General features: G+C 33.9%; 1 protein-coding gene and 1 long non-coding RNA gene across 2 annotated transcripts; one reads left to right on the forward strand and one right to left on the reverse strand.

Annotated features, from left to right (window-relative positions):
* Positions 1 to 15504: 15504 nt before the first annotated feature.
* Positions 15505 to 41486, reverse strand: LOC145131121 (serine carboxypeptidase-like 18). The gene is made up of 14 exons (XM_079065852.1): positions 41220 to 41486; positions 40253 to 40398; positions 34242 to 34318; positions 33821 to 33943; positions 24302 to 24404; positions 19539 to 19576; positions 19287 to 19388; positions 19073 to 19158; positions 18827 to 18982; positions 16604 to 16684; positions 16375 to 16525; positions 16065 to 16178; positions 15910 to 15964; positions 15505 to 15728 (listed from the first exon to the last, which is right to left on the reverse strand). The coding sequence occupies exons 1-9, from the start codon at positions 41393 to 41395 to the stop codon at positions 18919 to 18921; spliced, it is 915 nt and encodes a 304-aa protein (XP_078921978.1). The 5' UTR covers positions 41396 to 41486; the 3' UTR covers positions 15505 to 15728; positions 15910 to 15964; positions 16065 to 16178; positions 16375 to 16525; positions 16604 to 16684; positions 18827 to 18918.
* A 1647-nt stretch (positions 41487 to 43133) lies between these two features.
* Positions 43134 to 44129, forward strand: LOC145129239 (uncharacterized). The gene is made up of 2 exons (XR_013717395.1): positions 43134 to 43734; positions 43905 to 44129. It is a non-coding gene; the product is annotated as an uncharacterized LOC145129239 (long non-coding RNA).
* The last annotated feature ends 27960 nt before the right edge of the window (positions 44130 to 72089 follow it).

The following is a 72089-nucleotide window of genomic DNA, read 5'->3' on the forward strand; positions in this document are numbered from 1 at the left end:
GTTAGATTATTTTCGACAGTGTTTTAATTTGAAAAGAATCCTTCGTCTGATGTTTTCTTGTTGTCATCTTCGACCATTTTGTTGAACTCCGGTTTGATGTTATCAACATTTCCAGTAGTGACAAACACTTGATTTGGAAAGACAACATCATCTGTACACTTAAAATTTGGATACACCACTTGATTTGTTTCCAAATAATGTGCTCCTCTTTCAGACAAAACTTTGTCGAAATTTTTAGTGTCTCCAAACACTTGATCAACAACAACTCGTGGAATGGTTGTTTCTTTTGAAACAGGCTTTTCAGGCTTAGATTTGTTCGAAACTTTTTCTTCATCTTCATCATCACTACTATCTGTTTGACTATCTCTGACACTCACATTTTCAAAATCAAAATCTTTTGAAGTTGAGGGTTTGTCAGTTTCAATCTTAACCAACGAATCATTACATTTTTCTTTTCCTTTAGACTTAGATGTGACATTAATGACAGACAACTGTGAACAATCGACACTTTCCTCTTCCTCAATTTCACTGATTTCGCTAAAACTATCAGAATTATCATAGACATCAGCAAAATTAGATTGAGAGTCAAGTTTCGAATTCTCAGTTCTTTTCAAAATTTTGATTTGTTCATTTTTGGTTAAGGTATCATTCACAATGTCAACAAGTTCATCAGCATTCAAATATTCATCTATCTTAACAATACCATAAGCAAATCGATTATCAGACACTTTATCGAATTCCGCTATGGTTTTCTCACAATCATAAGACAAGCTATCAATTTTCTCTCTTTCGAAAGCTAGAAAAGGTAATAACTTCCTATGTTGTTCTTTGCTAATGTCAGACGAACGATGCAAAGCAGTCAATTTAGCATATAATCTCTTTGCAGAATTACAGTAAATGTTTTTTTGAGCTAATAACATTTTAACATCACTGCTTAACGAATCCCTATCGCACATGATATTCGTAATTTGTAATTCCAGATACTCTACTCCGCTTCTTTTCAAATCTAACAATTTTTGTGTCTCTTGCAATTGGATGTTTAGTTTCTTAGCTTCATTACTAGTAGACACCACAATTGTATCAAAGTAAGCAACAGTATCATCAAATGCAATTATTTCAAAATCATAAGCTTGTAAAGGAATATTAAAAGATTGAAGAATAGCACGTACCTTGGTAGTCATTGGTTATTTGTCTCCTGATTTGGTCATGAAACAGCGACCTGTCACCTTTTCGTCTTCATCTTCTTCAAACTGTGCAAACATGGCACCATGCGTCGGATTATGCATCTCTTCATCGTCAGACCCTGAAGACCAGATCTGATATGTGCCATCATCCTCACCTTCACCTTGAGCAACCAAAGACACCCCCTTCGTCTTTGCACGTACTTCTTCCAATATTTCCACATAATAGGCTTCGTCCTTAACCCTATTCTTTTTCTCCTCTTTCTTACGAAGCATGCAATCATTTGCCAAATGATTTGCTCCGTTACAGTAATAACAGTCAATGCCCGAATCTCCCTTCAATTTCTTCTCGCTTTTGACTTCAGTTGCCATCACATCATTCTTCTTAAATTTCTTCTTCTCCTCACCCACAGACTTGTTAACGAAACTTCCTTTTCCTTCACTCTGTTTCACCTTGGGATTGAAAGGTTTCTTGAAAAACTTTTTAACTCGGTTGTTCGAGTAATATGCAACCGCTTCATCATCAGAGTTCATTAGAAAACCTTCTTCATCAGAACCATCTTTCTCAACAGCTTCTTTCTCAGACACTTTCGAAACAAGAGCTAAAGGACCTCCCAAACTCAGTTTCATCATCAGAGTTCATTAGAAAACCTTCTTCATCAGAACCATCTTTCTCAACAGCTTCTTTCTCAAACACTTTCGAAACAAGAGCTAAAGGACCTCCCAAACTCAGTTTCGACTCTTCAGCCATCTCATTCACTTCACTTTCGTGAGTTTTCAGCTGGTTATACACATCATTCAAAGATGAAGTATCGAAGCTTTGTTGATTCTTCACCATCATGCTAACACTTCTCCATTCCTTACGAAGTCCCATCACAAATGTGAGATTGAACTCCATAGATGACCTTATGATTCCATAACGATTGCATCTATAGATCAATTCATTTAGACGATCGTAGTAAACTTCAATCGTTTCACTCTCCTTTTGTCTGAACTCCTTCAGCTCCACAAGACATTGTTTAACAGAGTTGATCTTCGTTCTCTCGCTTCCCTGATACTTTTCCTTAAGAGTATTCTAGATATCTTTTGCAGTTTTACAACCACGAATGTAGTTGTAAACAACAGTTGGCAAGGCACCTCGCAATTCCCTCAAACAACGCTTTTTGTTGTTTTTCAGCCTAGTAGATTGATCAGATAATGCAGATGCCGATCTAGATGATCCAACTTGTTGAACATTTGGTGGAGGTTGAGGTATTCCAGTAATGTAGCTCCAGAGTTCCTCATCCAATCCATTCAAGTAATCCTCCATTCGATCAGCCCACTGATCATAGTACTCCGGGATCAACATAGGAATCTTCGTAGAAGATCTTAACAGATGAGAAAATGAAGTCATCATGCTCATGTTGAAGTTCGCCAATAAAGTACGGATGAGATTTTTCAGAAAAACTTGAAGAAACTTGAAATTGAATGACTGAATAGATCAGAAACTCAAATACGATTACTCGATCACACAATTCAAACGCATAATCAAATCAAAACTGTAGATCAGAGATGATTTTAAGAATCAAACAGTGCGGAAACTTTTGAGACCAAAACGTGACTCAAAAACTAGAGATTCAATTGAAAATCAGATCTTAGCAGTACGATTCCTGCTTTGATACCAATTGTAGAACTAATTTATCGAGTATATGAATCAAAATCAGAGAAAGGATGAACACGAGAAGTAAATAAGTGCATGTTTAAGCTCTCATTACTTCCAATGAACACGAGTACAAAACTGACAATAGAAAACAGGGAAAACCCTATCATCTACTCTATGTTCAGCTCCTATTTATAGGAGGCTGAAAGTACAAAAAATACTAAGGCTAAACATTCACGCTTTGTACAAACAGATGCCTTAGTAAATACATAACAAAACATACAAAAAAGCCAATTACACAGATTCGACATATTACAATAAAATTCGACTCTACAACATTCCAGTTCAGCATGGTAGTGACACGTTTCAGAACGGGAGGATCAGGATCGGGATCTGGATCCGGGAATGGATCGGGTGACACTACAGACGGCATAGATGAGAGGCTGCGCGAGCTGATTGCAGCCGAGGTTACCAGGGGCATCCTTGACGCTACCCCAGTCATTTTTAGGACGGTCAAGGAGGGCATAATGGAGATTATGGAGGAGAGACTCAGATCTTTCAGGACTGAGATTGATGCGGGCCAGTTGGGGGCCTGACCTCCCTCGTTCCGGGAGTTTAAGGTGTGTGGGGCGCCAGAGTTTTTCGGGGTCAGGGACCCCATTGTCAGCCGACGCTGGGTGGCGGATATCGAAAACACCCAGCGCTCGAGTTCTTGCCCGGATGTAGCAAAGGTTGGGGTTTGCTTCTTGCATGCTGAGAGACAGAGCTCGGGATTGGTGGGGCGAGGTTACTAGACAGGTGGGACCAGCCGGGGTGGCTGAGATGACGTGGGTCGCGTTTGTTCGGCGATTTGATCTGGATTTTGCACCACCCATTGAGGTGCAACGTTTAGTGTGAGATTTTCATGATTTGCAGCAGACCACGGAGACTGTGGCGGAAATCACCGCCAAGTTTTGGGAACGAGCTTTGTTGATTCCGCAATACGCTACCGATGAGGAAATGATGCGGACCCGATATCATTCCATGTTGAGGGACGATATTCGGGAGTTTGTGAGCTTTACAGGGTGTAAGACCTTGAATGAAATGGTGGAGAAGGCCCGGGAACGGGAAATGGAGCTGGAATCCCGCACGAAGTGGAAGCCTGAGCAGGCTCAGGCAGCAGTAGGACAGGCTAAGAAGCCTAAGACGTCAGACACTTCCAGCAAGGGTCAGCAGGGTCGGGGCCGATGTGCCAAGTGTAGCCAGGTACACAATGGAGCTTGTCGTATCACAGGCTCGGGATGTTATGCATGTGGCCAACAGGGCCATATGAGCAGGGACTGCCCCGCGAAGGGCTTAATCTGTTTTCACTGCAACCAGACCGGCCATAAGCGGGTCAACTGTCCGAAGTTGCAGGGAGGAGGAGGAGCGGTGGCGGCGCCTGCGCCTGCCACAATGAGGATTACCGATGGACGCCCTGCTAAGGCGGAAGCTCCATCAGTGAAGAGTCGTGCATTTCAGCTGACTACCGAAGAGGCACGCGCAGCGCCAGACATTGTGGCTGGTACGTGATTATTCTTCCCTGCTCTATGTATCTGTTTCACTTATGTGTATTATATGCTTGTATTGGGACCTTTTTGGTCAATGGTATGTCTGCTCATGTCTTGTTTGATTCCGGTGCAACCCGATCGTTCGTATCTCTTGCGCTTAGCAAGAAGTTCCGGGAAGCACTGGGAACTTTAGAGTCCCCGCTCGAGGTGGAAATTGCGGATGACCGCACCGTTAGTGCTACGAGTGTGTATCGGGACTGTGTCCTGAATGTACTTGGTGAGAGATTTTGAGTCGATCTAGTCCTGATACCGTTGCGAGGGCTGAAAGTGATTATTGGAATGGATTGGTTGGGGGCCAACGGGGCCATGATTGACTGGGAGCATCAGTTGGTGAGGGTTCGAACCCCAAGTGGGGGAGAACTGGTTATACATGGTGATAGGGCATCGCAGGGGCCGACCCTCTGTTCGGCTGCAAGGGCTAGGAGGTTCCTGCAGCAGGGTTGTACGGGATTTCTGGCATATATCTCGGATACAAGGGTAGAAATCACGAAGGATGTAGGCAGTGTGCCCGTTGTTCAGGACTTTCGGGATATTTTCCCCGAAGAGTTACCAGGGGTGCCTCCGGAGAGGCAGGTGGAATTTCATATCGATTTGGTGTCGGGTGCCGCTCTGATAGCAAAGGCACCATATCGGTTGGCACCACCTGAGATGCAAGAGTTATCTACACAGCTTCAGGAGCTGTTAGACCGAGGGTTCTTTCGTCCGAGCAGTTCCCTGTGGGGAGCACCAATCCTTTTCGTGAAAAAGAAGGATGGATCCCACAGGATGTGTAACGATTATAGAGAGCTAAACAAACTAACTGTGAAGAACCGTTATCCGTTGCCAATGATCGATGATTTGTTCGATCAGCTGCAGGGTGTGTCTTGGTTTTCCAAGATTGGTCTTCGGTCGGGATACCATTAGATGAGGATTCGAGATGAGGATATACCGAAGACGGATTTCAGGACTCGGTATGGGCATTATGAGTTTCTAGTGATGCCGTTTGGGCTCATCAATGCCCCAGTAGTGTTCATGGACCTTATGAATAGGGTGTGTAGACCGATGTTGGATCAGTCGGTGATCGTTTTCATTGATGATATCTTGGTCTATTCTAAGACCAGGGAGCAGCACGAACAACACTTAAGGGAGGTGCTGGAGACCCTAAGGGCGGAGACGTTGTATGCCAAGTTCTCCAAGTGTGATTTCTGGCTGCGAGAGGTACAATTCTTGGGGCATATCATCAATCAGGAGGGTATTTCGGTTGATCCATCCAAGGTTGAGGCTGTGATGCGGTGGGAAGTATCGAAGAATGCATCAGAGATTCGTAGCTTCTTGGGTTTAGCGGGTTATTATCGGAGATTTATTCAGGACTTCTCCAAGATTGTTGAGCCATTGACACGACTAACCAAGAAGAATGTGACGTTTCGGTGGGGTACGGATCAGCAGTTGGCCTTCGAGACCTTGAGGCGGAGATTGTGTGAGGCTTCGATCCTTGTTCTACCAGAGGGATTAGATGATCTAGTGGTGTACTGTGACGCATTGAGTTCAGGATTAGGTGCGGTACTGATGCAAAGAGGGCGGGTGATAGCATATGCCTCGCGACAGCTGAAGCTTCATGAGGCAAATTACCCTACTTACGATCTGGAACTGGGGGCAGTGGTGTTTGCCCTCAATATTTGGAGACATTACTTGTATGGAGTGCGGTGTACCATTTACACCGACCACAAGAGTCTGAAGTATTTGATGGACCAACAGAACCTCAACATGCGACATATAAGGTGGTTGGACTTGCTAAAAGACTATGATTGCGATATTCTATACCACCCAGGGAAGGCCAACGTAGTGGCCGACGCTTTGAGCTGTAAGACGGTAGGTTCCCCGATTGGGAATGTGTGTTTGAGGATGACAGTGATCTCTCCATTGTTGGAGATGATCAAAGAGGCTCAGGTTGAGGGAGTAAAGAAAGAGAATTGGAAGGTAGAAAGGATCTGAGGGCAGTATCCTTTGTTTGTTAAGGATAGTCGAGGCTTATTGACGCAGTGTGGTCGGGTGTGGGTACTGACGACTGGAGGAGTGAGACAAAAGATATTGGAGGAAGCGCATAAGTCTAGGTTCTCTATACATCCAGGAGCTACGAAAATGTATAGGGACTTGAGGCTGAGTTATTGGTGGCCATGCATGAAGCAGGAAATTGCTTGGTTTGTAGAGCGGTGCTTGACCTGCAGGAAGGTCAAGGCCGAGCATCAGTGGCCTCATGGTAAGGTCCAGCCCCTACCCATTCCCATGTGGAAGTGGGAGGAGATCACGATGGACTTCATTACAAAGTTGCCAAGGACGGCGAGGGGTGTGGATGCCATATGGGTGATTGTGGACAGACTGACGAAGAGTGCCCATTTCATTCCAATATCAGAAAGTATATTCGCAAAGAAGTTGGCGGATATTTACGTGCGTGAGGTAGTGGCTAGACATGGGGTTCCTATGTCGGTAGTCTCTGATCGTGATGTTCGGTTCACATCCAGGTTCTGGATGAAATTCCACGAGGAGTTGGGCACTCAGCTACATTTTAGCACGGCGTACCACCCCCAGACCGACGGTCAGAGTGAGAGAACTATCCAGACACTGGAGGATATGCTGCGGGCATGCGTGTTGGATTTTGGAGGGAGTTAGGATACGTATCTCCTACTGGCAGAGTTTTCGTACAATAACAGTTATCATGCTAGTATCGATCGAGCTCCGTTTGAGATGTTATATGGTCGGAGGTGTAGGACCCCAGTTTGTTGGGATGAGGTTGGACACCGGGTCATGGGAAGCACTGAAGTAGTGCTCAAGACTATTGGGTTGATTCAGCACGTGCGCGACCGGTTGCGGGTCGCACAATGCCGTCAGAAAAGCTATGCTGACCGACGGTGATCAGATCTGGAGTTTCAGGTGGGGGATTTCGTGTTGCTGAAGGTGTCGCCATGGAAAGGGATCATCAGGTTTCAGAAGAGGGGCAAGCTGGGGCCTCGGTATATAGGCCCGTTCAGGATCACATCCCGGGTGGGCAAAGTGGCATATCGCTTGGATCTTCCAGAGGAGCTTAGTCAGATTCACAACACGTTCCATGTGTCACAACTCTGGAAGTGTGTCACAGACGAGGCTGTGGTTGTCTCATTGGGTGATATCGAGGTGGATGAGAGCTTGAACTACATCGAGAAGCTCGTTGCCATCTTGGATAGGAAGACAAAGGCTCTTCGGAATAAGGAAGTAAGACTGGTGAAAGTGCAATGGCAACATAGGAAGGGCTCCGAATGGACTTGGGAACCGGGAGAGGAGATGCGAGATCATTACCCCAAATTGTTTGAGTCAGCAGACTACGAGGACGAAGTCTAGTTCAAGTAGGGGAGACTTGTAACACCTGGTTTGAATTGGAAAGGATTTAGCTGGACTCGGCGAGTTGGGAGGTCAACTCCGAGAGCGGTCATGCGGGACGACTCGGGAGTCAGCTTTCGATGGAAACCCTAAATTTTAGGTTTTCCCCCTATATAAACGTCATTATCCGCCCCAGTAGCCTCCCTTAGCACCATAGAAGGACGTTTACGGCCGCACACCCTCTTGTGTATGAAGTAAGATCAATTGGGAGCTTATCCTTGAGATTTTGGGGAGGATTCCAAGTTTTAAGAGGAAGTATCAAGGGAGAAGTGTTAGATCAAGCATCCTTTTCGTCTTAGGTATTGAATTGAGGTATGAATCTGTTACCTTGAGCCTAGATTCTACTTGAGAGTTGTGACCAACTTTGAGGAAATAGAAGCAACCTTGGATCTGGACTTATCACAAGGATATGGTTCCAGATCTGGACCTTCTTAGGTCCCAAATATCATAAATTTGCACCTTTTATTAAGCCCATTCCCTCTCCATGCATGAAAACCTTGTTTGAAGGATAGTTTTGGTGATTATGTCCGTGTGAGGCCTTCCATGCACGTAAAGTTTGCAACTTTACGTTTTATCTACACTAGTAGAGTATAGATCTGAAGTTTGAGACCTTGAGTCCCGCTGTAAGAGGCCGTAAACATAATGGACTAATAGGGACTCGGCGAGTCGTGCAAGAGACTCGGCGAGTCGAGAGGGTTTCCTCGTTCACGGCCAAGGGTTTATGGCCAAGGGTTTAAGGCCAAGGGTTTACGGCCAAGGATGTACGGTTGGTGGTTTACGGCCGTAAACATCAAGGAACTCGACGAGTCCCTCGGGTGACTCGGCGAGTCGATGAGTTAAGCAGGGAACCCGACGAGTGAATGATTGTACTCGATGAGTCAAGGTCAATATGGACTGTTGACCTTGACTATAGACTTTGACTTTGACCAGGGTTGACCCTGGGGGTATTTATGGGACTATGCTGAGTTATGTACTCATTGATTATAGGCAGTTGGGAAGAGCAACATAGGACATACCTGAATTCAGTTGTCGGTTCAGCCTTGTGAGGTGAGTTTTCTCACCATACCAATGGGTCTAAGGCACTAAGGCCGGCCCATTTTACGATTGTTGGTTTACTTGTTATGTAGAGGTGTGATATGTATTTGTGCATGATATGTAGTAGAGATAGCCTTTGTGGCTAACGGTAGAGATAGCCTTATGGCTAACGGTAGAGACGACCTTATGGCTAATGGTAGAGACAACCTTTATGGCTGATGGTAGAGATAGCCTTTGTGGCTAACAGTAGAGATAGCTTCATGGCTAATTAACATGTAATATGTGGTAGAGTTAGCTTTATAGCTAATGTGATATGTCGTTTGTGTGGGGTATGCTCTAGGGGACTCACTAAGCTTTCAGCTTACCGTTTGTGGATCTGTTACAGGTACATCGGAGTCCAAGGGTAAAGGCAAGGCGTGATGATGCGGCGTGCACTCTATCTCTCTTTTCTGATATAGTTTGGGGGATACTCTGATGTTTTGAAAATAATAACGATGTAATGTTGGTGGTTTTGAAAACAATTATTGGGATCTTCATGTTTTATGAAATATGGTCGATTAATTAAAAATGAAAATTTTCTTTGTAAAATTTGGGTCGTTAGAATATCTTGAACCAGAAAGAGCTAAACATGAGACAGCGGCGATGGGTTGAGCTGCTGAATGATTATGAATGTGAGATCCATTACCATCCAGGAAAAGCCAACATGGTGGCTGATGCCATAAGCAGGAACGAATACTCGGGTCGCCGGGTAAGAACACTAACAATGACCATCCATTCCCACTTGTCTTCGCAAATCAAGGAAGCCCAGCTGGAAGCCTTGAAGCCGGAAAACATCGCAACCGCAGCCTTGCGCGGGATGGACAAGAATCTTACGATCAAAGAGGACAGAGCTTACTATCTCATGGACCGGATCTAGACCCCAAAATTTGGTGGGTTCAGAGACGTGGTCATGAATGAAGCACACAAGACAAATTACTCTGTCCATCCGGGTTCCAACAAAATGTATTTGGACCTCAAACAACAATATTGGTGGCCGAATATGAAGGCAGAAATTGCTACCTACGTGGGCAAGTGCCTGACTTGCGCCAAGGTGAAGGTAGAATATCAAAAGCCCTCGGGAATCCTACAAAAACCGGAGCTACCCGAGTGGAAACGGGAGTGAATAACAATGGATTTTATAACCAAATTGCCCAAGCAGGCAGACGAATTGGATGCCATCTGGGTGACTGTCGATCGGTTGACCAAATCCGCCAATTTCCTGCCAATAAAGGAGACGTATAAAATGGAAAAGTTGACCCGGATCTACATAAAGGAGGTTATGAGACTGTATGGCGTGCCAAATCTATTATCTCGGATAGAGATAGCAGATTTACATCACAATTTTGGCAATCACTCCAGAGATCGTTGGAAACCCAGCTCGATATGAGCACCGCTTACCCTCCCCAGACAGATGGGCAAAGTGAGAGGACCATCCAAACTTTAGAAGATATGCTAAGGGCTTGTGTGATAGACTTCGTCAAGGTATGGGATATCCACTTGCCACTGATTGAATTCTCGTACAACAATAGCTATCACATAAGCATCAAGGTCGCTCCCTTCGAGGTCCTTTATGGACGAAAATGCAGATCACCTCTCTATTGGGCGGAGATAGGAGACACATAATTAGAAAAGGTACTGGTACCCAATAGCACTTTAACCGGTTCTTAAATCATCATAGAAACAACTGAGAAGATCGTCCAGATTAGGGAACGACTAAAAGCATCCAGGGACAGACAAAAGAGCTACGCTGATAAAAGGCGAAAGCCTTTGAAATTTCAAGTGGGTGATCGCGTACTGCTAAAAATATCTTCTTGGAAAGGGATGATACGCTTTGGGAAGCGAGGAAAGCTAAACCCAAGATACATCAGACCATCCGAAATCCTTGCCAGGATTGGCCCGGTGGCTTACAAACTACAGTTACCACCAGAACTCAACAATGTACACCCAGTCTTTCATGTGTCCGCCCTGAAGCAATGCTTATCTGACGAGACTCTCGTTGTCCCGCTTGACGAAATTGAGGTGAATGAAAATCCCCATTTCGTTGAGGAACCAATTGAAATTATGGATAGAGAAGTGAAACGAACAAAGCAAAGTCGCATTCCCATTGTGAAGGTCTGATGGAGTGCTAAACGAGGACCAGAGTTCGCCTGGGAATGCGAAGACCAAATGATGCAGAAGTACCCCCATCTTTTCCCTAGTTCTTGAAGGCTACTTTAGAACAAATTTCGGGACGAAATTCCCTCTAACGGGGGCATGATGTCACAACTAGCAAATTTAGGGTTGAGATGGTGTTTCATTTACAAAAATTTCCTCTATGTAACTTTATAACATCAAATTAGTTAAATTTAAACTACAATGTTATTGGAATACATACGAGCATATATTGTGAACCAAGTTGAAATAGCCTCTTTCAAGCCCAAAAACTTGATCCAGTAGCTAAGCCCAATCAATTTTGGGCCGTGGTCCAAGAATTCTCGGCCCAACACCCTATTGGGCCGGAAACCCTTCCTTGGGCCCTATTGGGCCGAAAACTCTTCCTTGGGCCCTATTGGGCCGAAAACCCTCTCATTGGGCCCAATTAAACCCAAAAAGTCCATACATTCTTCAAAACCGCAAACTCTTTATGGGGTTCGGGTGTTTTCGGCCACCCTAAAATCGAAAACCCCTTTGAAGAGCCATAAGGGGCCGAAAACCCTATGGTTTTCAGTTGGTATTAGACAAAACAAAAAAAGAGAGAAAAAGAAAACCAAAATTCCATGCCACCTCATTTTTATCCCTCAAATAAAAAAGCCTTTAACCACCATACTTCCAAGCATTTATCACATCAAACATCAACAAAGTCAACTCTCTTCTTCACCCCCCCCCCCCCCCGCCCCTCTCCTATGTCCGGCCGCAAATACCACAACCACACACACATCAAACATTTTTCCAACTCACTCTCAAGTTCTCTCATCTTTTCTCTCAAATTTTCGAGTTCCATCTTCAAGGAAGGAGTTTCACTTCAAGAAAATCTTAGTCATTTGGTAAGAACTTCGTGTAACCCTTGTACTTCCAAACATCTTTATGCTACAAACTTCTTGTTTACACACTTTTGTTGTGTGTTAAAATCTTAGAAACACTTGAAAATTTCGAAATCTCTCCAAGCTCAAGACTAGGCTCAATAACTTCTTCTTCTTCTTCCTACCACACGAAATCAAGGTGAGCTTCATACCCCTATCTTTTTGTGTTTTTCATACTTTTTAGGGGGGGGATACAAGTCAAATCTCGTTACTCTTTGGAATAATTGCATGCTTCATGGTTATGGTTTGAAAATGAAACAAGTTCTTGAACAAAAAGGTGCTTAACATGTGATAAAATCATAAAGTAAATGTTGATGACTACTTTGTGTTATAAAAGTTTTGTGACCATGATTTCTCACTCAAAATGGCGAAAATATGGGTGTTATGCCCCAAACATATTTAACTCTTGGACACATGCATTTTAACTCTTATATTTTACATAAGTATTTGAAGATAAAGTTACCATATGTGTTTTGTAAAAATCATGACTTGCTAGAGTCACAACCAAAAATAGAATATTTTATATACAAAACTTTCAAAACCCATTTTGGTGTACTAAGTAAGCTACAAAGCTTGATATTTTGCTAAAATTAAGTTACTAGTAAAATAATCATAACTAAGTTGTCACTTTTTTGATGGCTTAAAACTTAAGATATTGGGCTATTTTCACATCATATGTTACAATTATACATGTTCACTAACGATTATTTATAAAAAGTAATATAAAGAATTTAGTCCAAAATAGTATACAAAACAGAACTTATGACAGAAAACTGTGCGTGTCATAATCTGCATATCATAAACTTTTTAAATTTTGAGTAGTAAGCTGTATGTCATAAAAGCTGAAAAGCGCGTGTCATAAAACTTCAGTCATAAATTTACACAAGTAATATCCTTTTCATTATTCAATAATGGAAGTTAAAGTTCGCATAAATCCGTTAAGGCTCTAGTGAGACACCGTCTTCACCATACCTACCTAGCGTACACTTTAAGTCCTGCTTTATAACCAGAGTCTCCTAGAGGGAGAGCGAGACCGTTGTGTATAGATCTATACGGGATTGACAACCCCACACCTCAGCTGTTCGCTACAGTTAAACCGACAAGTCTAGGGTGACAAAAGTCTACCAATTTCGACGCCTAAAGAACGTCGTTCAGGCATAGCAGTCATATCAAGCATGGTTATAAGAACTCACTTAGGGATTAACAATACTAATTTGGTTTACGGGAAGCTTACACTTCACTGGTTTTATTAAAAATATAAAACTGCATATCATTTTTCAGTACACAGTCACTTAGACTTCTGGTCTTTGGGTTAAGACTACCGTTTACTTATAAGAAAATATTGGATTTTCTGGGAACATAATCTTTAGAATTACAAACAAAAGAAAACAAAGGACATGCATGCATATATTCACAGTTTTGGAACGAGACTTACAAACCTTTTTCATAGAAAATATCGGATTTTCTGGAGTCATACGAACTATTACAAACAAGGATGTTACAAATCTTTTCATACAAATATGCTTATGAAGTCACCAACATTCAATGTTGACGATTTTCAAAATGACTTGTATTCTCAGGAACCAGTAAGCAGGTACTTTATACTTTATGTCACTTTTGTGTAATTTCCTTAATAAATACAATATGTAAACAATGTATGTTGTTTGGTTGCTATTTTTCATTCATATTCAATGTTTATGATACTATACAATGACGTCATCCGCCCCCGGACGTTTCCGCTGTCCTGGTTCGAGGGTGTGACACCATCGAGGCGTACCAATCAGGCCGAAGGCCCGAAGAATGGTCCAGAGAGGCTGAAAGCCCGGTAAGGGCGGTCCAGTCATACTGAAGACTCTATATCCGGAGAACGGTCCAGACAGGCTGAAGGCCCTGTAGGGCGGACCAGACATGCTGAAGGTTCTGAGAATGGGCCAGATAGACTGAAGGCCCGGTAAGGGCGGTCCAGTCATACTGAAGACTCTATATCCGGAGAACGGTCCAGACAGGCTGAAGGCCCGGTAGGGCGGACCAGACATGCTGAAGGTTCTGAGAATGGTCCAGATAGATTGAAGGCCTGGTGAGGGCGGTCCAGTCATACTATAGACTCTATATGCATGTTGTTATTTGTATGTGTGTTACTGTTTGCGTGTTGGTACTTTGGGGGAACTCACTAAGCTTTGTGTTTACGGTTTCAGTTTATTGTTTCAGGTGCTTCAGATGTTTTGGCAAGGCGAAGGCGTGACCATACACATCCTCGCGTTTTGGACTTATGGTTTCTGGGAAACTCTGATAATGTTAATGTTTTGAAAACTATGCGTATATGATTTCGGTTTTAAATAAATGTTTTGGAAACTACGGTTTTGTAAACACTTCTGTAAGAAAAGGATTGTTTTGGAAAGTTTAAATTTTACTGAAATTTTATGGTTGTTACAACTTGCATTTTGGAAATAAATGTATTTGAACCTACCTTTTAGAAAGAAAAGTATGTATATACTTATAATTAGGAAAATATATGTTTGGAATTTGAAAGTGATTTGGAAAAGAAAGGTTATCAAAATATAAGAATTGTGTGTCAACCCTATATAGCTTACGAGACTTTATGTCTTATGTTTTTTTAAATAACATGTATCCCATGTATCGAAGGTGGGATATAGTGACTTAGTTTCACTAGCAATGGGTTTTGGGACATATGAGACTTCTCATATAGACGTTGAATTTTGAAATCATAATTTATACTTTTTCATGTATTGTAATAGTTAGTTGTATGTTTATGCTTTCTTATGGCTGAGTGCATTGGTATCCCCCATATAATGTGTTCCCCATATTTATAAAAAGTTTTAATTGGGACCAAATTTCAGCAAAATCAAATGTTTTGAAAATAAAACACAAAAGATTATTATTTTGAAATGGTATGAAGTATAGGCAACAATTCCCTTGCCTATAATACATATTAGATATAAAAAGGGTTTTAGGAAGGCGGCGACGATAATAATGAAAACTGTTAGGAAAGAAAGATGAGAAGAGGTAGGTTTATTTTTGAAAATTATAGCTTTGATACCATAATAGACGTCAAATATTCCCTTGCCTTCTCAATAAATAATAACACACGGATATACAAGTATATTTATGATCCCTAAAATCACAAGATATGCATTTTGGATAAACAAAAAAATTATCTATTCTACTAATATATTCATAGTTATGACTTATAGGCAACAATTCTTGCAATAACCAACTATGCGGCCATTTATACATACTCTTAAAAATAATGTGGAGATATCATTTGCAATTCTCTTTGCACAAAACATTAGATTAACATAATATTGTACAAATCATTTTAATTCCATGTTGTGGAGTTTTTACTAATATGAAAATTATGTTAAGGGATCGCAAATCAAATTCTTAACTAATGTCGTAAGTGTTGCCATAGTAGGAATATATATATATATATATATATATATATATATATATATATATATATATATATATATATATATACACACCCCATATTATCAACTTTCTCAAGTTTCTTCAACAGTTTTTGAAGAATGGTTTAATGTCAACACAAAAGGTCAACCATACAGACTGCGATGCATTATATAAAGTATAAAAACGTTACATTATTAGTTGAAATTGACTTATATAGAGTATAAACATAAAAGCTATGATGCATATAAGATAAGAAAGAAACATGAAACACAGTAAATGTTTCTTAGAGGACATCATTAGCAAGCCATTTCCTAATCATGCTTAGATGTTCTTTCGGCTTGTACTCTTGAGGTGTGTGACCTTCTCCCTTTGAACACCATAAAAGTTTAACTTTTAATACAATATGATGATAACAAGAAAAATGCTTCTTTTACCTTATAGAAATAGCAAACTAAATTAATGGTTTACAAAAATAGTTAACCTCTTTACATACTCATATATTACAATCTTCATGAGAAGAGAAGAAGCATTTGAGGAAGATATCTCACCTTTATAGTAGTAAACGTCAAGTTGTAGTTGTGGTTTGAGTATGTCATGGTGTATCTGCAAAAAGTAAGATAGTAGTACAACATTGAAATATTACTATTTTCACATTTATTTCATGATTACAAATTATGTTGCTCCTAATGAAAACACAACTAACCCGACTATTTGCTCGTCAAAAATCCATGGTCTCCAATCATCTGTGACTAACAAATTTAGTGATTCAATCCACTTCAATGTACCCAAATATGGAACAAGCAAGTCATGATCTCCACTGGTCAAACAATGACATAAACAAGTCAAAATGAAATGGATGTTTTTTTGCTTTTAAATTTTCTTAATACAACAAGAATGCATGAATAGGATCGACTAAAAGTCAACTCTAGTTTCACGACAATAAGTGTAAATATAAGATACTAATAGGAATTGTTAATGAAAAGTTAAGAGGCATAACTAAAAGAGGGTAATACCTATATACAAGAGCGCGACAATTCTGGTAGTAAGGAGTCTATGATAGGCAACACTACTTTGGACATTGTGATTATAAGGTATGTCTTCCGTTTTATGAAAGTCAAATTTCATTCTTTCATTGCATCGCACCCATTCTATATCATCAAGTTCCTGGTGGTCACCAGGGTCATTAATATCCTATATTGTAATCAAAACAGACATGAACATAACTACACATGAACTACAAACCTCAGAGACATGAAGAGCCTTTCGAACGTCATTGCGATTAGCCCATGCAGGAATGTAACGTCTGATGTTTTCCTGGGCCAACTATTGAAAAAAGATAAAAAAATATACGAATCATAACATTTTAAGAATGATTGATTAATTCTTGTAAAAATGTCGGATGACAACCTATAAGACATGACAATTTATATCTTTGTTCTAAAATAAAATCAATTTCTCCATAATACCGAACAAGATAAATGATTATGTAAATGATTGTATTTTTAATCTGAACTTAATATCAACATACTGCTATCATATACTCTCAACGTTCGTGAAAAAACAAATAAAAACATAATCAAACTTTAAATGATTGTCCAAAACGAGTTTTGAAATTTAAATTGTAGATAATTATCCATTTGATTAGTTAACTAAAAAATCTGTCTTTATCCATCACTAGCTAACACAAATTTAAGTTGCAAGCGTAATATATGGGTTATTTCCATATATTTTAAAATGTTAGGCTCTAGAACAACAAATACATAATTAAATATGTGAACAAAAAATAAAGATGAAAAAAAGTTTGCATCACATGATTAGGATAATCATTTTACATTAACAGGCTAACTATAAAGGTTTTATGGCTATCAAGTAGATTGGGAAGGCCCAAAGGCGACCAAACTGGCTTAGGTGTGCAATCGAAGATCTACTTTAGAATTGATTAGTTCAAGCTTTTTAATATTTTCATGTTGGTTCGGTCTATTTTGTATCTTGAGGTTGTTAATTTGCAAAGATTGATTCACCATTTGACTATATAGCGGCTAGTTCATATATATCAGATTCACCTTTAATATGTCATGGACCAGTATTTTGTTAGATTTTTTGGTTTAGACTTATTGACAATTTTATGTCGAACAACTGGTATTTATATCCCTTAAATTTATACAACTCAAGGTGGTATTCAAAAGGCATTTAATAGAAATAACAAAAGCTCTCTCTCTCTCTCTCTCTCTCTCTCTCTCTCTCTCTCTCTCTCTCTCTCTCTCTCTCTCTCTCTCTCTCTCTCTCTCTCTCTCTCTCTCTCTCTCTCTCTCTCTCTCTCTCTCTCTCTCTCTCTCTCTCTCTCTCTCTCTCTCTCTCTCTCTCTCTCTCTCTCTCTCTCTCTCTCTCTCTCTCTCTCTCTCTCTCTCTCTCTCTCTCTCTCTCTCTCTCTCTCTCTCTCTCTCTCTCTCTCTCTCTCTCTCTCTCTCTCGTGTTCAGCATGGACATAGTCAATCATTTTGATTGTGTGAAACACATAAATTGATTGTTTCCCTTGATCATGATCTTATTTTCTATGTTGAAAACTATTAATCAGGTATGTAGTTTCATGTTAGTCATTCCATAAGTGTAATGCATAATTTTAGGCACTATAGTAGGAATGTTTCGCTGGCAAACAACAAAAGGCTAGATATCATGAGTTTTTGCGATGTTGTCCTAAATACGACTTTGGGTATTTGGTTTGATCTTAGAAGTACCAATTATTCAACTTTGACTCTAAAATTACATATAGTCCGGGGCATAATAGATTCCATAATTCAACATAAATTGAATTATTTTTTGAAACAAAGATGAAATATATTTTTCCTAAGGGCAACAATACATAATATTTTCCGTGCAAAAAAGGAATATGCCCCAACCCATATGTATTTTAATTTTAAGTTTGAAATATCCTTAAAAGTATTGGAGTAAGTTACTGAAATCGTCCCTATGGTTTGGTCAGAATTTCACGTTTGGTCCCTAACTTTTCTTTTGCACTCGGATCGTCCCTGTGGTTTGATTTGTTGCATTTTTCGTCCCTTACATACATAAAATTAGGGACCAGACGTGCAATTTTGACCAAACCATAGGGACGAAAAACGCAACGAAATCAAACCATAGGGATGATCCGAGTGCAAAAAAAAAAGTTAGGGACCAAACGTGAAATTTTGACCAAACCATAGGGACGATTTCAGTAATTTACTCAAAGTATTGTTTTCTTTTTTAAACCAACTACCTATATATTATGATGGACACAAACTCTATGACCTTTGATTTAAGGAAATATAATAAAAGTTTTGCAAAATATCGGTAACAATATTCACATGTTGTTTGGATTTAAACAATTATAACTATTATCTTCAAGTACTTATTTTTTCTTGAATAAAGGAAATATGGGGGCGGGATAATACATAAGCATATAACTCACATAGAAAGATAGAGTAATACCTCACATGGTTGTATATGAGCTTGAGGTAACGTCCAAATATCCCTATAGCTTTTCTCAAAAGATCTTAAACCCCTCCTATAGAGATTGGAATTTAAGGTATTTGCAATGTCACATGAGGTTCCAAAATATGTTCAGTGTTAATTCTCTCAAGACACTATGAGAAAAAAAAAGGATTAAACTGAATACAGATTCCCATGATGACATTTTTAGTTGATAATCCAAAGTGAAGTCTAGTTTATGTACCTTTATGTACCACTTGAAGATAATGCATACATAGAGTGTTGTTGGGATCTACATTAAAGTACTCCCCGTGGCAATTTTCTTGAGTTGACTACAAAAAGTATGCTACTTAAGTCCTAGACATATTGGAATTTCATTTTGTGCAAGCAACTATAGCAACTAGGAAGGTGTAGAAAAGGATATAATGTATTAGCGGATAACATAATTGTACTTATTTACCTTGTAGATTGCATCTGATAAGAGTGCCATTCGATAAGCATATGGGATTTTTGAATTGTAGTCACCATTTATGTCTGTTAGAGGATTACCAAGCAAATATCCCTAAGTTGGAAACCATTTAGCAAATTTAGTTATCCATGAACACGAGAAAGGATTACATAGGGATGATCAAATGCGGTGCAATCAAGTTCAACAATAAATAAACAAGTTAACAAGAAATCTGACTCATTAAAATGATTGGTCAATTTGTACCTTGATATTAATTTTTGGCATTTCTCCAACTTCATTACCTACAAAGTGTGCAACAAGAAGCTAATCACCTAAGTATCTCCAAATAATCTCCCTCCGAAGATATTAATAATTTAGTCAACAAAATCTTTAGTCGATTCTTATGTATTTTGAAAGCACTGTAAAATAATAATTATAAAATTTTAACAAACCAGACTACTTTTTTGAGAGCTAGCTCAATACAAAGAACTTCCAGAAATTAAGAACCAAGCAAATGCCCACACAAGCAAATGCCCACATCGTTGCATACAAATAAAATTATTTTATTAAAATATAGAATAATATGAAAATAACTTGGTCATTCTCATTGATTATAAAATAACGTTTTTATACTAAATTAAAATTTTGATAAACATTATTATTATCATGAACCATATGAAAATAAATACATATAATGTTTCAACTTTTAGCAGTTTTATTAGTTATGACGACCGATTTAGGTTCATAAACAAAATTTTAGATTAATATGATTTAAAATAAATATTTATTTTGAATAGAAAATTCTCAACGATTTCTATCACCAAGTTGTGAGTGAATAAAATTTTGTATAATTTTAAAATTTGATATTCTTTTTAAAGATTGTTATAATAATTTAATTTAAAAACATGCCTTTTGATTATTTGTCAAGATAATCTAACATTTGTTTTATTTATTTATATACTAGGAAATTCTAAGGGTTGTCCTAAAGACAACCCAATATTGTGGTGGGTTGGTTAGGAAATAAAAATATATTGTTGTTATGGGCAATGAAATGAAATCATATAGTTATATTAAGGACACATGACAGTTAACACTAATTTTCTTATCTTATTCATAACTTTTCTTCATGGATTGTTAGCTCGATAGCCCATAAAATAAACCCAAAAATATATATCATCTATATTAATGGTCCACTAAAAATAGTTAAGTTAAATAAAAGAAATTAATAGTAAACTTAAAATGTTAAAAAAAATATAAAATTCCTAAAATAGAAAGATGTAAAAAAAATTGTCTAATTTGAAAAATAAAATAAAGAACACAAAAAGAAAGTTATATTTTTTTTTTGAAAAAGTTGGTAAACAATGTTTAGATGAACGTAAGAAATAATTTTTTTATAAAAAATATAACCGAATTTATAAAAACAATTCAAATAAAGTTGTAAAAAGAATTAGAAAACGATTACTTTTGTAAATTTTTTTGGAGAAAAGACTTTTAAATATGAGGAAAATTATATATGTAAAAAATCTACCAAATTTGTAAAAAAAAAAAGGGATGTTTTAGAGGGAAGAACTTTTAAGGACCAAAAATATAATTTCGGGTTTGGGTGGGTGTTATACAATTGTCATCTTTAAGAATAAATGAAATTATATAGCTATACATACTTAAGAGTTAACATGGGTTGACCAATCTCATTCATAACTCCTCTATATGGATGGTTAGCATGACAGTCCAAAACATAGAGCCGAAAAAAATACATCATTTACATTAATAGTCCTGTAAAGTTAGTCAGATTAAATAAAAACAATTAGTATTAAGCTTAAAGTGTAAAAAAAATATCAAATTCCTAAAAACTAAGTTGTAAAAAGAAGTTGTCCAATTTGAAAAATTAATAATAAATAACAAAAAAATAAGTTATAAATTTTTTTTGGAAAATTTTGTAAAGAATGTTTAGATGGATACATAAGATATAACATTTTTTTAAAAAATGTAATCAAATCTATAAATATAATTTTTATAGAAAATTGTAAAAATAATTAAAAATAAAACAATTTGGTTGTAAAAAAAATTGGTAAAAAATTTATAATAAAAAAAGATATATAAAATGATATATAAGAAAATTCAACCAAATATGTAAAGAAAAAAAAAGTATAAATTCAACCAAATTTGTAAATGTGGATAACTTTTAAGGACCAAAAATATAATATTGTTGAGTATCGGATATGTTTGTTAAAAAGAAAACTATGGGGTTTTCTTTTATATATATATATATATATATATATATATATATATATATATATATATATATATATATATATATATATATATATATATATATATATATATATAGTGGCGGACATTAGTGGAGCATTTGGGGTCCCGGGCCACTGCTCAATTTCCGGCACGCAGTATAAATTTTTTTTTTTTTTTTTGGTTTTTTCTATTAGGTGCACCCGCTTGAAGTACGAGGGACACCCCTACTAAAACAGTCTGCGTCCGCCACTGTGTGTATATATATATATATATATATATATATATATATATATATATATATATATATATATATAGGTTTAGGTTTTATGGAAAACAAAAAAACCTTAAAAATCATAAAAATGCATAAAAAATACTTAGAGATCACAAGACTTTTTTTTGAATTTTTTTATCAAAAAATCGCAGCTTTTAACGTAAAATCGCTGAAAAAAATTTTGAAAATTTTTTTTTTTTTTACAAAAAAAAAATAAAAAAAATTGATTTTTTATTTTTTTTCAGCGAAATTGTCAAAAAGGCTGCGATTTTTTGATAAAAAAGTTCTGTAATGTCTAGGTATTTTTTTATGCGGGTTTTTTTAGGGTTTTTTTTTCCAAATAACTCTTCCCTATATATATATATATATATATATATATATATATATATATATATATATATATATATATATATATATATATATATATATATATATATATATATATTCTTGATCTTTTAAGAATCAATATTTTTCTATAAACTACTTTTAAAATGAGAACTCTTATGTATGATTTTTTTGAAAAGAAAGTAATGTAATGTATTAAGTCAGACATATTTAAGATATGATATACAAATCTATCTATTCTAATAAAAGAATAGTTTTATTTTTCTTTTGACATGTATCACCGTATTAATCATCCTAATTAATGCATATTTTATTCCTCTTTTGTCATGTGTCATTTTATTATCCGTCATAATTAATGCATACTATTTGTCAACATATTCATTCTCCATTTTAAATTTCAAAATTTAAAATTTTCACCTTAATTAAATTAAATTAATAACAATAGAATAAAAATTAATACAAATTTTAAAATGATATAATTTCACAAATTTATTTAAATCAATGATTATAACTTTACATAACTAAAAAACCTCTTAATTAATAATATATTTAAAATAATTTATTTAAAATAATTGATTAATAATTTTAATTTTTTACTATAAAAGTTTAATAAAATTTGTAACCGTGGTTCCCACGGGTTATAAACTAGTAAATCATAAAAGAAACGTATATATACAAAGAGTGGATGTGTGCACTTTTTACGAATATGTGTATTTTTGCCATATGTGCACATATGTACTTTTCATATAAACACGTTTTTTTGTAATTTATTTACGAAAATGCTTAAATATGTTCGACTTAAAGTAGTAAGATGTGTTTTATAGAAAAAAAAATTTGGGAAAAAATAGTTCGCATTTTAGAAGTTGTTTGCGAGAAAATATTGGTTTACAATGGTTTTCAATATATATATATATATATATATATATATATATATATATATATATATATATATATATATATATATATAGGTTTAGGTTCTATGGACCACATTTTCTTTTTGCCACAAAACTCTTTCGCGTACCGGTGCAACGAGAGAACTTAATATTCTCGCATATTACAAATTTGCCGCTTAAACGTTCCAGTGTACCGGATTTGTTCTCGCATCTCAATTGTATAATCAGGCTCGGCCCAGACGATGAGTAACCCGGACGGTCGCCCATGGCCCATGTCTCTAAGGGCCCAAATTTTCTAGAATAAATGGTATATATAGAGAAAAAATTAATGCATTTTAAAATACTAGAAGTATTTTTCTTTAAATTAGTTGTTTTTGTAATGTTGTCACTATAATTTGTTTTTTAATGTTAATGGTGAATTTTGTGAATTTTATAACGATGGGTCTAATTTCCATTTAGTTTTTATTATATTTATGAAATTAAAGGGCCTATTTTTCCTTTCGCCTAGCACTACTATATTTTTGGACCGGCCATGTGTATAATTGTTCTGATTTGAACCTATATATATATATATATATATATATATATATATATATATATATATATATATATATATATATATAGGTTTAGGTTCATTTGAGACCATGCTAATTTTGTGAGACCGTGAGACCAAATCTAAAATAATTTTAAAATGCAAAATAAAAGGAAAAATTCAAAAATTCTTTTTTTAATTATTATTTTCGGAACTTTAATTATCTAAAAAAATTTAAAAAAATAAAAAATAATAAAAAAATAAAAAAAATTACCGTTTTTGTTTTTTGAAAAATACGTGAAATATTCTAATAGAATATTACACTGTAAATATTCTAATGTGATTTTTAGAATGTTAGAATATTATACCAGATTTCTCGGATATGTAGAATATTCTATTATTCTACTAGAATATGTAAAAAAAAGTATTTTTTTTTATTTTTTTGGGTAGTTTTTTTTTTTTTTTTGGAAAATATAAATTCCGAAAATAATATTTGAAAAAAAAAATTTCAAAAATTTTCAATTATTTTGCATTTGAAAAATGTTTTTTGTTTTATCTACCAAATGAATGGCTAGGATTGCGTCTCACGGTTTCACAAAATTAGGTCGTCTCACATGAACCTAACCCTATATATATATATATATATATATATATATATATATATATATATATATATATATATATATATATATATATATATATATATATATATATATATATATATATATATGTGTACCTTTATATATTTTGTGAACAATTATTGGCACCGGTATACCACTATAGGAACTTGAAGCAACATATAATGGATTGTTGAGAAATTTTGGATGATCCACAAGCCACTGTTTGAATATACATAGAAAAAGCATTGATATTAGTTTTTATATTAAAAAGATCGGTTGTTATGTGCTCTTGATGCTTTATGGCATTAATGTAATTCAAATGAATTATTTTAATTCGTTTTCCCTTAATTAAAGAATTAATATAGTATGAGATGAAAAAATGCGTCAAGCTATTCAAATATATCCATCAACCAATATATACAATAAAATAATAACGAAGTATTTTAATATTTCCCTATTGTTTGAAATATGCCAAAGACTGTACATATGATCACTGGACCAAAAAAAAAAATAAGAAAATACTTGGAAAGGAAGGCCATTGGTGAAAGTATCAGCGTACTACAAGCAATATGGAACCCAAATGACCTAAACATCACAAACAACCACTTTGTGTCAACAAAAACTAATTCCTATTTCAATTATTTTCATCTTCTGAAGACGAATATGATTGGACAAGAGATAAACCACATCAAGGTTATTGCGATACATACTAGTGGCTTTTAGAAAAAAGTGACAGAATTTTTTAAAGAAGAATCCTAAAGAAAAAATGGTCTATAGAATATAGCATTGATAAAAACACAATACTCGACTTGGCACTAGAATGGGAGTTCATTTAGAATAAAAGTTAAATATGAAAATCTAAACATTTTTAAAAGTTTGTATTTATTAGAAAAATGAAAAAACTATTGAATTACTGAAATTAAAGTGCTAATTTATTTTTTTAATTTAAACAAATAAGCTAAAGAAATAATTGGGTTTCGATTTAGGAATTTTAAAATTAGAAGGAAAGTTGTATTAATAAAATTGATATTCATTTATTATTACATTTATTACAAGTATTATATTAAAATATAATGTTGACTTGAATAAAATGAAAAAAAAATTAATTTAAAATAACCATAAAATGATATGTGGAAAAATCAATAGGAGTGTGACATATAACAAATAAAAATTATTAGAGTAGATAAGAGTAAATTACATGAATCGTCCCTCCTACAAGTGTTAAAATATATGTTTAGTCCATATTTTCAAAAATTAATTCGGACCATCCATCGTTTGTTTTATACTTGAATGCTTCATCCCTGAAAGACGAAGTTGTTGTGGTTTTAGGATGTTCCAGATTTAAAATGACCATAATGCCCTTGTGTATTTATTATCCAGTTAATCTAATAATATTTATTATTATTTTTAATTTTTAATTTTAAAACAAAAATAGGCTCCACTTCCACCACTACTCACCATCTATCTTTACCTTACCCCACCTAAGTTTGTATCTGTTGGATTATGTGTCTAAGTCAATAACTAAATTGGTATATACTTGAATTAAAAGCAGAGTCATTTTGGGTTGCCCTCAAAACTAGTAATTGACAGAATAACTTTTTGAAGAGAGAGGATGATTTATTGGTTTATTATAAGATTAATAAATAGCAATAAATAACTTATTAATATATTATGAATTTAATATATTAATTAGAAATAGTTTTATTTAATTAATAATTAATCAGAAATTAATTGGAATTAAATTTAGGATTAGTTGAATTAATTAAAAGTGCAAGGACCTAAGCTGTAATTATTCAATAGTTGGACAAGAGAAGGATTCTAGAATAATCTAAGGATGGTCGAAATTTTGGAGCCTCCTTAGAGTTCTAGATTAATCCTTAAGGATAATCAGGAATATGGATAATTACCTAATTTGAGATAATAATAATATTATATTCAAATTAGGGTTATCCAGGGTTTCCTTGGTCAGCTATATAAGGAGTCTCGGGGCTCATAATTTTGGCCACTCCTTCTCAAGAAGAGAAAGTTGAAAATCACCGCATCCCCCCCCCCCTCTCCTCTCAAGTCTTCTATTGCAAGGGTTTTGGTACAAACAATTAAAGAACATACTTAAGTATCTACGGAGGATGAAGGATATTATTTTAGTCCTTGGAGGCAGTGATATGTTAAGAGTAACTAGATATAGTGACGCCAACTTTTAAATAGATCGAGACAACTTTTGTTCTCAGTTAGGCTGGGTGTTTGTGCTAAATGGTGGAGCAGTTTCTTGGAAGAGTTCCAAGCAGGATACATTGGTTGATTCTGCTTGTGAATCAAAGTACATCGCAACGAGTGAGGCATTAAAGGAGGCGACTTGGTTGAAGAACTTCATCGGAGATCTTGGTGTAGCCCCAATCATTCAGTAGCCATTGGAACTTTACAGTGATAATGAAGGCGCGGTTGATTTGACCAAAGAACCTAAGGACCATGCTAGATCCAATCATATCGACAGAAAGTACCATTACATCAGACATAGGGTTCAAGAAGGTCGTCTTATAGTGAAGAGAGTATCCTCATAAGATAATCTTGCAGATCCTTCCACGAAGGCTCTGAGTAGGGTTAAGCATAACCAACATGCTAGGAGCATAGGCTTGAGAGATGATATTAGTTTTAGTAGTTAGTTGACATTTTTGAGACTTGTAACAAAATAAATGTATTTGACTTTGGTGATTTAATAATAGAGATTATTTATGAGTATGGTTACTGCCTTTTTCAATTATTTATTCTTGTGTATCGTTTTTCATGTTTTACTTCCTGAATACTGTCATGAATAGACTGTAGATTGTCTATAAAGATTAGACATTGCAATGGCTGCTACAATATTCATAAGTACTTAGAAAAATGGAGATTTTGAATATTGGATAAACCCACGCTCAGAGAATTACTCCATGGATTATATCACGAGTAATTCTGAGACGATAACATCCTATATTCTTAAGATGGAGATATATGAGTTGTAATTTACAATCCGGTTGTGCATTTGTGTTACGTAAACACATCAGTAACATGATGTGATAAAACGTAGTGGCATGCATGATTTGGTGAGTAAAAGATACAAGCGTATGAGTCAAAAATTATTTCTTCCTTTTGCCCTAACGGAATAGCGATATCTTTGGGCCCCTCGGTGATTTGGTGTTGACATTATAGTATTGGGCCAAACCATGACTAGATTGATGTGTTCAATTAGTAAGTCTTATGAGGTCATCACAAATCGGGAAATCAGGAAACATAATTTTGGACAAGAGATTGATTATAATCCATGTCTCATGTCCATACAATATCTTGTAGAACGAAGGAATATTTGATCACTTATCTTAGAACCGATATCTGATCAGATCAGAGTCTGGAGTTGCTTTGGAAAGCACTCCTTTGATGTTTTATTTAGAAGTTATACTTGCAATTGTAGTTATAGACTTATCCAAGTGGGAGACTGTTGGATTAGGTGTCTATGCCAATAACTAAATTGGTATATATTTAAATTAAAAGCAGAGTCCTTTTGGGTTGCCCTCAAAACTAGTAATTGACAGAATGACTTTTTAGAGAGAGATGTTGATTTATTGATTTATTATAAGATTAATAAATAGCAATAAATAATTTATTAATATATTATTAGTTTAATATATTAATTAGAAATAGTATTATTTAATTAATAATTAATCAGAAATTAATTGGAGTTAATTTGGGATTAATTGGATTAATTAAAAGTGCAAGGACCTAAGTTGTAATTTTTCAATAGTTGAACAAGAGAAGGATTCTAGATTAATCTAGGGTTGGCAGAAAATTTGAAGCCTCCTTAGGTTTCTAGATTAATCCTTAAGGATAATCAGGAATATGGATAGTTACCTAATTTGAGATAATAGTATATATTCAAATTAGGGTTATCCAGGGTTTCCTTGTTCAACTATATAAGGAGCCTTGGGGCTTATAATTTTGACCACTCCTTCTCAAGAAGAGAAAGCCGAAAATCACCTCCTCCTTCCCCTCTCCTCTCAAGTCTTCTATTGCTAGGGTTTGGGTACAAACCATTTGAGGCACAAGATTTCTGGTGCTTGCTTTCTGAAACTTGTTCAATAAGGAAATGTTTGATTTTTTACTACAATAATCAAAAGGTATGTAAAACCTAAAACCCTTTATGAATTTCGAAAATAGTAGAGTATTCCCAGGGTTCTTGATATTCAATTGTTTGTTGCAATCAATATAGAAAACTTAGATCCAGTAGGTTGCATGTGAACTTAAGGTTAAGTTTTTTCGCCACATATTTTTTTGTAACCTATAAAACTTTTAGTATCCCCCCCTTCTCTCTAAACCTGAAGAACACCACACACCACCGTCACCTCCTCAACTCCGGCGACCGCTACCTCTTACAACCATCACCTCACCAATGTCATCTTCCTCCAGAGAACATCAAGAAACCAGATATCTCTTCTTCAAGATATCGACCCCTACTCTCTCTCTCTCTCTCTCTCTCTCTCTCTCTCTCTTTTTCTCTCTCTCTCTCCAACAAACACCACATACAGACTATCGTCACCTCCCACGATCTTTCTGTCTATGATCCTCCACGTATGTCCCAAACATCAAAAACCAGAACGTAAGGTACACACAAGCCTAGTTTAGAAAAGGAAATCGAACATCAAAACTTTATGTTCCATATCTGCCATGGATGAACTAGATTTAGGTTCGATCTAGGGTTTCTTAAAAAACAAGTTCGAAATCAGCGTTATGTGAATGATTTTAGATTTGAAAATAGTTTTAGTGTTCGTGTTCTTAATTCGGTTTTAATTTTTGGGTTCGTGTTTACACACGCAAACCTATTGTAGGTTTAATCTCCCTCGTCGATCTGCACCGCGAAAGCCATCATTGATTGCCAAATCAGAAAATGTATGCCGCTCTACACCTCGAAGGCGACGTAGATGGAGGAGATGGGAGCGGCCGGAGAAGCTTAGGGGGGTTACCGATTTTGGTTTGGGTGTGGCTATGGTGATTGATGCTCAATATTTGAAGAACATATTTAAAATCACAAAGAGTGGGGTTGAGTTGAAGGTTATGATGGGGTGTGGTGGTCCATTATATATATATATATATATATATATATATATATATATATATATTAAAAATAATAAACAAACTAAAAAGTAATAAAAAAGAAATCGGGAATGGTCATATAGTTATTTAAGGTCCAAGGGATGAAACATGTAAGATTTAAACATACGAGGATAGTCCGAGTTAATTTGAGGCATAGATAACCAATTTCTTTTTCTTGGTCTTCTTCCCTAATCATCGGTTTTCCCCTCTCTCCGATCATACCCGCTCACATATTGTGACTTCCATTGCATCCCTCTCCATCGATTTGCAATATACCTCATCCCTATCCAAATGTGTCTATACTATACCTCAATCCTTCACCGCTTCACCCAAATTATGTAATTTATCGATTCAACTCAGAAAATTACATATATATAATTTTTATTATATATATATTCCCAATATATATTTTCTACATCATTACTCACAATCACAAATTTCTCAAAATCTATTTCTATTCTCAATATCTCCTCCAAGGCTCCAACAATCTTACTTCCTACCTCTATGATATTCCATTTGTTGGTTATTCACCTTTAGGATTTAGTGGAAGCCTTAAGTTGCATAATATTTTTCATGAAGCTTAGGTACAATCTTTTAGAACTCTAATTAAACTTAGAATTTCCATATAAGGGTATCCCAATATTCATTTGAAAAACTTCAGGGAACTTTTTGTAGCACACAAAAATCATCACGCAACAGGAACCTCTGTAACATCAGCGACGCCATTAATGATCTCTTGGAGTTCTTATTTCATCGATAGAGCTTGATTGAATTCAATGTTTAATCTCACACAAAAAGCATTTTTTTCTAGCTTCTAAAGAATCGACATACTTTGTGACCTACTAAAAATTACAAATTTTAAGCTAAGTTATGTTGATATTGAATCAATGGTACCTAGTGATTCTTCTAAGTTCTCAGTTTTGATTAGTGATGTTACTGATATGGAAATTTGAGGACGATGAAGACATTTGAGCCTGAGGTAATTTCCAATTTCTTATTTGAGAATCCTGTTTACAATTTTCTTATTCTGAATTCTGTTTTTCTTATAGTGGGTGCTAATTAACTGATTATTGAAATCACTAATTAGTGGGTTCTAATTAGTTGTTCGTTTTACTATTGATAATTTCTGATTCGATTAGTTATTTTCATTTTTTTTGCATACCTATTTGCTTGATTGTTTTTTCAATTGGTGCTACCATGCTCATGATTGATTTTTGAAGGAAGTTGATAATAAAAAAGGGGTTTCATTGTTTTGAATTGCTATTAGTGGCCTACTGTGCTTTTGACCTTAAAATTCTGATTGGTTATAGACTTATAGTTCTTATGAACATCAATATCATTTCCCATTAACAATATTTGTTTTGAACATATGTCTTTGATATTGATTTATTATGATCATAGTCAACAAATGGCCTACTGTGTTTTTGACCTTAAAATCTGCTATTTTCTTTCATGATTAACAAGTGGGGCTCAGTTTGGTTCCTTCACATGCTTTATATTGAAAGATTAGTCAGGAAGAATGGATCTTGGGTTTTCTATGAAACTAATTAGTGACAACAACAACTTGGAGTCATGTTTTGTAATAGTTATCCTCTTTACGTATGCTTCACAAAGTGGATTGAGTAAGTACTTAATGAATTCCCATAAATGACACTGAACAAATGGCCACATGAAGAAATTTGGGTGGATTGAGTAACTACTTAATGTTTTCCCCTGTATATTTTATATCAACTATTGTACGTGGAATCAAAATTAAAAATAAAAAATAAAAAATAAAAAAAATAAAAAAAAACCTCCAAGGGGATTAAGGAGGAAGAAAAGGAGAAGGGAAGAATAATGAGCAACCATTTCATTTTTCTCTTGCTGATAAAGTTTCTTGTCAAAAATATTATTCCAAGTGGTAAAAAATAAATTGTTATATGTGAAAGAAAAACAAATAAGACAATGATATTTATAAGGATATTGTTTTGGTCATTTTATATGTATAAGCTGAATTTGTTAATCAATAATAACAACTTATTAGCTTTTTGCATTTTGGCTGCATAAGCTAATCAAAACATATTTTTAGAACTTCGTTTTGGTATCAGATAAGTTAATACGTTCTGTGAAAAAACATGAGTTGTTTTAATTAAGTAATTCCAAGCACCTCCTTAGGTGATTTTTGCAAGTTTCAGCGCATTGAATAGTACAAACATGGGGACACTATTATTCATCTTGCCATGGACACGGAAAACTAATGGACCAGCTTTAATAACATGGATTGGCAATACATTACCAATCATTATAAAATAAGCATTATAATTATTAAAAATGGTAATATTCATACGTGTGTATGATGGTAAGTGTAAGGTGGCTCCCATATCCACATACAACCCATTATCGACTGATTAACCAAAGGGACTGAAACAATTAAAAAATAAATCTAGTTAACTGCTAGAAACTAGAGGGAACCACGCAGGGCCGGCTCTATGTTGAGTTTTTTTAAGCAAGGGCTTAGGGCCCCCAATTTCATATTTTCCAAAGTCTAAAAGTTTAGTTCATTAAAAAATCTAATTCGTTAACCACAAAATAAATGAAGCGGAAGAATAAATCAATGATCGTTGCATTCATGAAACTAAAATGACATTGCATTTTTTTACCGATTTTGATTTTTGCGACATATTGATCTTCCGAGTATAGCAAAGGCCAAAGGGTCCCAAATTTTTGGCTCGCTTTAAGCCCCCAAAATGGTTGAGCCGCCCATGGAACCACGGCTAAAGAGGGTTCTTGTAGTAGACATAGAGGAGGTGATTTTATAGTGATTTATCGATGCCATAGGTAGAGTCGAGAGTATCATTGGATGTTATTGGATTGTGACATTTGGCATGGACCAGGAAGGCCAGCCAAAACTGATGTCACTACAAATATGGGCATGTACGCTATAAACGTCGTGAGGGCCCTACGGTTGCCATTATTTTGACAAGATTTAATTTTTTTGTTGAAATTTTAATGATCGTTTGGATGGTAGTAGTGTTGGTTGGATGGATTTTAGGGCATGCTAAAGTTGGTGGTTGGGTTACCTAGATATAAGATTGTAGGAGATGAGGCAAGATCATAGTGCATCCTTGGAAAATCACATATTTTTTTACCAGCATATCTAATCTACTCCTAACCTAACACTTCTAAAGTCACCTATGTCCACAACGGGACCTGAACCCTCAACCTCACAGAGGGAATGCAACACCTAATACCGTTGGACTAGAAACCTTTTAGTGGAAAAGATCATAGTGCATCCTTGGAAAATCACATATTTTTTTACCAGCATATCTAATCTACTTCTAACCTAACACTTCTAAAGTCACCTATGTCCACAACGGGACTTGAACTCTCAACCTCACAGAGGGAATGCAACACCTAATACCGTTGGACTAGAAACCTTTTAGTGGAAAAGAATTGTTCTTCTCGGAGTAGCATGGAACATGTTTGAAGGAAAGTAGGAAGAGGAAATTGGTGCAGATATTGTCGACAATATGTCAAATTTCTAAGGGAGTCTATTGATCATGTTGGTAAACCCCAACATCTTTGTTATCGTGAAATATCCTTTTCAGGTTGTCCCAAACTGAATTAGTAGAAACTCATTTCTATAATATTATCTAAATGATAGGTTTTGGAGATGGTGTCATAAGCCCATAACTTGACGAGTGAGTCATGTTTATTTTCGTCATTATCATCAACAAAGTTTGGTTTTGAGGAGCTATCAAGATGGCCAAGAACTTCAAAACACATGTAGTGAGTTTCAAAATGTCCATGCATTGTAGTTGAGTTCATCAAGGTCATTATAATCAGCAAAGTTTGGTTTTGAGGGGCTATCAAGATGGCCAAGAACTCCAAAACACATGTAGTGAGTTTCAAAATGTCCATGCATTGTAGTTGAGTTCATCAAGGTCAAGGTTTGACAAAATGAAGGCTTTGATGTTTGTTATACCAAAAGGTTTTTCAGTAGAGGAAGCCACATACGAAAAAGGGAGAAGGAGGCATGGAAAATGGTGAGAAAAGAGGAAAGACATTTAGGCTAAAGTTTCACAAAAAAAAAAAAAAAAAAAAAAGGTTCCCCACCACCCAAGTGCGGCTCCTCAATATGGCCAACCTTTGATTGAAACCCTTTTAACTTGAGACCTCTCTATGGGGTGCCCAAGTGTTCCACGGTGAGCCACCAAGGTGTTTATGTGTAATTCAAATGAATATATGTGATTCATATTCCATTAATTACAAAATAAAGGCAATATGAGATGTGTCAACAGGTAAAATATACAAAAACGACAATGGACGTACTCCATATCATATACAACAATTACTAATTATAGTAATAATTAAATTTGTCAATGAACTCAGTTATACAATTAGTAGCCAACCCATTTTCATTGAAAAAAGGATCATATCGCATACATGATAGCTAAATAGTTTTATTACCTATTACTCCTGATGTGTTATATAACTAAAAAATGGAAAATTAAATAATTCGGTTCATAAGTTACCTTCCTCAGAAATTGGTATGCATGTGTAGCTGAAAAAGTATCGTTTGTTATGTAAGCTTCAGGAGTTTTTGCATAAGAGAATCCACACCCAGCAGGTAAATCAAGATATATTATGCTGGCCACCTAAAATGGAATAATAATTTCATTATATATGTCAATATCAACTGTACTATTTGGATTATTACTTTAATCGTACATATTGTAAATTTTAACATGACACACATGTAAACATATGAATTAATAAAAAAACATTATGACCATGTACCAAAAATAAGCATTTCTAAGCATATGTTCCTCTTCTATATCAACTCAAATTCGGCTAGCTAATATTCAAACCAATCCTCTTTCTAAGCGTATGTTCCTCTTTTAGAAAAGTAAACATTTACTACAAGAAGTAAATTACATGGTTACAAGTAAACACCTTTGTCCAACTGTCAGAATTTATCTCGAGCGTTTGCTTCTCCCAAGTGGAATTTAAATAGTTGATATTAATTGGACCTGTATACACAATCACTAATGCATTAAATATTTGTGTATTCTATTAATTACACATTTGTTGATTTATCTCGAGCGTTTGCTTCTCCCAAGTAGAATTTAAATAGTTGATATTAATTGGACCTATATACACAATCACTAATGCATTAAATATTTGTGTATTCTATTAAGTACACATTTGTTGATTTAGAACAAATAGCATAATTCTATTAAACTTGGGAATTGATACTTCCACTTCCACTTTTGATACATCCACCGATTTTAAAAGTAAACTGACGATTATGCCCTTTGTTTATATTTGGATGGTAATTATTGTCAATGTTAATATAATTTTTTCAAATCTTTTGTAATAAATAAAAGAGGAATTTAACCCACGCTCTCTTTATCTCTGCTAGTCTTCTCCCTCGCCCGCTAACCATCTCCATAGTCACATTTGCTACACGCAAGCCGGAGACCTACAACCCACACCGTCGACGGAAACCGCTCATTCTGCCGCCGCCTGTAAAATCGACAACCACTTCAAAAAAAATAAACCACCAGAAATTCCAAAATTACCAGCAAAACCATTTCAAAACCACCAGAAAAATCGACAATGTCGTCTTCAAGAAAACCACATGTAAGCACCAAAATCAAATCCAACTTTCAAGATTCGATTTGCAGAAGAGTTCAAGATTTAATTGGTTCAAGAGATCTTTGAGGTTTCATCTTCGGTGACGAGTAAGGCTGCCGATCTAATGCTTTCTGTCGGCCGGGGTGGGAGGTTTTATTGAAGACGTCGGAGGGGCAGTGGTGGAATGGCTTTTTGGGATGAGCTTTGTCTCCGAATGGAATCGATCGAAGATGGCAAAGAGTTATAAGATTGCACCTATGTTGTGTTGTTGTGTTGCAGGTCTTCAACATGGGAGTTCACGAAAGGTACGGAGGAGAGGGGAAGACGAACTGACATAAAGGGGGTGGTGGGTTAATTAAATGTTTTATTTATTACAAAATAATTAAAAAGATATTATATTAAGTTACCAACATACACCATAATTACATTCCAAATATAAACAAGGGCACTATTGTCAATTTCTCTTAAAAATCAGTGGATGAATAAGAAAAAACAATGGAAATATCAGCCCCCATTAAACTTGAGTATTCAATGCAAAGATGAGCAAATTTTCACTAATAAAAACCAAGTTATGAATTGTATTAACAAACTTCTGTTGGAAATGTACCAATCTAGACTAATATATTTTCCATCTAAAGGACTATTATAATAGCGTTATTTCTTGTAGTGTTATTTGTGTTATATTGTTATTGAGTTGTCTAAAATAGAAAAACAGAGGAAGAAGAAAGAAAAACGGGCGTTGAGGGGATTAGTAACCGATCACTCTAAAGGTCTAGCCACTAAAATTAGTGATTTGGAAGTTAGAGCTAATAGAAATTTATATATGGGTGTGAGTTATACAAATTTAATATGATCCACAAGAAAGGGGTGTTTGGCATGTTCAGAATAGACACGATAGGTTTTTTAGCATAAATTTACGACAAAGCACGAAGGGTATGGTTCCAAAATGGCATCCGAACACAACTTATGTACCAGATATTCCCCTCAAGCTAAAACCCTTCTCCCCTCAAGCTGGAGAATATGTTGAGACCCATATAAAGGTTTACTAAATACATTGGAAAATTTTTCTTGGTAGATACATGGGATAATGAAATCAAGCCAATGTGTAGTTTCTTTCGAACGAAATGGCAGTGTGTTTTATGTTGTCATGGAAGACTAGTTTCTTGGTAATGTGGACTGGAGCTCGATTATCATACTTTAGACGAATTGGAGTAGTATTGGGAACTTGTAATTATTCAAATAAGCAACTTAATCATGATAGTTCAACACCTACATGATGCATCCTCATGTATCCAGCCTTAAATGATGAAAGAGAGGCAAAGACATGTTAGGACTTCCAAGAAATGGAAGTACCTCCAAATATAATGAATTAGCTACTCACAAAACTTCACGTAAGAGGACATGCAACCTAATCGCTATTACAAAATGCGTTAACTTGAAATATGGGTTCGCTGTCAAAAAATAGACCATTATTAAGTGTCTTTTAAGATATCCTAGAACATTTAAGGTTGCATCGTAATGATCATGGCATGTTTTTTTATTATACTGGCTTAATAAGTGAACAATATAGGAAATATCAAGTCAATTATGCAAAAGAAAAATCAATTTTCCTTTAAGTTGTCAATAGATGGTAGGATGTTTTATTAGATCAGTTGTTGTAAACAAAAGTTACGTATTGGTATAGAGAGACGTAGAAGCATTAGAAGAATCTACAATTGAATATGGTGATAATAATCCATTTATAAACTTTTCTTGATGGACAACAATTCCATGTGAAACCGTTTTGAACTCAAGTCCAAGAAAATATTGAATATAACTCAAATCCTTGATCTGAAAACATTCATTCAAATAATGCTTAGTACTTGGAATTTCTTGAAGATTGTATCTAGTAACCAATATATCATCTACCTAAATAACAATGATTACGATGGAGGTAATAGTTTTCTTAAGAAAAAGAGAATGGTTATTAGGAGAGGGTGTGTATCATTTGTCTTGTAAGTCAGTAGAAAGTTTAAAATACCATTAACAAGAAGCTTGATTTAATCCATATAATGATTTATTTAGCTTAAAAACAAGAGATAGTTATTCAAGTTCGAAATCAAGTTGGAATTTCAAATATACTTCTTCATGTAAATCTACATGAAGAAAAGCATTATTAACCTCCATTTGTTGATTTTTCAAGCCATGTTTAACTACCAAAGAAATCATGCAATGCACTTTATTGAATTTAACTATATGAGAGAATTTTTCATGGTAATTAATTTCTTTTTGAATGTGGAACCCTTTTCCACTAAGGCTAAAGGGTGTGGTGATGATTTTACCAATGATAAAAATATGTCACATAGATGCCACATAAGCTTTTATTATTTTTACCATAATTTGTCTATGAGTGGAGTGTGATAGTTTTTTTTTGCCAATGGTAAAACTTTTGTCTATACAAATAAAAAGAAGGGTGTTAAATAAAAATATTATGTTTACTTGTCTATTTCTTATTGGCTATTAAAAACCGCCACTTTTATGTATTTCCTAATGCATGAAAGTACAACATATTAATGCAGTTGCCTAATATATATACAAATTATTTCCATCGATAAGAAAAAAGAGAGAGATCGGTGACAATTTATCAATGAAACTTACCACCGGTAATAAATTTGGTTGAGGGGCGGTAATAAAAAGCTGCCACCTAAGCTTACCTGTGGTATTATTTCAACGACACCGTTGAGCCTAAATGTGCTTTATTATGTTCAATAAATCCATGAGCCCGATAATTAATCTTATAAACCCATCGACATGAGATTGACTACATTCCTTTGACTAATTTGCTAATGTCCAATGTTTCATTTTCATTTAAAGCCTCAAGTTCCTTTGATGTAGTTATTTCCCAAAGTTAGATTCTATTTGAAAACTTGAAAATCTTGGTATAATATTTGAAATTTTAAAAAATCTAAAGTTTGAAAATTTGAAAATTTTGGTATAATACTTGAAAATTTCAAATTTTAGAATTTTAAAAATTTACAAATTTTATTTAGCAGTGGAAAATTAAAATTTTTTTAAAATTTTAAATTTTGACCGATTATGTCGCCTAGGATCGATTTGGACCACCCGCTTCGACTTTCACGATCTTTGGCTGTCACAGATTTAGCCGACCAACCAGACTTAATCCTAATAAGTTCTAGGGTGCCTCACAATAATCCCCGTTTAATCCGCCGCATAGACCGATTTTTGTTACACTGATATATATATATATATATATATATATATATATATATATATATATATATATATATATATATATATATATATATAGAGAGAGAGGTTCAAATGTTTCTATTATCTATTGTATGCATGTAAGATTGATTGTGGAACAATCATTTTAATTATTTTAAGAAAGTAATTAATGCATATTAAAAGCTGAAGATTTAATTAATGCTCATTATATCTTCAACATGTAATATACATTAATTACTTTCTTAGAATAACTAAAATGATTGGTCCACAATCAATCCTACATGTACATAATAGATAGTTAGAACACAATAACCTAACCCCCCTCTCTCTCTCTCTCTCTCTCTATATATATATATATATATATATATATATATATATATATATATATATATATATATATATATATGGCTGAACCAATCTTGAAAGGTTTGATCTTTAGAGCATGGATTGGGAATATTTCTTCGAAAAAGTTTACATCCTATATAATAAGAATCCGACATGTAATCAAGTTGAACAATATATATATATATATATATATATATATATATATATATATATATATATATATATATATATATATATATATATATATATATATATATATATATATATATATGCCTTTTGACCGTAAGAATATCATAGAAGAATGAAAGGATATGATTGAGTCATGAACTTATACTTTCCAACATTAGATGTGTTCTAAAAGCAAAGGCAACCAAAATACTTCAAACGAGTCAAATCTATCTTTTATTTGAACAAAAGTTCGTATGGGGTTTAATTTTGAATATTCTTAGTATTCGATTTATGAAATGGACAAAAGTCTTTATACATTTTTCCAATATGAAATCCTATACCATATTGAAAATAAAAATTCTTGCAGTGTTTGTTGAGGCATGTGAGGAGTTAACTTTTAAAGAATTTTACCAAGGGATTGATAATAAGCAATGCCTTCATTTCTCAAACCCAAATCATAAGCATTATCTATCCTTAATGTTTTGACAAATTTATTATAATCAATTTGCATGAGTGTGATAAAAGTATTTATGTGTGATAAAGGATAACTTTTATGTTTCAATAAACAAACCCATGTGTGATAGTTAAAGTCATCAACTATGGTGATGAAAATTTTATGTCCATGTGAAATGCATGTAAGGTCCCCAAACATTGACATGCATCAAATTAAAAAGTTCTTTAAATACGAAAGACTTTTTGAAAAGGTAATCTTTTTTTTAGCTTGAGAAAACACACACGATGATCATTAGAACTATCATGATAATTTTAAGGAATAACAGAAAGAATTGTAGTTTATTCAGTGGAATATGTCCAAGATGACGATGGCATCAGAGTGTATGTAAAGTTGATATCAATATAATATAATTAGCATCTGTTTGAGACTTGAATATAGAACAACTAAAGGACAAATTTGACTTTATTGATCTATGATCGGAAAAATACAAATAGTTGATTCTTGTTCCAAGATTTCCAAATGCAAGATTACCCTTCAATGAAGGGTTCTATCTCATGCAAACCTTACTAGTGAAAATAACAAAAGTTCAAAGTTGGTTTGTGAGTTTAGTAATAGATAGCAAGTTATACTTGAAATAAGGAATTGATAACACTCAACATAGTATAATGGAGTCATGTAGTTATATATCACTAATGAAAGAAACAATAGTAGTGTGACAATTAGGAAGCCTACTGAGATGAGGTTGAGAAGTTTAATTAGTGAAACAACAAACAAGTTGTTAGAGCATATATGATTATTAGCTCTCAAATCTATTATCCAAGAAAATGTTCATGCAAGAATGATGGTGATAGTTGAACATTTAAAGCAAGGTGTTTTAAGAAGAAAACCATTCCTTCATAATTCATGGATCTATCAATAAGCAAAGCATTAGCCTGATTTGATGAAGGAGATCAAATGATGGATTGTCTTTAACATATGAAATTTTAAGAATTTCCTGTCGTAGTAATTTGAAAAGGAAAATGATATGCCAACAATCTGACATTATGAAAAAACATATACTATTGGAGGAGTACTTCAATGATCCATATTTAAAAAAAAGACAAAAAAAAAAAGTTGTGAATGATTGACGTACCTGATTTAGACATAAGGTTAACTAGACCGGAGCAACCAGGCCCTCCTGTGGGCATAAGCATGATTGGGTCGCTCTGTGGGTCCCCTTGAGACTCAACAAAGTAATAAAATAGTTGCACGGCATCAGATGCTCCTACCCCAATGTAACTTAAGACATAATCACATTGTAGAAAAGAGTTAGTATATCTACTATCTTATTATAATATTATTGTAATCTCTATATCCGACAAATCTTGTTTTTCAATAATCTTATTGTAACAAAGGATATTATTTTATTGTAATCGTACTGACATAAATTATTATCTAACTATAAATTTGAAATTAATAATAATATTATAATAATAAAAAAGTTACAAAGTTTTTTTTAATCTGTCAAACAAACAATATCTTGTTATAAACTTAGAAAAAGTAGTTAATCTAAAAAAATATTGATAAGAAAGATACAAAATAAAGAATAATATCCCCTCTCACATAGAGAAAAAGAGAGAAAAAATAAAATAAAATTACACACCTATAATATCATATACATAAGGATTACAATAAATATTTTCTGTTTATTTGAAGAATATAATATTCTAGTAAAATAACAAAATAGATTAATATAAAATTATAAAATACTTACTTTTACACAAAAAAAAAAAAAAAAAAAAAAAAAAAAAAAAAAAAAAACCCCTTGAATGTTGAGCATATTTTTGGAAAAACAAGTATACTTTGGTTTTACCGGTAGGTGACTTGTTTAACGGCTAAAGTATCAAATTTGTAAACAATTATAAGTTTTTTCTACTTTTATGTTAAAAACTAAAGTCAATAACCCGAAAATATAATGACTTTTTTTAAGATTTCTATAATAATAAACAAGCAACCACAGATTGAATCAACTCAATTATATTATAAGGAAAACATAATAAACAAGAAACAACATATTGAGTCAACCAAATTACAGTATATTACAAAGAGCACACTCTTACCCAGTTTCAAGTGTTAAAGTAAGATCACCATCGAAACCTGGTAGTGTCTTAACAAGGAACCTAGACCCAGATACCTCGGAGGAAACTTTGAGAAGAAACATCACAAACAACATGGATGTGCTCAACTTGTTGAATAGGTTGCAAGATTGTTGAAGAGATTGAGAAACGGATTTCATGATGATTTTAAGAAATAGTTGTACATACACTATTCACTTCACACAACAATGTTAAGAACTCGTGAATTTTATTAGCTCTATCGGTGGTGATAATCTTCGTCCCCATCACCGTTATATAGACATTTAATGAAATTCCAAGTAAGTTGTTTTTTGTACAAAGGCAAAAAATGTGTAAAACATGTAACATGTTTTTTTTGCAAGATATGTTCACACTTTTTATGTTCTATCCATAAATGGTTTTTCTACAAAATCTAAAATTATGTACATAAAATTTCAAATAAGTTGATGTTTATACAAATGCTAAAAATGTGTACATAAAATTCACTTTAGACAACAAGGTTAAGAACTTGAGTGTAATTAGTTCTATAGTGGTGATAATCTACATCCCCGTCGTCATTATATAGATAGAGAATAAAGTTCCAAATAAGTTGATGTTAATACAATTGTTAAAAATGTGTAAACAAGAAAACCAAATTTTGAAACATATGTTCGTGCTTTTATTGTAGTATATCGGATCATGTTGCTTTAGTGCATGGTTGTTTAGGAATGGGCAAATGACATAAAAGCCCTTAAGTTTTACAAAAATGTCGATTTTATCCTTGGACGTGTTTTAGGTCCAGTAAAGCCAAATGTTTTATTTAATTTGTTCATTTATACCCTTTCAGCCGGTTTCCATGTAACCGGTATTCAAGGTAACCTACCGGTTACCTGATTCCAGTAAAGCCTTTGAGTTTTCAAAAGTGTTCGGATTAACCCTTAAATTTTCAAAAATGTTCGTATTTACCCTTACTTTGATTGTTTATTATTATTATTATTATTATTATTATACATTTTTAAATGTATACAAATATTTTATACATACATTTTTAAATGTATAAAAATATTTTTATTATTATAAAAATATTTTTAAAACTATATATACTTGTATTTAGTATTTATATACATTTGAAAGCCTATGTATTCCTTTAAAAACGTATTTCTATATTAAAAATGTATTTATTTGTATTTAGTAACTATAAATATATATTTATTTCATAGAAAAATATATTGTGTACATATGAATATAAAAATACCTATTTATAAGGTTTATATTGTATAAAAGATATAATTATGTGTATTTGTACATATTACTAAGTATAAATATGTATTTATTTCATATTTATATGCATACGATAGTTTTTATAAAAAAATAAATACATATTTATATCTATTAAATACAAATAAAAATATTTTTAAATGTATAAAAACATTTATATGTATATTTAATATATATATATTTATTTATATTTTACTTGCATTTAATAGAATTAAAAAATGTTTCATTTATATATATATTTTACCAAATAAATATATATATATATATATATATATATATATATATATATATATATATATATATATATATATATATATATATACTACTTTATAATACATTCATAATTGTGGATCCCATGATTTTTAAGACTAAAGTCTTAAAAACAAGGAGAAGAAATATGGACCATTGAATTTTTTTTGGATGGTATAGATTAAAACTTGGTGATCCATGGAATTTTCTTTCAAAATGCTGCATCATGTCGAATGGCGGGTCCATCGTCTATCCCCAAGGTAAGACCCCGAATGAAAAAAACGTACCTTCGAAGGCATGATTGCTGCGATCAGGAGCTGCTGAATGAGTATTAACCAATCAAAATAAATAGATAAAAAAAACTTAAAACACCCATCTATTTAGACAATTATATAAGGGCAGTTGAATTTTTCTCAAATACCCGTTTCTTTCCAAACACACCTCTTTAAAAAAAAACCTAAAAGCCAACCTCTTTACAAAACCCTAGCTTGACAATCTCAAAAACCAGCCTCCACCAGAGGCCATAAAGCCGTCGGCGGCCATAATGCCTACGACACCGTGCACCACCGCCTTTGTTCGTCGTTGTGCTATATTCTCTCATCTTAATCTCCTACAACCTCCACAATACTTGTAACACCGCGTTGCGTCAACGCTACTTCATCCTTTTTATGCAAATATAAACTTCGCTGCTTATTTCACCATCATAACAATCACCATTGCTCTCACTTGTCATCACAATCATTTCTGCTTCTCTACCTTCACCACAATCCGACAATGGCTCTCGCCCCTTCGAAACAACTTCTGCAACACCTCCACTGTACAACCGCCTCACCTATACGACATCCACCTCCCTCTATTTCTATCTATTTATGAGTTTATGGTATTGTTTCACTGTCACTTCCTTCGGATCTATGCCGAAAAGTAACAGATCATGAAGTTTGAACAAGTGCTAGATCAGTTTCGTCTTCTCTCTAACAAATAGTGATTTTAACTTGTAAGAAGGAGATCTGGTTCTTTTGTTGTACAGATCTGACTATAAGTGGTTACATCCTACACATTTTGCTTTCTTTTTCCATACCTTACCATTGATCAGTAAAACTTACAACCTAATAGTGAAGAAATACATGAAATCTGAGATTTTTTTGTTTTTGTTTTGTTTTACAGAGCTCAAAATCTTGATGGCTTCAACCATGCAACACCATTGGCCCTCATCTCTCATCTAAACCGTCACATGGCACCTAACATATCTTGTGGATTTAAAAATCTTTTGTATATTACATATTTCTCTAAAAATTTAATACTACGTATGTTTAGTTTTCTTTTTAATTATTTGGATCTTTACTATTGATTTTAGTTATTTGGAATAAATATCAAAGTTTTCATTTTATAGATATAGTTTCATTATTTATGTTTTATTTATAGATTTTTATTTTTAATGATTTTATATTTTATGTATTCAGATTTGGATATATAAATGAGAGAGAGAGAGAGAGAGGGAGAGGGAGAGGGAGAGGGAGAGAATCTAATTACCATGTTTTTATTTTTAATGATTATATATTTTATGTTTTTAGAATTGTATATGCAAATGAATGATAGAAAGAAACAAAGACTATAATTACCAGTTTATTTGATTTGCTTTTCAGATCCAATGTTTAGTTTAAACCTAAAGATTCAAAAAAAAATTCAATGATTTATTTTGTTCTCTTTAGCTTTTGATATTTTGATATGTTAGTCATTGTTTTCTATTTAGTTTTTTTTGTTATGATATGTTACATTATTTCTTTTGTGGTTAATAATTGTTGATCGCCAATGTTTTATTTAAAAATACAATTAAAATTGCATGTTTTATGTTTGCTAAGATTTAATTCAACGAGATAATATTTAGTTAAAACCTGAAAGATTCAAAAAATATGTTCTATGATTTATTTTGTTCTCTTTAACTTTTGATATTTTGATATGTTAGCCATTGTTTTCTATTTAGTTTTTTTTTTTGTTATGATATGTTTCATTATTTATTTTTCGGTTAATAATTGTTGATCACCAATGTTTTATTTAAGAATACAATTAAAATTGCATGTTTTATGTTTGCTAAGATTTTATTCAATGAGATTATATTTAGAAGAATGGTAAACATATTGAATAGTGAATTCAAACAATTTGTTAGATGGAAAAACAAATAGAAATATTCGATATTTTTAAAAAAAAATATCAATAGAGCCGGTATTAGAACTTCAACTAATTTTACTAAACTTTTTAGTTCTTTCCTAAAATCTTCAGCATAAAAAGCAATTTTGAATATTAAAATACGATTAAAGTTGTTCTGCTATAAAAATCTATAATATCAATAAATATAAACAAACATAATTGACATAGTTAATGTTCTAAGAAATATTATATAAATAAAAACAAGCATATGATGATATTCGATGAACTATAGTACTATCAATGAAAAAAAAAATAGATGGAGCTTTATTATATAAGAGATTAGGGTTTTAGAGATGTATTTTTAATGTATCCACAGTTATCAAGACATGATATTGTTTGTATTTTTTTTCGTTATCTTATGTACATTTTCAATAAAATAGAAAATTGCAGCATTTAGTTTTTCACTGTTTTATGGACATTTCCACTAATCGTAAAAATTACAGGCTTTGTTGTAGCGATAAAAGTCTTTTTACAAAAATACCTCTGCCACTTCATTTTCTCGTGCTATTCACGTTCCTCATAGGTTTAAGGCTTCCGCAAAGTCCCTCTGCGGAAAGTCATGGTCATTTTACAAATTTCAGTTTTTCATGGTTAATTGCTTTGTGCACATCCCTTTATTTGTTCATTTGATGAATTTTCTCTAATAGTTTTCACTAATATATTGATTGAATAAAAAATTATTCGGTTTATCCGTTATTTAATAATTATACTTTACTAAATATGATTATTATTTTTTTCAAATATGAAAAACAACTGATAAGTTTAAATAATAAGGAATTCTTATATTAAGGCATACTACATAACAGGAAAAATGTAAAAAGAAAAAAAAAGTATTAGTTTTAGTGATGAAAACCGAGATTTTAACAAATTGTACGATGTCCAAGTGCAACTAATTTAAAATTCATGAAAGGTTTTTTATTAGGAAGAAAATTTTACCTGATACATCAATGAATTTGACAAATTGTACAATGACCAAGTGTGTTCGATACATCCAACCTAACTTTGGCAGGTTTGGTCTTTTGCTTATAAATCTTCAAAACTCTGATATTTTTTATAGTTTTATCCTCTAGACCAAAACATTTTACACTTTGGTCCCTATCTTCAAATAATTTTTCACTTGGGTCTCTGTCTTAAAATATTTTTGTATTTAGTCTTAATCTAATCGGTGCCTTGAATATAATTACATGTCGTTAGTGTTTTGCACGTGTACAACTATTCACACAACTAACATCGATGCAATAATATAATGATGGTCGTGTTGGTTGGTGGAGAAAATAGGTGAAGGAAAAGGTGGTCAAAGAAGATGGCCATAGAAAATTGTTAATCAATGTAAAAGCTAGTTGGCAGTAGTCCAAATTAGTGGGTAGAATTTCAGATTACCAAAGATTGTGTTAGCCTTCATTTTTGACTAACTAGGTAGTATCTTATTGCTTTTGACTTTCTGTTTCTTTGGTGTCTATGTAAGGCTATTTATAACCCTCTGTCTATTGAATATAGTGTGCATCAAATATAACTTGTAGAGTTATAAATTGTAATCTTATTGAGTTAATAAGAAAATCTAGTTGCAGCCCGTGGACGTAGGATTTACACCGAATCCGAACCACGTAAAATCCTTGTGTTCCTTCTTGCTTTATTTTCTCGTTTCGTTTGTGAGTGTGTGATAGTGTGTTTCCGCTGCGTGTACCCGGTCCGATTCCTAACAGGTCGCACCACCTTCATAACTATGATCTTCTGGGGAAGTAACCGATGAAAAGAAACAAATCGCCGAGCCCGCTTTCAACGTCCGTCGCATCGCGCGGGTATCCTACTAGTATATATATATATATATATATATATATATATATATATATATATATATATATATATATATATATATATATATATTTCATATATATATATATATATATATATATATATATATATATATATGAAATACATATTTATACTTAGTAATATGTACAAATACATATAATTATATCTTCTATACAATATAAACCTTATAAATAGATATTTTTATATTTATATGTATACAATATATTTTTATACGATATATATATATATATATATATATATATATATATATATATATATATATATATATATATATATATATATATATTGTTGGGTCAAAAATATGGTTTATACTTTTGCTTTTCTAGGAAAATGTATTTTTATGTAATATTTTATGAGTTTACGGCCAGGGGGTGTTTACGGCAATAAACAGGTTTACGACCGTAAACCCTGTTTACGGCCCAATGGGTGTTTACGGCCGTAAACCCATTTACGACCGTAAACCCATTCACGGCCCATGTTCACCAAGCCCATATTCCCTTGTATATATATAGGTGTTAGGGGTGAGGAGTAGGATTTGATGAACGTGAGAAGAGAGAAACTAGAGAGAAGAAGAGAGCATTTTGTGTGTGTGAATATATTGTAAGGAACTTAATTCTAATCATATCATTCAAGATTCATATTATTCTTCTTCTCCTTCTCTTCTATTTGATCTGACATCATCCAATTGATTGGGATTCCGCACCATCAATTGGATCTGATTGATACACAAGCATATTTGGGGACTTACAATTGGTATCAAAGCAAGGATTGTATCAGTCAATTTTGTCAGATCTGGAGCTTATTTTATCTTATTTTCGAAATATTTTTGCGTTTTTGGATAGATCTCTGAAAATTAAGGGGGGTTTCTTCTTTGCATTTTTCATAAAAACGAGTTTTTGATCGAGTTTTGGAGCAAAAAATGTGAAAAACGTTGTTTTTTTCGCGAATCTGTTGAAGGTTTACGGCCTTTGAAGGGTTTACGGCCGGAGTTTACGGCCGGAAACAGTTTACGGTCGGCGGCGGCGGCGTTTACGGCTAGGGTTTCCGGCCCGGGAGTTTACGGTCCCGGAGCTTGCGGTCCGAGTTTGCGGCCCAGTAGTGTTTCCGGCCTCGCAAGCAGCAGCCTCGCTTCGCATTTAAAAAAATAGGAGGCGGATTTGGAGGTGCCGAGGTTCGAACTCGGGACCTCAGGGTCATAAACACAGCGCCTTATCAAAGTCGGCTACCTGATCCCTTGTTACAATCTTTCGAAATTTAATTCATAACCCGTTATTCTCGGTTTCAACTTTCAAAATTTACACTTTTAACCCAAAATTCAATTTTTTTTAAATTCCTTTTCATCCAAAATAATATATATATATATATATATATATATATATATATATATATATATATATATATATATAAATAAAAAAATAATAATAATTATAATAAAAAAAATTATTAATAAATAAAATTATATTTTGATTTTTGACTTTTATTTTTTATTTATTTTTTTATTATTTTTTATTTTTTTATTATTTTTTATTTTTTTATTTTTTTTATTTTTTTTTTAATTCTCCCCCTAAATTTGTGCATAGAGGAAAACTATGAACAAATTTAACAAAAACAAAAATATTTGGGATCAAAGTTGTCAAGCAATCCAATATCGTTTATCAGCACACGCCTGCATGTCTAGATCTGGTCAATCACCGGTATTGTCGTCCACTTAAACACAAAGGATTGTGACAAAATTAGGACATACTATAAGTGACAAGACAATGTGATCCTAAGTTCCTAGATAATATTCCTTAAGGACCATTTAGCTGACGACGACCAAAGATATTGTTGTCTACCTAAATTGAGCAGCGAGATCTACAGACAATCTGTAAGTGTTCAGTTTTAGTTGTATCAGAACATGTTTCCCGCTTCCTGATATGCTCCAGTAATCAAGGACTTCCAGAATACTCCTTACATCGGGTGAGCAGACAATTATTAAGAGAGAAGATAGATTTAGAATGCATATGCTATACACCCAGGTCGGATCTCTTCCAATCTCGCAGAGGGTGAAACATATGACTAACTGAAGTTTTAGAGGGATTGAGAAGTAGAATGGTGCATATACTGTGTACCAGGTCGGATTGTGAGTCACGCAAAGGAGACAGTATATGGCTAACAGATAGAAAGAATTGCATAGATAGAGGATGCAGAGAAATAGAGTTGCATATGCTACATTCCAGGTCGGATCTTTCGATCACGCAGAGGAGGCAACATATGACTAACAGGTAGAAAGAAAGAATATAACCTTCTACAGACCTAATTTATCGGAATTCACCAATCGCCCCATCAATACCGGAATTAAGGACAGAATCCGCACATCGAGGAAAAGTTAATCCACGGTTCCAAGTACAAGTTCTTTAATGTGACCAGTAGATTCCCATATATATCTCCCTGCTCAATCTATCCGAGCGTCGTATTGTCAGGCTAAACGGATCTAACTAGGTCAAGATTTGTCAAGTCTAAGAATTTCTTAAGTTCAACTCTACCTAGTCAAGTCCATTTAGAATCTTTCGTGCCTACCGACGCATCAAACCAGAGCATAGACCCTTCAACTTTGGGTACGTTACGCAGACTCAGATTGCCTGTTATTACTTGATAATATCACTTCCCAGTACTATATAAACAAGCAAAACTGTAACCGACAATATTTTTGATTTTTCTGAATTTTTAATGTTTTTGGATTTTTGAATGTTTTCTGAAAAAATAAAACAGAAATAACACTATGTTTGGAATTTTTAATTTTCTAATTTTTTTTGTTTGGTTTTTGTTTATTTCTCCCCCTAAATTTATGCATGGGAGAGAATGAAATGACTAAAATGCACAAATTTAATCTAAGCCTAAAAAAATTTAATCCTTAAAACGAATCATTTTCAAAAATCCCACAAGCACATCGAATCGAGCTTTGTTAAAAGGCTTGGTGAACAGATCCGCCACATTATTGGCAGTGGGAACCTGTTCTAGCCGGATGAGCGAGCGCTCATAACAATCTCTGATAAAGTGAATTTTGATATCAATGTGCTTGGTTTTGGAATGTTGGACCGGATTCTTAGTGATTTGGATTGCAGCCTCATTATCACAGTGAATTGGGGTTTCTAGATAATTCAAACCGTAGTCCAACAGCTGATGTTGGATCCATATAACTTGAGAACAGCAGGCAGATGTAGCAACGTATTCCGCTTCAGCTGTTGAGGTAGAGACGATATGCTGTTTCTTGCACTGCCACGATACCAGCCTATCACCAAGGAATTGGCACCCTCCTGATGTTGATTTCCTGTCAAGCTCACAGCCTCCATAATTACTGTCAGCAAAAGCATATAAATCAAATTCAGAATTCTTCGGATACCAAAGACCCAATTTTGGGCTGCCTTTGATATACTGAAAAATTCTTTTGACAGCAATAAGATGTGAAAGTTTAGGATTAGCCTGATAGCGAGCGCATTGACAAACTGCAAACATGATGTCGAGACGACTTGAAGTAAGATACATCAACGATCCGATCATCGATCTATAGTGAGTTCGATCTACGGATTCGCCATCAATATTTGGATTCAGCAGGGGTCTTTCAGCCATTGGTGTCGATGCAGGTTTTGCGTCTTCAAACCCGAACTTCTCAAGAATATCCTTCACATACTTAGCTTGATGTAGCAGGATTCCGTTTGAATTTTGTTTGACCTGAAGCCCCAGAAACATGGTCATTTCACCCAGTGAACTCATCTCAAACCGCTTCTTCATCACGCCTTCGAATTCTTTGCAAAGCTGTGGACTGGTAGACCCGAAGATAATATCGTCAACGTAGATCTGAACTAGTATCTGATCATTACCAACATGCTTGATGAATAAAGTTTGATCAATTGTGCCGCGAGAGTATCCAGGCTCGAGCAAGTGCTTTGTTAGAGTCGCATACCATGCTCGAGGAGCTTGATGTAACCCATACAATGCCTTGTCCAACTTGTAGACACGATTAGGAAACTTTGAGCTAACAAACCCAGGGGGTTGATCAACATAAATTTCTTCCTTCACCTTGCCATACAATAAGGCAGTCTTGACATCCATTTGGTAGACCGTGAATTTCATGTAGGAAGCGTATGCGAGAAAGATACGAATAGCCTCCAAACGAGCCACATGAGCATACATCTTAGTATAATCAAGACCCTCAACTTGTCGAAACCCGCGGACCACCAACCTTGTTTTATTTCGCACTATTACACTAGAATCATCTTGCTTGTTACGATAGACCCAACGCGTGTCAAGAGACCTTTTGCCCTTTGGTAACTCAACCAATTTCCAAACCCCGAGCTTTTCAAACTGATTTAGCTCTTCATGCATTGCATCTACCCAGCTGGGCTCATTCAGAGCCATTTCAACATTCTTCGGCTCTATTTTAGATATAAAGCAAGAATAGAGACATGCATTGACATCTCCACTCTGACTTCTGGTTTTAACTCCGTCACCCAGCTGGCCAATGACGTTATCCATTGGATGATCGCGTTGAATTCTTGAAGGAATGTCTTGGCTGATATCATTGAGTGAAACAGGAAGAGTGTGGATGTTGAAATCTCTATCATTTGCTGGTTGATCCATATGTGGTGAATCTGCTACAAACTCATTTACAATTTCTTCAGGAAAGAGTAGTTCCATAAAAGTTGAAGTGGTAGCGGAAGCATCTCTAGACATGAACTCTCTTTCAATAGGGGTAAGAGGTGTAGCATCAGCATCAGGAGTTCTATCTTGAACTTTAGACTCTGGACTAGTAGGTTGATCAGATGACCCCCCCTCAGGTAGAGCAGAAGGCTCCCCTTCAGATGGAGCAGAGGACTCCCCCTCAACTGTTGGAGGTCTGTAGACAACTTCTTCGTCTTCGTCTTCGTCAGGAACAATCTTCGAACCAGAAGAGGATCCATTTGAGCCATCTGAAGACACATTTAAGGATTTGAAAAGCGATGTATAATCAAATAGCCAGTCAGGACCCACTCGAGCGTCTGTTTCATTCTCCTCCAACCAGCGCACGTCATAGGATTCGACAATCTGCTTAGTCTTCTTGTTGTAAACCCTATAAGCGGTGCGCGCAGCATACTCTACAAAGTAACAATCATCGGCTTTGGCATTGAATTTATGGTTGGATTCCAAGTGAAGAAGGGTGCAAGGGCAGCCAAATACACGGAAATGGCTGACTGAAGGCTTGTGTCCATAGAGAATCTCGTACGGTGTCTTCATCTGAGCTTTGTTGATTAGAACACGATTCTGCACGTAGCAAGCAGTGTTAATCGCCTCGGCCCAAAAGAAAACAGGTAATTTGGAATCACAAAGCATTGTCCTTGCAGCATCTTTTAAAGTTCTGTTTCTCCTTTCAGCAACACCGTTTTGTTGAGGCGTGTGAGCAGAGCTGTATTGATGCACGATCCCCTTTTCTGCGCAAAAGTGGTCAAGAACGGCATTATTGAACTCAGTTCCATTGTCAGTACGAAGCGCCTTCACCTGGTTGTTGGTTTGTTTTTCAATCATCACAATGAACTGCTTTATCAGATCAGCGACCCCCGCTTTGTTGGATAAGAAGAAGACCCATGTAAACCGAGAGAAATCATCGATTACAACTAGACAGTACGAGCTTCTGTTGATGCTCAGGACGTTGACCGGACCAAATAAGTCCATATGCAATAATTGGAGCACCTGACTGATTGAGTTGACCTTAAATTTTGACTTTGACTTTCAAGTTTGACCTTTGACTTTAAACTTTGACTTTTTCGTTTAACTTTTAAATTTTCAAATTTAGCTTTTCGGTTTGACTTTTAAGTTTGACTTTTCAAGTTTGACTTTTCAAGTTTGACTTTTGAGTTTAACTTTTAAATTTGACTTTTAAGGTTGACTTTTGTGGTTTATAATCAAAGGGTTTGACTTTTAAGTTTGATTTTGGCTTCTAGTTGTGCTTTTTAATGGCTTTTAAGGTCTACGAGGGAGTTGAAAACATAAAAGAGAGTCGTCAGGATATGTTAAGACATTTCAACATTTTCGATTATATCCCTGGAGAAACCCTCGAAACTCAGTTGCAGCGATTTACCACACTCACTACTGAGATGAATATGGCTGGGATCTTCTTGACTAGATCTGAGATAAACAAAAAGCTGCTGAATGCACTTCCGAAATCGTGGGATATGAACGTGGCTGACATCAAGAAGACAAAAGATCTCAATCGTCTTAGTCTTGCTGATATAATTGAAGAACTTGACGCTTTGAATTGTCGAAAAACAATGAGTTCCGCAAACCTTCCGGTCAATGAAGTTTCATGTTCTCAATTATGTGAAGTTTCATGTACACTATCTAGTGAAGACACGATTAAACTTCTTCGTGAACATAATGATTTATTAAAAAGAGAAGTTGAGGACCTGAGATATGAAGGTTATCAACTCAGGAAAGGACAGAAACCCCTAAAGGCCCAGTTAGAAACAAAAATAAAGGACTTTAGGAAGCTTCAGGAAGAGTTCAACAACAAGTGTGAAAATTATGACTATATTAAGAGACAACTTGATGCTATAACCGAAGAACTTGACGCCTTGAAAATTAAGTGTGGAAAAACAGATGTTAGTTTCAAAAATTATACTGCGTCAAGTAAGACAGTCGAGTCCTTATTTGAAACCCAATTAAAATTCAAAGATAATCAAAACAAGGGTCTAGGGTATGATAGTGTTCCTCCACCTTTCAATCATAACTACACATCCATCCCTACGACACAGGAAGAAATTGACAGGGAGGTACATCTTCAATATGGCAAACCAGCTGGTTTTGTTTCAGGAGGTATTCAGGTTGAAAATTCTAATGCTTCTACTTCATGTGCAGGTAAAGTAGCAGAAGATGAGAACAAGGAGAAAAACATTGAACAAACCAACATCTCCTTGAACTCTGAATCTGTTGCTTCGAACTCAGCTGTTTCTGATCAACCTGCTGTTGAGAAATATAGGCCACCAATTCCAGCGAAACAGAGTGCCTCCTGCAATTGTGCTTGTGGGAACAATAAGAAACAAGGCAAAGATACGCCACCAGGGGCAGGAAGAAACAACTTCACAGTGAAGAAAAAGACATGTTTTCACTGTGGAACACCTGGACACATTGCCAGAAATTGTCCTAATCGCGCATACGTTCCCTACTATGCACAAGGCAGGCAGAACGCGCCAAGAGGGAGATACTTCAAAAGAAACCCCTCAAGGTCACGTTCAGACAATGATGACTGGAACACTCACAAGGCCAAGAATCCAACTCCAGAGGTTAAGAAGGGAATGTCGGTCAAGAAGCCAAATCCAAGAGATGCTCCAGTGAAACAAAGACCGGTTAGGTCAAAGTCATCTCAACGGCCGACGTCAAGATCAAAACCAAGTACTGAGCCACCCATCAGATCAAAAAATAAATGGGTTAAACCCAACTACAAATGGGTTCCAAAGGCTCACTCTCCCAAATCAACTAATGACTCTAATATTTCTTCATCTTCTGTTTGTGATAAACAGGATATGTCATGGGAGAGAGTACCGTGCAAGGATGACAAAGGTCGACCCAGTTTCAAAATGGACTGGGTTCCAAAGACCAATTGATCCCGCTCTGTGTCGGAGCAGCTATGGAGGCATATCATCATACTTCGGTTTGTTGGTAGTGGCTGTTCCAGGCACATGATAGGGGACATCTCTCAACTGTACAACATTCAGATCTTTGTTTGAGAGTATGTGTCCTTTGTGGGAAAGGAAGAAAGGAAGAGATCACAAACGGGGTTAGTGCTTAATGACATGAAGAATTTTCGGATCTGCTCTGAGATTATGCGTGCTGTTCTCAGACCTTCTGGATGCAAATTCAATCGGTGAATTACGGTTTGAATTTTCTTCTCTATACTCCTGAGTTTTTCTTAAGCTGATTCGCTTTAAAGACTAATTTTTGTTTTAGGATAGTTTAAATTTGCGCATTTACTTTAGTTTCTCTCCTATGCACAAATTTAAGGGGAGAAATAAAAACAAAACAAAAATTAGAAAATTTTAATTTAAAAAAAAAATCCAAAAACATTAGAAAATCAGAAAATAAAAAATATGGTGTTTATGAAATGTGCTTGCAGGAGATGTTTTGGGAAGTGATATGAACTCTAGTGCTAAAGGGAAATACGCAATTCGTGTAATGCACTAAAGCCGAATTGTCTAGACTCTGTATTCAATGTGTTGGTAGGCACAAAGGATTCAAATGGACTAGACATTGATTGACCATGAAAGGACTAGACAATATAGACTTAGATAGTTTCATTTGGACTGAACATACGATGCTCAGGTAGATTGACCAGTGAGATAAACATGGGAACTTGCGAGATACACTAAAAGTTAATTATCTAGAACTGTGGCTCAACATTTCCTTGATGTATGGACTTATGTCCTTAATTCCGGTATTGATAGGGCAACTGGGGGGTTCTGATAAAGTAGGTCTGTAGGAAATTATTTTCTTTCTTTCTATCTGTCAGTCATATGTTGCTTCCTTTGCGTGATTGGAACATATCCGACCTGGATTGCAACATATGCAACTCTAATTCTACGCACCTCCTTATCTATGAAATTCTTTCTATCTGTTAGCCATATGTTGTCCCCTCTGCGTGATCGGAAGATCCGACCTGGGACACAACATATGCAACATTCTACCTCTCAATCCCTCTATCTATGTTAGTCATATGTTGTTCCCTCTGTGTGATTGGAAGACATCCGACCTGGGATACAACATATGCACTTCTATATCTGACTTTTTTCTTAATGATTGAATACTCACCTAAAGTAAGGAGTTCTTTGGAAGTTCTTGATTACCGGGGTATATCGGGAAGTGGGGAACACGTTCTAGTGCAACTAAAATTGAACCATTTAATAGGTTGTCTGTAGATCTTGCTGCTTAATTTAAGTGGACAACAATATCCTTGGTCGTCGTCAGCTAAATGTCCATTTAGGAATATATATATATATATATATATATATATATATATATATATATATATATATATATCACAATGACTTGTCACCTATAATATGTCCAAATTGTCAACATCCTTTGTGTTTAAGTGGACGACAATACCGGTGATTGACCAGATCTAGACATACAGGCGTGTGCTGATAAACGATATTGGATTGCTTGACAACTTTGATCCCAAATATTTTTGTTTTTGTTAAATTTGTTCATAGTTTTCCTCTATGCACAAATTTAGGGGGAGAATTAAAAAAAAAAATTCAAAATCAAAAATAGTGTTATATTGTTTTATTTCTTGTTCAAGAAAATCAAAAATCCAAAAATATTTTTGTTTCTGTTTTATTTTTTTTCAGAAATATAAAAACCCAAAATATTGTGTGCTAAATTCTCTTTTAGTTTTGTTTTGTCTTGAAAAGTGAATTCAGGTGAAGATGAAACTCATGGAGTTTGTGTCGAAGATTTCTGAGCCAAGGCTTCATCCGTGAGCATCGAAGAATTCTCATTCGAAGGAGCAAGAAATGAAGATTATTCTTTCGACATTCAATCTTTCAACCCCAGAAGCAAGGTGAAGCTGAAATTGAAGATTATGTGACGGATTGAATTGAAGCCTCCTCAATCAGTCTGCTGCTAACTTGAACCTGCTGAAGTGATCCAGAAGATTTGTTCTCTCTGACGTTCTCTCTGAAGATTCTCAAACTGAAAGCGCTATCTTTCAAGAATCAGTAGAAGAAGTCTCCTCATCCGACGTGCGTTCAATGCCAAATTCTGAAGAAATGCCCAACTGCTCAAGATGAAGTCATTCATTAAAGATTCATATGTTCATCTTGAAGTCATGAAGATATCAAAGAGTAAAGCTGAAGCCAAAGCTCCCAATGAAGATTAACAAGAAAGCCAGCTATTTTTTAGGGGGAGCTTGTTGGGTCATTTAAGAAAAGAAAAGAAAGCTATAAACCAAGGGGGAGATTGTTGGGTCAAAAATATGGTTTATACTTTGCTTTTCTAGGAAAATGTATTTTTATGTAATATTTTATGAGTTTACGGCCAGGGGGTGTTTACGGCCGTAAAAAGGTTTACGACCGTAAACCCTGTTTACGGCCGTAAACATGTTTACGACCGTAAACCCTGTTTACGGCCCAATGGGTGTTTACGACCGTAAACCCATTCACGGCCCATGTTCACCAAGCCTATATTCCCTTGTATATATATAGGTGTTAGGGGTGAGGAGTAGGATTTGATGAACGTGAGAAGAGAGAAACTAGAGAGAAGAAGAGAACATTTTGTGTGTATGAATCTATTGTAAGGAACTTAATTCTAATCATATCATTCAAGATTCATATTATTCTTCTTCTCCTTCTCTTCTATTTGATCTGACATCATCCAATTGATTGGGATTCCGCACCATCAATTGGATCTGATTGATACACAAGCATATTTGGGGACTTATATATATATATATATATATATATATATATATATATATATATATATATATATATATATATATATATATATACCAATTAAATACAAATAAATATATTTGTAATATATAAATATGTTTTAAAGGCATACTTTGGCTTTCAAAATGTATATAAATACTAAATGGAAGTAACTATATTTTTAAAAACTAAATACAAGTAAATGTATTTTTGAATATATTTTTAAATCCATAAAAAATTTTATACATTTAAAAACATAATTGAAAATGTATGTATAAAATATTTTTATACATTTAAAAACGTATTAAACATATAATAATAATAATAATAATAATAATAATAATAATAATAATAATCAAAATCAAAATCAAAAAATCAAAATAACAATCAAAGTAAGGGTAAATCCGAACATTTTTTAAAACTTAAGGGTAAATCCGAATTTTTATGAGAACCCAAAGTCTTTACTGGCATCAGGTAGCCGGTAGGCTACCTAAAACCGACTAAAAGGGTATAAATGAACAAATTAAACAAAATATCCAAATTTACTGGACTTAAAACACGTCCAAAGGTAAAACCAACATTTTTTTTGAAAAGGTAAGGACTTTTATATCATTTGCCCTTTAGGAATCGGGTGAAGAAGGTCGTGGAGGTAAACACTAATATAAGGTTAGTAGGGTGACCAAGATATTATCTTTTTATCATCTGTGATAGATTTATTGAGTACCTTATATTGTTCAGATTGCTTGAGTAGACAATCATTATGGGAATATTATACAATTAACGGTAGTAAAAATAATAAAATAAAGTGATTATAGTTTTCTAATTTGAATATATAATGAAGGTCGGTATTTAACAATAAGATTTATATATTGTGTTATATATTAGTATAAAATACTTTATTTGAAAATAGTTTAATTTTAGTCGTTGCTTGATATTCATCCTCTTTTAGTTTAAGTTGAATTTATGGAAAGTAATTCGTAATTATATATATATATATATATATATATATATATATATATATATATATATATATATATATATACTAATTTACAACTACATGATGAACAGTTCTTACATGTAATTGGCTGGAAATTTGTTTTTGTTTTTTTGTTTTAAATTCTTATTTATCCTTCTTTAATTTTTTATTTCTATTTTTCTGTATATTTGAAAAAGTGGTTTCCACGTGCTACATCTTGACCGTTTGACGTTGGCATCGTCATCCCATCGGTTCATCGTTTTCTGCCACGTCTCCATTCACCGCTTTTTCACCATCTTATTGATATCTTCTGCTTTTTCACCATCGTCATCCCATCGGTTCATTGTTTTTTTTGTCTTAAATTCTTATTTATCCTTCGTCTGCTTTTTCACCATCTTATTGATATCTTCTGCTTTTTCACCATCGTCATCCCATCGGTTCATTGATTTTTTGTCTTAAATTCTTATTTATCCTTCGTCTGCTTTTTCACCATCTTATTGATATCTTCTGCTTCATTCTTTCATACGTGTTCTTCCAAATCGACGCACAAATGTTTATGTGGGTTTCCCCATTTGCTTAAACGAACCACAGAGAACGCAGATTCTCACCGCACCACAGGTCGAGACGTACATCGATTTTTTTGAGGGATGGAAGAAGCAAGGGTCGGCACACACACATATAAACGGTCTCTCTTAAGCTTCTACTATGCCACTGCTTCTTCAACACTCGAACAAAGAAAGGTCCATCTAATTCACTGTCATCGTGAAGTTCATCAGGCGGTATTCCTTCAATTCTCTGTTTCTATTTCAATATCACATAAAATTTTTGTGGTTTAGATCGATTGGAGTGAGTTTTCAGACCCATATTGATGTTTTTTTCCCTCTTTCTCTTTCTACTCCCCTGATTCAGTCGTCTACGATTCGTGATCGTTGTCAAGTCGATTATAAAGATTCAAGATGTGGCGGCGGTGGTCATGTATACCTAAAATAACGATCGACCAAGAATGGGTCGTCAACGCTGAAAGTCCCGGTTCACGCCTTCAACATCTGCAGCTGTTTTCCACATGGAATCCGTCTGCCATCGCTATGTAATTTGTGTTTGATTCTTAATTCGGTTTAACATTTCTAAGATCGTTTGTTTCTTATTTACACAGAATCGACTGATTTTGTAAATTGGATGTTCCTACTTAGTTTTCGTTTTCTCTCTATATTGTCGTTTCTCCATCTGGTATGTAACACTGCAATGCCCTGTGCCCACCAACTGTTTTATAAAATTCCTGTTATTATTCATCTTCCCTTTTCATTTTTTCTTTGTTTTATAATAATGAGTATTGAATCAAAACTTTGTTAGATGATTCAATTTCATCATATTCCAACCGTTAACGCATATTTGTGATGGATTAGTTTAAAAGCTGAATTTCTGTGAAAGGAACACTAAACTCTATCTCCTTAACCTATTTTTGTACCGAAGCTGCCAATTTGTTGAAGAATCTGTCATTGGGTTCTCAATCAAAGACATTTTTTGGGTTGTTGAAAGAAATCTTACTCAATCTACTGTTAATCGCCATTATACAGTCAATGTTGTAAATCCGGCTCAGTTATTCTTTCATACCCTCTTATGTCACCCCCTGAAATTCGCAGTATGCTTCTAAACTCTTATTTATTACATCATTTTGATTTAAAATGTTTACACATTGTAATAATTGAGTTACTTATGTATGAGTATGATACAATGAGTTATGTTTTGTGCTATGTCTCTGTAGGTCCTGTCACATGTTATGGGAGAGACAGAGATAATTCCTTGCAATGGCATAAGGAAATGGCGAAGCTATAAAAGGTTAGTATAATGATATAAGTGGTTTTATTTATTTTCTCCTTAGATCAGTTTATTTATCTAATAAAGGGATGTTAAGATACAGAGGCTACCCAGTTGAAGAGTTGGCTGAAGTAGTTCTTTCCTAGATATAGCCTATCTTTAAGTAAGTTCTCTTTCCCATCTCTTTAGCATGAAGCATGATAAACTAATGATGATTGTATTAAGAACTATTGAAACAAAGAGGAAATATAGATTGGGTACGAAAAATAATTAACGAGGCAAGATTTTTATAAATCAATAACAAGATTTAAAATTTTGGAAAAAAAGATTCAATTTAAATTTAACATGGGTCTAAAACTTTCATTTATTTTCTTAATCAGGTTGATTAGGTTGATTCACTGTATTTACCCCAAACTAAAAACTACAGTTAGTGCAAATTATACACTGCATGGACCAAAAATGTAATTATTGAAATTAAAAACTACAGGGACCAAAAATGCAATTAGGCCATTTTTCTGATATTTAAAAGGATAGTATAATTTTATTTTTGGGATTATAGTAAATTCAGTTTTAAAGTTACTTGATTTGTGAATTTACAGGTTTGTGGGTTGCCAAATGAGAAAGAAGCTGTTTATGGAGCACTTGATTAATGGACGGCTTGGGAGTCAAAAAGCAGCAGCCAAAGCTCTTAATATCCTAAAATGCCGGAAACAGTGGAAACGTGTCATTCAAGTATTAATATCCTAATTTACACTTTTGGTCCCTGTAGTGTGCTATATAGATTTTCTTGGATATGTTTCAAAAACGAATCTTCATTAACTATATGATCACATTGAAATAGGAACCAAGAGGAAAAAAAAACGATATACCACAGGGACCAAAAGATATAATTCCTGTTGACATATTCCATTGATTGTACAGGTGGCAAAATGGACCTTTAGGAAAGGTCAAGGAATGACAATGGGATCATTTACGCATTCGATATGGAGCAAAGAGTAGATGAAGCCGAGTCATTTTGGAACATGATTTTGCATACACATGAAAGATCCATCTCAAAAAGGTTGTTTTCAAGAATGATATCCATTTATGCTCATCATAGCATGCCACAAAATATCATAGAGGTACCTTTAAAACAATTCATGTTGCCAACATACTATTTTAGTCAAATTTCACATAAGGAGTTATCCTATTAATTTGATATCTATTAAAAAATGTCTACATAAATTCCTTTGGCTGAATTTCTTTGTTTTTCGGTTGGGTTAGAGTAGATATTAGAGCTTTCATCTTCACAAAGCCCTGTTTAGTTCATCTGTTTATGTGTGTCCAAAGGTTGAACCTGTAAGTTTTGATTGGGCTGATTTGAGCCTCAATTCTTTTGTTTGTTGTCTCCAATATTGAATTATTGTTTATGTGTATGTGTGTGAGCCACAAATTTAATGTCATTCAGATTTGTATTTAGGTCAAACGCAACAACTGCGAAAAGGATGGTTGTTCATGCTGGAGGTGGTAGCAGGTACTCCTTATTATAGGTATCTTTTTTTTTCTTTTTGGTTGTTTAGTGTTTATGTTTCTGTTTTTTCATAGTGCTCCTTCTTCCTTTGAACGAAAATTTAAACAAGAGCTTCCACTTTTATATGATTATCTTCAAACAGCTCCAACTAACAAGGTAAAGCCTCACATTTTTATAAAAAACGTGGTTAACATATTTATAATCTTTATATTTTTTTAAAAATTTAATTAAGATTTATAGACCACTACTATCTACTATAGTGTACTGTGAAGTGTGAACTCTCTCCTCACTAACGGCTTTTGGAGCATGATATAGGAAACCCGACAAATTTCCCACTTCCAGTCAGGGGTAATATTGTCACTCTGTATTTTTGACCAAAATGCCCCTTTCATCCAAAATAAAAAATCCAAAACCACAGTTGATGTTCTTGGCCACTAAATGCTTCCTTTTCAAATGTTTTTACTTGACCATTTTTCCCTTGATAAAAAAATTTATTTTCATGTTGGTTAAATATTCACTCCATATTTGGCCTTGGTAAAGTAAGGGTAGTTTTGCAGTTTTTAACCACTAATACTTTTTTAACAATCAAACCATAAATTTTCAGACATTCACAGAACCTGTGGACGAATGATGTGTTGACATCTGGCTTTTCACATTGTTGTTTGCCTCTACTCCAGCAGATGCAAAAGATTGCCTATCCCCAGTAAAAGAAGATGAAAATATAAATTCTCTTATCTGCTTCAGATGCTATTCGTGAAGTCTCAACTCCACCAATTCCTGTCCCACCAGCGCTTTCTAGAATTACAGTTTGTTCTACGGTTGGAGAAGGCTTATGCTTCCGATTGTTGCAAAAAGATTTCAGGTGATCATTTGGGGTGCAACTATATTATAAGTTATAATAGTTTTATGTAAACCTGATGGTTTTTTACCTGTTGGAATTCCATGAGCGGACAAATGTAAATGTATGTATACGTCAGTGTATTTAGTGAACATACTAATATAATGAATCTTATACTTTCAACATCGATGTACTTTGTGAACATACCAATCTTATAGCAACATAGGAAAAATTCAACCGAGTATATGTAAACCATTCTAAAGTTCGTTGTTATTTCCTCTTTTTTAATAAAAGACTATGAAATACCCTCCAACCCCCACAACTCCAACACCCGCAACGCAGGATTCTTCCCTAGTTCTAGACTAAAACATCATTCAAATTATATATATATATATATATATATATATATATATATATATATAGAGAGAGAGAGAGAGAGAGAGAGGAAGGATCATTTGAGAACTCAAAGTTTCCCGAGAACCCGAGAACTAAACGAAGGCCGTTAGATCAAAATAATTGAAGGTTAGGATGATTTATGGCATTTTTGTAAATAACTAGGGGAAAAACGAGGCGGTGGCATCTTATTTCACATGAATTGGGGGCATTTTAGAGATAACCTAATGTCAAGCCCTTCCCCTTCCCCCGTTCTCTCTCTATCTCATCATCTCGCCTCTCTCCTACCTTCATCTCACCTCCAGCCATGAACACTCCCTCATGTCCAGCTCGTCGATGATGAATCGAAGAAACAACAGACTGACAATGTGATTTGGATCGACAGATCGATTATATTCCCTTTATGTCGTCTCAATCGTCTAATCCCTGAAGAATTGAACAAGAACCTTCGGAAAATTTCTCCATCGTCTTCTCGCAATGCTTTCGTCATTATCGCTATTTTGTTTCTGTTATCATCAACTGGCAAGTCTAATCCCTCCTCGAATTATCTCGTTTGCGATTCAACAGATCCTTTAGCTTTTTGTCATTGCAACTCCTGATTATCATTGTATACTGTTACTCGGATCTCCGGCGAAATATGGAGGAATCATCGGAAAACAAATCGAACATATCACCCGATTCGTCTTCATCCGTGGCTGATTTCGGCGTATTGGAGAAAGTCAAACCATTTGTCGGTGATTCTGCTGGTGATTCTGCCGTTGAATGGGTCGAATACGCTGTTGAACAGGCGGTGATTACACAAAAAACCATAGCGGAAACCCTAGAATCGAGAATATCTCTCACCAAATCGCCAATCTTAAAGAATTCACTAATTAATCTTTTGACCTTAGTTTTATCATCTTCTTCAAAACTAGTTCCACTTTGATGAACTTCATTTTCTAGAGAGGCCACAGTGACAAGTGAGAAATTAAGATTCTCATTCTCGGTTGATTGTATTGGAGTAATAATAGCATGATTCACATTACTCCCTGAAACAACATTTTCTTCTTCCAAAGGACGTGTGTTTATGAAGGATTAAAACCCGAGGGTAGAGAATAGTCCAATGAAAAGCCTATGTTAACAGTCATAGGGAATACCAAATCATTACAATTCACGTGATTTTTGGAAATGTCCCATATGGATGCTCACTTTGACAATACTAGGAACAACATTATTGGAAACATCAAGATTTTGAGAGTGCAAGGATTTTATATTGTTGACTGTAGCATGAGGAGGAACACTGGGAATAACAGGAAACAACAGTTTGTTGATATTTTTATTGTTTGGTTTGCGTTCTTCTGGCTCTTTTTCATGAATTGTATGAGGTAAATTTCTTAAGTTAGTTAAACTTTTATTGCCTAACTTTTCAGATGCGCTTCCAGATACTTGTTCTTGCTTACAAACTTTAGAATTTCTACATTGTTTATATTTTACCCCTACATGCCAGTTTCTTGGCTCTTATTAATGGTAGAATTTATGGTTCTTTTATGCTTTCACTTGTTATTGCAATTTTTTTAACAATTATTGTGTCAATTCTCACCACAATTTACTTAACGCAGAATCTTCTCATGTCAATGCAGGTGTGGGGAAGTTTAATTACAAGAGACATTCATGTTTATTTGTTGAATGGCTTGATTGATTCATTATATCCATGTAATATAGTGTAGCAAATACAGAAAAAGAATTGTGGACAAATAAAATATTATAAATACTTTGGCTTATCTATGTAAGTTGTTTTCCAGTTTTGATCAACAAGGTTTCTTAGTATGTCTTTTATCATATTATTTCTTCTATTTTAATAAAACAAATATATCTGTAAACTGAAATAATGTTTAATTTTGGTTTATAGGTGGGATCTATTGAAGGAAGGTAGGTGTGCATCATCTTGATGAACAACAAAGTAGTAAAAATTTCACATTTAAATGCCATAGAGAAATGATGTCAATGGTTTATAATTGGCCTGCTGAACAGGTACTCTACTTTTAAATATATGATATGATTCTTTTTCTTTTAAATTATTCGATATAGATACATTAGTGCTTGTGTTCAAATTTCAAAACCTTTTTGCAAATTTTGTAGGTTGATATGATTGTTGTTACAGATGGAAGCAGAATAATGGGTCTTGGTGGTCTAGGAGTTCAGGGTATTGGAATTGCAATTGGGAAGTTGGATTTATATGTTGCTGTAGTTGGAATAAATCCTCAAAGAGTAATGTTTGCACATTATCCATCTCTCTCTCTCTCTATATATATATATATATATATATATATATATATATATATATATATATATATATATATATATATATATATATATTTCTAAAATTTCTCACTTGCAAACATATATCTTTTTCCTTTTTTTCATTGTAATAGGTTCTTCCTATCATGATTGATGTTGGAACCAACAATGACAACCTTCTAGAAAATCCCTTGTGTAACTTTTTTTTCTTCTCTTCTTGATTTTTTTCGAACCTTATTTAGTAAATTACATGTGATTCACATGTAAATCACATGTGATACACATGTAATTCAAATATGAATTACATGTGATTCACATGTTATTCACATATTTACATGTGATTCACATGTAAATCACATGTTATTCACATGTAAATCACATGTTATTCATATTTGAATCACATGTAAATCATATATGAATTAGATGTGATTCACATGTTATTCACATATGAATCACATGTAAATCACATGTTATTCACATATGAATCACATGTAATTCATATATGAATTAGATTTGATTCACATGTAATTCACATATGAATTACATGTGATTCACATGTAAATCACATATGAATTACATGTGATTCACATGTAATTCACATATTAATCACATGTAATTCACATGTAAATCACAAGTGAATCACATATCAATTACATGTGATTCACATGTAAATCACAAGTGAATTACATGTGATTCACATGTAAATCACAAGTGAATCACATATGAATTACGTCTATATGCACACATGCATTTTGTGTAAGTGTTCTTCGTTAATTATTTTTTAAAATTTTCTTATGAATTTCACATTTAAATCTTAAAAGATACAATCACATGTGAATATCACATTATATAATCACATGTGAATCTTACATGATATATACATGTGCGTGTTCTTGCATTAATCAAATTATTTTTAATTTTCCTGTAGATTTTGAAAAATTTTTGGAAAATATTGAAGAGGTGAAAAATGATAAATTGAAGAAAATATGGAAATTTTGATATGAAGAAATGATAACACCGTGAATATTTGTATTTTTTTATATTTTATTTTGTATCGAATAAAATACTTGTATTATGTTTATAGATTTATTAATAAAAATGAGATTTTTTATAATTTACTTATAAATATTATACTATAAGAAATATGCATATATGCATTTGAAAAAAATATGCATATATGCACCTAAAACGTTGATTTTTTTGTTAAAAAAAATACAGTTTTGAAAAAAATTGCACTTTTTTTTAAAAAACTCGCAGTTTATTATTATTATTTTTTTTTGAAAAAAATGCAGTTTTTCTGAAAAAAAAAATGCAGTTTTTTGAAAAAAAAAATACAGATTTTTTGAAAAAAAAAATTCAGTTTTTTTGAAAAAAAAAATGCAGTTTTTTTTTAAAAAAATCAGTTTTTTTTGAAAAAAAGATGCAGTTTTTTAAAAAATATTTTTTTTAAAAAAATTCATGTTTTTTGAAAAAAATTAAAAGATCTCAATTTTTTAAAAAAATTGAAAGTTATTTTATTTTTAAAAAATAAATCCGAAATTTTGAGTTACTTTGTTAATTTTTAGACATTTATATTAATATATTAAATAACACAAAAAAATTAAACATTAAATGAGATTGGTAAGATGACGATCATGTCCTTAACGAATTACTTTTGATCCAACGCTCCACTTTTAGTTCTCGGGTTCTCGGGAAACTTTGAGTTCTCGACCGATCTCAACCCTATATATATATATATATATATATATATATATATATATATATATATATATATATATATATATATATATATATATATATATATATATATATATAGGAGGGTTCAATTGAGAAAAAAAAAAGATTGAGAATGGGGGAATCATTCTCAGTCACATATTTATTTTGCCGCAAAACACTTAGATGTACCGTCGGAAATGAATAACGGATAAACATGTGTTTTCCAACCAAACATGTTTCCTTAAACTATACTAATCATTACCTTAATATACACAAAAACATATTTTTTTTGTTTTTTATTTTATTTTTAGAAAGCCATTTTTATCAAAAAATTATTTTAAATATATCAAAATTCATAATTTTTTATTCTCTATAAATAGACATCCATATTGATATAGTTTTAAGATAAAATAATGTTTTTTTAGAGTTTCAGCTCTCGTTATTCATAAGTAAATAAAAATCTATCAGATTTTTATTACAGTACATTCGTTATTCACTTATGAATAAAACGTATGCTTAACTTTTTTTTTATCGTTTAAGTATCGTTCATATATGAATATGACACGTAATAAAATTTTCTTACTTAAAATATATTTTTTACATCATCTTTCGTCATATATTATATTTATATATGAATAAAACGTGTATTAGTTGTCGTCATATTTTATATTCATATATAAATAAAACATTTATCAGATTTTTGTTATAGTTAATTTGTTGTTCATATATGAATAAGTAGTATAAATGATACTTAATCTGTAAAAGAAATTATATATTTTTATTCATAAGTGAATAACGAATGTATTGTAGCAAAAATCTGATGTATTTTTATTCACTTATGAATAACGATAGCTGAAAATATAAAAAAAATAAATTTTTTATTTTATCTTAAAAGTATATCAATATGGATGTCTATTTGTTGAGAATAAAAAATCATGAATTTTGGTATATTTAAAATCATTTTTCGATAAAAATAGCTTCTTAAAAATTTAAAAAAACGAAAAAAACTATGTTTTTGTATATATATATTAAGGTAATGGTTAGCATAGTTTAAGGAAACATGTTTTGTTGGAAACACATGTGTATTCCTTATCAATTTCTGCTGGTACAACGGAGGCTTTTGCGGCAAAAATAAATGAGTGGCTGAGAATGATTCCCCCATTCTCAACCTTTTTTATTTTCTCAATTGAAGTTACTGATGGGTTTAGGCCATAAGAACATCCTATGTGCTCATGCAAACCCTAATGCTTGGATCTAGGTTTCTCTATTGTACATGCATTCATCCAAGACTATAAACCCTAGATCTAGCATGTGATAATCAATATTAACATATGAATTAGGGTTTAGATCATACCTTAATTGTTATGTAGCAATAACAATCTCAAATCCTCCTTGTAATGGCTTTAGAAAGCTTAGAGTCACAAGTGTCACTCCTCTAATGGCTCACAAACACCAAGAGCAAGAGGATGAAGAATAAGGAAAGAGGAGGCTGCCCAAAACGTGTGGAAACCCTAGTGGAACTCTTCGCCACGTTTTTGGGGCTTAAGGGTACTATATATACATGTAGGCTATTAGGGTTTTCAACTAGGAAACCCTAATCTGACTGCTTAAGCCCTAAGCAGCCCATGGACCCTTTTAGAATATCCCTTGGGCGATTTCTAATGGGTTTCCCCATAGAATTCGTCCAACCTATTATTCCAAGGTGATCCATAGCCCAAATGCAATTATCTTATAATTACAGTTCCAGTCCCTTACGTTTAATTAATCTCTTTTAGCCACAAAATTAATTATCAATTAATTATTGACTAATATTAATTAAACAATATGATTTCTCCTTTAATATATTATTCTCATAATATATTAATAAATCATAATTAATCCTTTCTCTCCATAATTCATCATATCAAGTTGCTTTGGTGAAGGCAACCCAAAAGGACCATGCACCATCGGGTCAAGTACATACCAAAATAGTTATGGACTTAGACACTAATCCAACAGTCTCCCACTTGGATAAGTCTAATAACTATTCTGCGTATGACTTCAGATCCTGATCTGCAATCGTAGCTTTCAAAAACCGCTGTCAACTCTGATCCTATCAGAAGCGTGTCCTTTAGATAAGGGATCATATATTCCTCTATTCTAGATATCGTATAGACTGAGACATGGATTTAAATCATTCTCTCTGTCTATGTGTTGTTTCCCGATTTCCGATTTATGACGACTGACAACAGACTACAATTGAACACATCAAATTAGTCCCGGCTTGGCCAAGCGCTTAGTTGTCATCACTAAATCATCGAGGGGCCCACATATATGACTTTCATCCTACTTTGGATAAAAGGAACGGATAAACTTTGATTCAATGCTTGCTTGCACTCACTTACCGAATCACACACAACAATATGTTTTATGACACCAAGTTACTGGTGCGTTTACATATTATCAATGTGTAACCGACTCACAAGATACAACTCACACATCTCGGTTTCAAGAATATAAGATATTATCGTCTCACCAGTCACTCGTGATAAAATCCATGAAGTGATCCAAGTGAGCGTGGGTTTAATCCAATGCTCAAATCATATTCATAAGCACTCATGAACGTTGCAACAAACATTTGCTTATGTCTAATACACTTTAGACAATCTACAAACCAATTCATGACAGTCTTCATTCATACCTACTTCCAACATATGAACGACTGTGGACCATTCGAATAATTTGATTATTCTGAAATAATTTAATTATTCAGGAAGTCAAAACATGCAAAGTGAAACACAAGAATAATACTAATCCCATATGGCCCCAAACTCTGGGTATAAATAAAACATTTTATTTAATCACCATATTGATTACTCATTATTTGTTATTTCGGGTAATCAACTTCTTACTTGAATTATTACTACACTTGTCCCATGCTCTCAGCATGCACACAATGTTTACCTATGGTCCTTTCTTTGTGAAATAGATCAAATGAACACATTTCCAATCATATTCATTTCACAACTCCCAATCCTTATCACAAGTATAAGAATATCAAATTCTTGTTACTTATGCTAGATTCTAACATTTTATGCAATGATTCTTTCGTAAAGTCACAGCTCAAAATCATCAAGACTCGGCCAATCTCTATCAGAAACAATTCTATAGATATGATGTCTCTCACTCAAAGTACATTCCTTTGAACATCCTTCTTGCATAAAAGTTTCTAATCTAGACATAGATTCTTAATATCTAACTCCCAATATGGAAACATTTCCATATTTGGCATATGACAATTCATTCTTAATAGAATCTTATCTATTCATAATAATGTCATCCAATACCATACTGCCAACTACTCACAAGCGACCAATCCTCAGCGAGCTTTGGATCGTCCTTTGATAGTTGTTTAATTATTTTAGTCAAAACCGATTCTAGTCCTTTTTCCCTCTAAATGCGCTAGACATTTTGAAAATTTTAGAATGGTCAAATATTATAGCACTTGCAATCGATCCTATACCCGAAGCGTATGGAACACGATGCATAATGTCTTACATAAAGATATGATGCTTTATCCATCTTCTGCCATAATAATTTATGTGTCTCGTTCTTACAATTCGAACTATGAAGAGGGATGCCGTAATTATAATCGAAATTTAAGAACACACTATGTATCCTTTGACTAAATTTATTAAAATTTCTTAATCTAAGCTTTAGATTTTGAAACGAAGTACAATATTCTCTCCCTTAATTATAGCAAAACAACTATTCAACCCTTACGACTTTGCAAAGTATGACTCTTGTTTTCTATAATTAATATTGCTAACTTGCAATACTTGCCTTAATAATCATACAAGCACAACATTTATGCTCCCACTATCATGATGATTATTATCATATAAGCATAACACTTATGCTCCCACTAGCTTTGATATGTTTTAGAAAACAACTGAACTTCCAGAAAACAATACTAATTGAATTTCTGAAGTTCATATTTCTAATACCTAATGCTTTGATAATCCTTTATCTAAGCTTCTTAAACTTATACACCTTTGCCTTAGATAGCTCATATGTGTGTCTAAACAATCCAGACTAATTGCCAAATCTCACAATCGAATTATGGAAAGGGATGCCGTAACCATAATAGAATTCGAGAATACAATTTCACAATCACTATCTTCTTAAAATCTCTCTTAGTGAAAGCATTTCCTCACAGTCATTTTCATGAAGGAGGGAATCTTATGACACTTAGATTTTAATGGTGTATGTGTTCCTATCCATGCGAATTTGTCAAAACCAAAGTTTGCGACAAATCCAAACTCATATGGACTGAACTTTCTCAATCTTGATTTCTTGCCTTATGGTAACACGAGTGCCCACCATGTCTTCCAAGTAGTTAAGCAGCTCACCCTTTCATATCAACGTACTTTTCATTGATCAAGGTGCTTGCCTTTTATGCGTTCAAATGAGAACTCATAGAACTCACATGCATAATGAACTTAATTGGAATGGCACAGAAACAAAATAATGTCAACACGATAGGTTGTAAACCTCAAGTCGTGTGCTAGTGATGATCGATAAGGTTTATTCTCGATTAGTTCTTGAAACTTTTCAAGACCATTAAGATTCCCACTGACTCCTTGACATATAAGATTCTTTTGTCAATAAACATTTCTCGACAAACAAATATTCAAGAGTTAGTGTAGTTTTTATCAAGACAAAACACTTCACTAAATTGGCCCTAGTTGGTCTTTGTCTTATCCAAGACATCACAACTTTCCAATTGTGCAAGAATAAGAAAACCTTTTTCAAATTTCACATTTGATGAATGTTATAAACCTTTTTAAGACTTGTCACTCAATTCACAATCTTAACTCTAAGACTTGGTTTTGGAACGAAGTATGATTGACTTCTTGATTTAACCATTTCTTCAATTCTTGATTCCTCTTCTCAGACATACAATTGCACTAAGACTCACTTAGAGGATCAATTGAGATATGGTTCTTAATCATTAAGACCTATCATAAAACATAATAAAAAGGTACTCTCCCTTCTTCTTAGAATAGAGAAACTTTTATCTTTCTGCCTACTTGATTCTTCTTATTCGTTATGCTATTTATTGAAACTCTTTCAATCAATTGAGAATTACACTTAATCTCATAAGTATAATCATATTTACTTAACCTTAGTAAATCATGACGAATATCTTTGTTACTCTTGTGGTGGACTTGATCAACACACAACCTTATGTACTCGATCTCCTAGTCCTTTACTTGACACTTTGTCAATGAATTAGTCTAATTTCCAAATATGAAATTTCTCATTCATCATGCAACCAAGTTGTATGATTCCAAGTTTCTGT

This window comes from Lactuca virosa, chromosome 8 (genome assembly GCF_052849685.1).
Source record: "Lactuca virosa cultivar CGN04683 chromosome 8, Lactuca_virosa_CGN04683_v6, whole genome shotgun sequence".
In the NCBI taxonomy this organism is placed as follows: domain Eukaryota; kingdom Viridiplantae; phylum Streptophyta; class Magnoliopsida; order Asterales; family Asteraceae; genus Lactuca; species Lactuca virosa.

What these genes read in the sequence shown, in the direction of transcription:
- LOC145131121 (XM_079065852.1), bottom strand. Translation starts at nt 41,395, where the DNA reads ATGAAATCCGTTTCTCAATCTCTTCAACAATCTTGCAACCTATTCAAC. An exon ending in CATACCAATTTCTGAGGAAG is followed by an intron (nt 24,405 to 33,820) that starts GTAACTTATGAA and finishes ATATTCAAACAG; the next exon opens with TGGCTTGTGGATCATCCAAA. An exon ending in TATCAGATGCAATCTACAAG is followed by an intron (nt 19,159 to 19,286) that starts GTAAATAAGTAC and finishes TACTTTTTGTAG; the next exon opens with TCAACTCAAGAAAATTGCCA.